A 72,089-nucleotide genomic window follows, 5' to 3' on the forward strand; every position below is an offset into this window, starting at 1 on the left:
TGTGAATCAACGATCAAGGGTCCGGTTCAATAGATCGTAGATCATAACTATAATTAACGCAGGATTCGAACCCACACTCACCGGATACAGGCAGATAATGAACCTCGAAAACACACATACCAATTCACACATCCATTGCCCTCTCCCTTTTCAAGTGAAGAAATAAATACACACACAATTGTTCAGACATATCAATATATATGTTCACAGCTTGAATTTAAGCATTTCCTATTCACAGTCAGCTAAGGAAGCGTTACAATATGTCTTTATATCTACCAAGAGCCATATGTACAAGGCTTGAAAAGACGCGAGTGAGTGATTATTGAGTGAGTGTGGTTTCACGCTGCCTTAAGCAATCTTCCAGCAATATCACACATGGTCCCCACGTAGGGCCTTCACCATGACGACCGATGCTTCATCCAGTACCTATTGCAGCTATATGGCGGCGGTCAGAAAATAATCAAGTCTGGACCAGACAGTCCAGTGGTTGACATCATGAACATCAATCTATGCAATTGGGATACCATGACATGCATCAACCAAGTCAGCGAGTCTGACTACTCGATCCCGTTAGTCGCCTCTAAGGTCAAGCATTGTCGCCTCTTACGCAAGCATGGGAAGATCAACTCTATCCCGGACCTTTACTTGAATAACGTGATATAGTGTCACTTCATTATTATATATGTTTTCTGGTATGTGTCATTCGAAGTATGACTTGTAATATAGAGAAATCATAAAATGTGGTATCATTTGATTTTACTCTTAGATGGAGCATTGATAAGTAGGTTTTAGGGTGGTACATCCTGTACCGAGAATTAGAGTGTGTGAGTATGGTTTTACGCCGCTTAGCAATATATATATATATATATTAGATGAAGCGTAACATGTGAAATATTACATTGTATCTTACAGGATTGTAACGTCTAACCCTGACCCCCTGAGTGTCATATATATATTTTTACAGGATTGTAACGTGTGACACTGATCCCCTGAGTGTCAAATATACATTTTTACAGGATTGTAACGTCTAACACTGACACCCTGAGTGTCATATATATATTTTTACAGGATTGTAACGTCTAACACTGACAACCTGAGTGTCATATATATATTTTTACAGGATTGTAACATGTGACACTGATCCCCTGAGTGTCAAATATATATTTTTACAGGATTGTAACGTCTAACACTGACACCCTGAGTGTCATATATATATTTTTACAGGATTGTAACGTGTGACACTGTTCCCTGAGTGTCAAATATACATTTTTACAGGATTGTAACGTCTAACACTGACACCCTGAGTGTCATATATATATTTTTACAGGATTGTAACGTCTAACACTGACACCCTGAGTGTCATATATATATTTTTACAGGATTGTAACGTCTAACACTGACAACCTGAGTGTCATATATATATTTTTACAGGATTGTAACGTGTGACACTGACAACCTGAGTGTCATATATATATTTTTACAGGATTGTAACGTCTAACACTGACACCCTGAGTGTCATATATATATTTTTACAGGATTGTAACGTCTAACACTGACACCCTGAGTGTCAAAGATATTTTTTTACAGGATTGTAACGTCTAACACTGACAGCCTGAGTGTCAAATATATATTTTTATAGGATTGTAACGTCTAACACTGACAACTTGAGTGTCATATATATATTTTTACAGGATTGTAACGTCTAACACTGATCCCCTGAGTGTCAAAGATATTTTTTTACAGGATTGTAACGTCTAACACTGACAGCCTGAGTGTCAAATATATATTTTTACAGGATTGTAACGTCTAACACTGACACCCTGAGTGTCATATATATATATATATTTACAGGATTGTAACGTGTAACACTGATCCCCTGAGTGTGATATATATATATTTTTACAGGATTGTAACGTGTAACACTGATCCCCTGAGTGTCATATTGAAACTTACCAGGATGTTAACATGTGACATTGATGCCCTGAGCGTCATATATTTAGTGTGTCTTTCCAGAATTAAACATGGTTTGCTTCTTTGGACCCATCATACACTATTTAACAAAATCGTTTTTATATACATTTATCATCTTTCCGCTCTCATTATTTCGGGAACTTTCTGTTACATATGTCATCTATACACGGTATTACAGCGTTCAATACGAGTATTCATAATTTGTTCGATTAAAATGGTCGGTTACATTGCACCATAAATAGGTTTTTGTTATATATAGACAATAGCATTTACGACATGTGGATGATAATTTCATACAGCCACGGCGTTACGGAGTTTGTTCTCGTTTTGCTGAATCGCTATTTACCAAGCGTTATCATTATTCGAAGCTGATGAGTGGGAATATCAATTGTGATTTTGCATTTTGACATGTTAATTTTTTTTCGTAATAAACCAGTCATCAGATAATGATACTCACTCACTCACTCACTCACTCACTCACTCACTCATGCGTAAGTGTAACAGATGATATCACAGAGATTCTCAACCCGACCGACACACTGTGACCCCCCCCCCCCATCCCTAACCACCTTAATCACCCCGGGTGTCGGGCACGTCCACCTAGTCCTGAGTTAGCTTCGCCCCCACCTCCCCATGGGTGCACGGCCGTGTGTGGCGATTGGTCTAGTTTTCCTGTCAGTCACTCGGGATCATTTCCTTTGCCTGTATTGTCGTGATAAGTCTTACTTCCGCCATCGCGACCGCTCGCTCCACGCTTACGACCTTCTTGTAGGCCGCTCATGCCCCACACCACCGGCTAATTGTTACCCATCTACAGTGACTGTTCGCTCTCCTTCGAGGCTTGCCACATTCACACCACTTTAATTCTGCTCAAAACAAAAATGGTAAGTCTGCGGTTCTAGGTGCTTAAAACAAGACGACCAACTGTTGCTTTGGCGCTGTGACAGTTGTAATATGAAGTGGCGCTTGCTTTATTTCCCGATGGAACTCTCATACGTAGGAAATGAGAAATTACACTGGCTCATGGCAAGCCGTTATCGAGCACTTCCTAAAGGGAACTCGACAGACGATACAACCCCACACCAGTGCGAAGTCTCCCGATTCCAGCACATGTTGGCTCCCGACTCGACGCATTACCCACACATTTGTTTACAATATTTCTATCCATTATTCTCAGAAAGTAGACAAAGTTTCAGCACCCGCCTCGTATTGGGAATCAACACAGGCGCGGCCCCCACGAGTATTTTCTTTTCCTGTGTTGAATTACTCTAGGTTTGTGTCTTTCAGGATGTCCCACTGGCCGGAGGAGGGACTGCCCAATTGCAGGACACAGTCCAGGGGGACACTGACCACTACAGCACGGAATCAAGCAGGCTTGGACCCTCTCCGTACCAAGATACCCTTGGCGTAGCTGATCCTCACGCGCCTCATCTAGTCCTACCCCCAGTGTCAGTCCCCACCCCCCAGCATCTGCCTCTGCATCAGGCAGTGGAGACCCAGGCACACATGGGTGTGTCTTCTCTAGACAACAGGTCCTCGCCCATTAAGACGGAACCAGAGTTGACCAACAGAGAAACATGGACGTCATATGCGTCTGCTGTTTGTGACGTTACAGATTCGGCATCTTTGACGATGAAGTCTGCGTTTGATCCCCCACCACAGTATTCTGAAGCTCAGATCTCGGTTTACTCTTCAATCAACCACCCCGTGAGGTCGCCACACCTTATAGACCCAATGATGCCCCAGCCCCAAGATGGGGAGGACTTACCCCCTTATGACAACACAGGTCTTGTGCACCAGACTCCCTCCCCGAGTCTGTATGCGGGATTCAGGGGTAACAAATTGGAAGAGCCACACAATTTGTCACGTGCTCGAGTGTCTCCAGACCCCAATACGCATCACCAACAGCAGCAGCAGCAGCAGCAGCAACAACACCATCATCAACAGCACCAACACCACCAGCAACAACAGCAGCAACATCCGCAGCAGCAACAACAGCACGACAAAAAAGTTATCGTTCCTGCAGGTGAGATAATATTTATCTACTCCCTGGGGAGTATACAGCCACCCATGGAAAAAACACGGGTTACTGTGTTGTAGCAATTGAAATATGGCGATTAAAAATAACTGAATAAGTACGGACCGATTTATATCATAATTTTAATCCAACTTGCATTAAAGCTAAATTTACAATCGTGAAATAATTTAATTTCGAATATCAATTATAATAAATCATAACCTATACCTTGTCTCGGTATTGCATTAATATAATATCATCCAAAGGAATGGACTACAGTCATAAGAGTTCAAAAAAAATTAAATTAATTAAACAATATAAACAACCGTAGTTTGTGTGAATAGTAGGGACAGTATACAAGAGACACTTATTTAACACAACATGTTTGTAACGTATATTCAGTTATGAAACATATGTTTCGGCCGTGAAATATGATAAACAAAACGTATATAAAAAAATTCGTCAACAATATTCTATTTGTAACCCAGTCATGTTCGAGAACAAAAATTATTATTTATAAAAAACAGAATACTGCATATGATGATTTTGATAGTTAATTGCATTTACTTAATCTTTACATATTATCAGTCACTCAGAGTCATTTGTATTGCTATGCGATATTGTGATTCTAAACATTAGTGAAATAAATAAGAACTCATTAAATTAACATTTACTATTCTGTATATGTATAATTGATCATCTTCTGGATATATTATGAATAATATTAACTCGAGTAAGGTATGAAATAAGATGTTATAGGTGATTTAATATAACAAACCCATTGTAAAGATTTCGGTGAAGGAAATTTGAAGGATGGGTAATATTGTTTCTGGGACAGAGCCACATGTGTGGAGCGAGTAAGTGAAATGAACTCAAAGCCTTCACCATATGCACACACGTTATAATGCCATCCCGCTCACGGCATATTGAAGTCATCATCCACTAGATATAACACTATTGTTAGGGAACAATGAAATGTCTATCATTTTGCTTGTCGGGGGATGAAGCAAAACTTGTCGAGATGAAGTGTGTATTTCTCCAAGTTTCAACATGGTTGAAACTATGTACTGGATTAACACAAGCCGGCGTGTATCATCAAAGTACCTATTTCCTGTGTTCGACCAACTAAGCATATATAGGTCACTTTTTGCCAGCAACATCATCATTTTCTCAGACTAAAACTCGGTGAAACCAGTAATTACTTATGCAGTCTGGACCAGCATTACTGGCGTAACAATTAAACAAGCAGACTCAACCAATATACTTACATATTATCTACTTTGATATAGTCAGAGTCTTAAATGATAATAAAGTTAACTTTTTCTCTAAATGTTATTTATATATGTTGTGAGAATAAATTCCCGTTGTTATGAATACAATGATATATTTAGGTGTATGTATTCATTGTTGCATCGATATTTGAATATTTTTATTTCGTTTGTTTATTATGACGTGATATACATTCCGACGGGTTCCTTTCTTGTTACAGAGATACAAATATAAATACTTTGAAGGCAGTAGCGGTTTATGTAATGTCTACAACAAATACAAAACGAAATTTGAACTCATGAGACGTTATAAAATGCACTGAAGACATATCTATTGCGACTTTATCCATAATGTATTTAATTGTATTGATCTAGGTAATAGTATGTTTTCTATGAAAGTGTGAACATGTAAAAACGTAAAGTAAAATCAATAAACTATTAAAAAGGGACAACTGAGATAACATGATGTTTAATATTTTCCCAACATCTAAAGATATAATTGCTTTGGATTTTCAAGCCATAATTTGAACTTGTTCTCATAACCAACTATCGTCAACACAGTATCATTTCAAGATATAATATACGATATTCCATAATTGGATGTGACAACCCTTGCCTGCGTTAATTATATTGTTGACTTAATGTACGACCCCCATGATACAGATTGCGAACAGTCATGTGGTTAAATGACGTTTCGTAGTTTTTTCAAACTAAACATAATCATTTTATCATTTTGAAAAAAACCTTTATATACTTAAAATAGATAAAATGATTTTGAAAATGTCATCAGAGAAGGAATCTTAACGCCACCACATAACCTGATAACCACACGTCTATATCATGGATTAATCTGTCATACAGACCCTGAAACAAATATATCCAATACAGCCCATGCAAAAGGTAGAGAATATATGGATGTCAACTTCTTTATTATGAGGAACACAACGTTTTGGAGTATGTGCTTACTCCTTTATCAGGTGAATGAATGCCATGAGACAGAGAGCATATATATGTACATGTAAGTCCATGCAAGTCTATAATATCTGACAAGTGTAGGATACTGCAGTATCTGGAAATGAAGAAGGCTCCTTTTTATTATATTTTACAACTATAATTTTAATTTATAAACTGTTTTTATGTAATATATGTTCATTTCAGAGATTAGATGTTAGTCTAGTCAGTGATGAAGAATTCAGTTATGTTAAGCAAAAATAAGGTTGAATACATTATTTTTCTACAATATTGTCTTGCTGTGTGAATAGGACGCGGTAACACGCGTGACACACATCTGAAATTAATTCAAGAATATTGCTATTTGTATTTGTCCAAAGATAAGGAACATATATTCTTGAGGAATCAGAAGCCATGATTTCAAGTGTAGCATTTATTTCTGTAAATAAACACCTTCGAAAAGAAATGCAAAAATCGAAAAGTACAATGAAGGAATAAACATTTTCGGTCACTGCTTTAATCATTTTTCACTGTCGACATACATTTATTAAATCCTTTGTTGACTGTTTACAGTACGTTGTCCAACACATGCAGAGTATTTTGATGGAGGAATGTTTGCGCTGGATAGTCAAAACTAGTTATATAGAAACTGATTTACGAAATGCATCGTCCGTATCCTTAATGCATAACATATTTTTGAATAATTCATAACCTTAACATATAGGATGTCTTCTTGTCACACGTAGAGGCTCCGAGTCGAATCAATAGGTAGAATAGACAAGTTATCAAATATTAAATGTTTCATAATACACATCATTTTCTCTAATATGGTCATTTTATTTTTTTACCACGTATACATGTACATGCAAATTATGTTTCCTGTTTCCTTATCCTCTTAAAGGAGCATATCGTCCGTGACTTTTATTTTACCAGTTGATAAAATGGCACCACATATACTAAGGTGTCGGTACCCTATTTCTTTCATATGCATTATCACTAATATAGTCATTTTTAATCTTTTCCATACACATTTACTCGGTTGTATATGTCGTATTTCTATCATGAATTATTACTAATCTAGTCAATTTTAATCTTTACCATACACATGTACAAGGCTTTATGTACCCTATTTCTTTCATATGCATTATCACTAATATAATCATTTTTAATCTTTACCATACACATTTACTCGGGTGTATATGTCGTATTTCTATCACGCATTATCACTGATCTAGTCATTTTTAATCTTAACCAAACACATTTACTCGGGTGTATATTTCGTATTTCTATCACGCATTATCACTAATATAATCATTTTTAATCTTAACCAAACACATTTACTCGGGTGTATATGTCGTATTTCTATCATGCATTATCACTAATCTAGTCATTTTTAATCTTAACCAAACACATTAACTCGGGTGTATGTTTCGTATTTCTATCATGCATTATCACTACTCTAGTCATTTTTAATCTTAACCAAACACATTTACTCGGATGTATATGTCGTATTTCTATCACGCATTATCACTAATCTAGTCATTTTTAATCTTTACCATACACATGGATGATGATTTTTGTTCCCTTATCATTAACAACTAGTTGATCGTTCTCCTTACTTGATGCCACGACGTGACGTGCACTGGTTACATTAAATCAGAGTAGGTTATCCCGGTGCAGAAAGCTCGGAAACTGCCTTCTATAGCAAATTAAACGACTTGTTAACACAATGAAAGACTACACTTCCAGTACTGGACTTCTGTGATAAACGATACTTTGGCTGATATGGTAATACTGGTTGTATGTCAAAGAGATGGTTGATAAAGGGGCAACTTGTGGAGCATGTACATTTATGTACTAAACAGGACTGCATCGAAAGCACTCATTTGTGTTAAAACGTTCTGAATTTTTACCCTATGCAGTTAATAATTAATTTCAGTGATCCGTTCAAATATCTTTCACCTTCAAATTTGCTTTTTGCGTCCAATGGAATCTGCTTTGGCAGATAATCGAGACTAGTTATTCTCCTATTTCTGTTTAACGTGTTTGTGGTTATACATATAGATGGTTTTTTTTAATAACGCTTAATTGGTTTAACATAAACATGGAAATAAACGTTTTGTTACAACATGTAAATAGCTTTCATACATCCGTTTTGAAATAGGCAACGATAAGAAACATTCTTACATTTTATATATAGTTTTTACTGCACACGTCAATCTTTTTTGAAATAGGTAGGTTTTGTCTATCTGAATGTTAATATATGTTTAGACTATTGATTTGTTTAAATATCTTGTCTCCTTGGGCTTGTTTTTTTGTTGTCATAAAAATAATTACAGTTTTTAATTATTTTATTGATTTCGTAATTTGTGAATATGATTATGTTACCTAGTGAAAATGTACATATGAAATAGATATATAAAAAAGCTATTGTTTGTAAAAAGATGCGTTTTTTGTTTTTACAAAAATGAAAACTGGTTGTGACTTAATCATTAAAAACTACCCAGAAGATAAATGAAATAAAGAACAATGATCATCTGGAACAATGCATGAGTTGTGTGAGGTCTTATTCCACTTCCTGGTCAGGCACAATAGGTCACAGAGGTGGTGCTGTTGCCTATCTGCTATTCTTTATCTCATGAAACAGTCGCTAACAATAATACCGTTACACCATCCCTGACCTGATCGCATGATGTTATACCAAGGGTATTGTATAATACAGGCTTATCAGCTTCGCCATGCGTCGAGGTGTCAACTGCACACGAACAACTCATTATTCACACGTAATTAGAATTTCTCTCCAATCTCCAGAACGAATGTCCGTAAAAAGTAACTTTTAAATGGTTGTTTTTTTGTTTTTCAAGTTTCATGTTTGTTGTTGTTGTTGTTGTCGTTGTTGTTGTTGTTGTTGTTGTAAAGCGGTAATATATAATTTCAAATAATTCTTAATACTCCTTGCGTTCAGTTGATAGTCAACCCGTGTTTAACCCGTGTCCAGTTTAGTTGAAATACCATAGCGAGGCACAGTCACAGTGATAAAGTGGACTTTATTATTAAACTGTCATTGAAGGTTTACCTGTTTTAGCAAACTTTTAAATTGTGATTAATTGTTAACTTATGTCAATATTTACTTTATATAATTTGTATGGTAATGCGAAACATTTCCCTCAATATTAAATGATCTATAAAACGCCTGCTTGAATTAATACATATAAACACATTTTGAATTTTAAGTTAAGGATACAAATTTGTAATTATACTTCCTAGTTCTGGTTTTAACACGACGCAGTGATCAGATACAAAGTCACACAGACAGCCATTGTACTCAATAGTGATGACTCATTAAACAGCCAGAACCTTGTCATTATTAGGATGTACGTGAATATATGACATATCGTGATATGCACTGACGAAGGGTCAACCTTCTATTTCAAATATAATGGATAGGCAATTTTCCGAAAAATATTCAGAAGGATCATGAAATTTACACGACCGAATGCTACATCATCGTTCCAGAACTGAAGACCCTTACTTGATATACTTTTGTGTACCAGCTTCTTCTTGGCACGGGGCGGTCGGGTAGCCTAGTGGTTAAAGCGTTCGCTCGTCATGCCGAGGACCCGGGTTCGATTCCCGACATGGGTACAATGTGTGAAGCCCATTTCTGGTGTCCCCGCCGTGATATTGCTGGAATATTGCTAAAAACGGCATAAAACCATACTCACTCACTCACTCTTCTTGGCACCTTGTGTCATCACTGACTGTCAGTGATCCATTCACATAATCTTCACCTCTATTTTCCATTTTGTTTTGGTAGATAATTGAGACTGAATACAACTATTCAGTTTTTATTCACATGATGTAGTACATTATTATCAACAACACTGGGTATGCGCATTGAGCAGGAAACAGTTTGATCCCATTTTATTATCAGTTTATCAACAAAGCCATATTTATACGGACATAGACTAACATATAGTGATGGTAAAATAATATGTTATAAAATATGTGTACAGGTTCTTTGGCGTTAACGGTTTATTATGTTGAGTCACCTATTTCTGATGGCTTCGAATTACTAAAGTGCCATTCTAACCATTGATCTGGTGATTTGTAATTTAGAATTAAACTTTTCTCAACTGCTTGTAAAGATCTCAAGAGACAAATATAACCTGTGATATTAACATAACACTCAATGCCGCTTCCTGTCAAGAAGGTGATGTAGGTAATAACAATAATAACATCGAAAAGTGTACACAACTGCTTGTTATTGCGTACAAATAAGGAGGTGCACTTCATAGTGTATTTCCTTACGTCTTCATTTCACATAAATGACATTCATTTCTTCCTTTATGTACAATAGTGTTTAGACGGATTGGGGTAGGGCCAATGGTTAAAGCGTTTCTCCACATAGGTATAATGCTTGAAGCCAATTTCTAGTGTTTCCCCTCATCCTTCCCACTCCTAGTGCTGGAATAGTGCTAAAAGCGGCGTAAAACAATACTCACTCACTATAACTGATCTTTCAATCTCCTTTGCATCATGTTCGTTTAGAGGACACGTTCTTGTGTATCCATCTACTACTTATATTTTGCCGGACAATAAAGATAAATATATTTATGATCCTGTTTGGAGCCATATTGGTTGCAATGGTCGCACTTTTTTAACACTCCTATTGGGCAAAGCTTGGGGCAGGGATGCTTGTTTTATAACTGTAAATATACATGATGTTTTCTTGTGCACTGCAACTTACACTTCACTTCGTATGACCCTCACCTGTATCATTTCCACAATACCTTACTCCTGCCTTACCCCCCAGAGACAATGTCGACCTTTCGGCTAGGTATCGCCTTCAATCTGTTCAACAACTTTTCGTTCTAATTAATAAGCTAAACATTGGTTTTGTTTGAATAACATTGGGATGGTGTCTGGGAGATCTGTGGGCAATTACAAGAGATATGAATTTCTCCATCCTGACTCGAACCAGTTGCTGCAATGTATCTTTTTTTGAGCGAGCCATCATGTGACACCGAGCTACCATCGTTCCTCCATATTTTTGGTGGGGTCTGGTCGCCATGTGCACAAGGGGAATGGAATGGGGGATCATGGACGCTCTGGTCCGCTTGTATTTGTGTTGGGAATGTCCCGGATTATGCCGGAGAATTGGATACAAGGAAAGCCGATAGGAATGTTACTTTATAAAAGAGATACAGATGGTGATGCTCTTTGCTCTGACAAACAAAAGCAGGGAACTTGTCGAAAGTATGAAATCCCGCTAGGTTAGTTTAGTTCCTCTTCCTCAGCAGTCGATGAACGTGTTTTACCCAGGGGTGGGGCAGAGGGTCCTTAGCGACTGGGGGGTCAGGTGGGACACCACCCTCACACTCGGAGCCACCTACAGTAAGTTATGTTTCAGTCCACTCTTCGTTTAGTTTATTTTGAGAAAGTAAAAACAAATTTACATTATGTCAAAGATATTTACATCATGTCAAAGATATTTACAAATGTCTTTTTGAAGACATAAATATTAAAATAAAAAAAGTTATTTATTCTATGTCCGATGTATGACATTATCTACATCTTATTTACATTAGGGCAAATAAATGTATGTTAAGTCCAACATTGTACATCTAGTTAAAGGTGTTCATATAAATTCAAAATTAATATTCCTTAGTCACCCTTGTTTACGTGTCACATAGTACATTAATTCAAATATACTAATATTAACTAACAAATATTTATATCAAGTCAAAGATATCTTATTTTAGTCAAATGAGTAACATTTAGTCAGATATATTCATATTAAGTCAAAAATGTTTATTTTTAATCAAAGATGTTTACATGAGTTGATTTGTCCTTCAACATGGAAATATGTGCACAGCAGTATGGTTGTATAAATTGAATGCATTCGTATGTAAGATTGTCATGAACATATTTAGATATTTCAAGTGTCAAGAATGTTTTGATTTAAGGTCGCGTCTCTTCAGCTGTTTAAGTTTACAAGACATATGTCAGTATCACTGTTGTAAATGTTTCACTTTAATGTACATGTCCTGTATTTTTACCTTCACACATACAATGTACCAGATGTCGGAACTCTCCATGACAATGGAGTATCGGACAAACGTGTACCTATCTTTACTAAAAGGATATTCCAGCATTATGTCACTTCGTTAATGAACTTAGGATTGCTGTGTTTATGGTACTACTTCATTGAAAATGAAACTTATTCATACAAAAGAATGTCACCGTTCCGAATACTGTACGTCAATGATTGTTACAAGTCATATATCTTATTTTAGCGAGAGAAAAAAACACATTAATTGCCACATAGTCCCCTTGTAAATATGGGTTTGTTTGATGTCAGTATTCATGGAAGTAAAAGTTTGGTGTAATTGTTGACTATTAAACTTTAATATTGGCAGGTTTAACATTGATGAGCGGTGGTGTGGTAGTCTAATCGTTAAAGCTGCATATTTATAGTTTCTGTTTTTCGAAGAATTGTTTTCTATATACGACAAATCTTAATGATCACAGGAGGTGATGGGGTAGCCCAGTGGTTAAAATGTCCGCTCGTCACGCCGAAGACGAGGGTTCGATTCCCCACACGGGTGAAGTGTGAATCCCATTTCTGCTGTCCCCTGTCGTGATGTTGCTGAAATAATCGCTAAAATGAGGCGTATAACTACAATCACTCACTTTCACTGATGACCAGAGAACAAATTATTACATATCATGTGTAACCATATTTGCTAATTTAACGTTGTATTTATGGTATCTTCGTGACGCTCCTGGAGCCAACACGAGAGCAGCACTCTGGGGCAAGTGGGGGATGAAATGTTATTTTTAATCTTTATGTGCACTTTAAACACCCATTGTGAGCTGTGTTATACACGCGGTAACATATTCATCACTTTTGAACTTTGAACTCTGACAACATGATTCTCTTTGTTCTCCCGATCATTGTAATTTTGCTGACATAATAACACTTTCCAATAACCATGTCAACAAACAATTGCAACGTATTATGATGATGATGATGGTAACAATAATAAGTTAGATAAATTGGACGTAGAATAATGATTGAAATATAATAATACATGTACCAAGAAATCGGAGTTGTGAAAGCAATGTAATTGAAATTCAGTGGAGGATAAATATCACTTTTTATTTGTATGTTCTAAATGTTTTGTTTGTTTGTTTGTCTGTTTGTTGTTTAACTCCGCACTCAGCAATATTCCAGCTATATGACGACGGTCTGTAAAAAATCGAGTCTGGACCAGACAATCCAGTGATTGACATCATGAACACCGGTGTACTAAATGTAATAAATTAAGAAAGACATATCTAAAACTGTGCTATTGTGGTCACCGAAATAAAGAATAAAATCTTCAATGAAATCGGGCAATAATGTTCGGGACTTATCAATGTATGTTTATCATGCTATGTCAACAAGAAAGTAATCGGTATGTACAGACTCTCCGTATAATTTGTAATACACGTACTGTTGTCCTGTGACCTTTCAGTAATAAGAATATGATATCATGCTATACTATAAATAAACACCGAAATGTTTCAATGTTCAAAGGACAATTATTTCAAAATTGGGAGGAAAGCCCAAAGTCGTGCACGAGGTTTACCTTCTTTTGTGAAAGCCACGAGTACAAGGTATGGTACTGATAAACCAAGAAACATAATCAGGGCGAATTTGGGATTCGAACCAGCGACCATTAGACACCTGGGCCTCCGTGCCTCCACGTGCTCCCAGAGGACAACGTGTGCATGCGATTTAGTTTAAATAATTTGGTTGACATGTTTTAACAACTAGACATCTCTTTTCAATAACGTTAGTGTAATTTACTATATACAAATCAGTGAAAGAGTGATGTGTCGGCAAGGGTTTTCATGAAGCTGTTTCTGCCTCTGTTGTAGAAATGGCAATAATAAGTCAAATACAGCAAGAGTTTTGGAATCAATTATCATTTTTCTTGGATCCTCATTTCACTGTCAGCTGAAAAGAGTCCAAAGAAAAAGAAAGCGCCACTTTGTGGAACCTACTGTAGCAAATAACTGATGACACCGGGGGGTTTCGGAAAGAGTGGATATTATTGTTGTTCAGACTGTTAACCAGATTAATTCAAGGATCGGACACTAAGAAACCTGCTACGGGTATTATAATAAACATGTTGGTTCAGTGTATGCTGTATACATAGAACCAAGCGTCTGGACATCTATCCAAAAATGTATCCTTGAGTACCTTGTTACCGTATAGCGTTCCCGGGGGCAGTGGGGGTGGCCAAGTGGTTAAAGCGTTCGCGCTGCACGCCGAAAACCCGGGTTCGATTCCTCAGATGGGTAAAATGTGTGAAGCCCATTTTTTGTGTCCCCCGCTGCAATGTTGCTGGAATATTGCTAAGAGCGACGTAAAACCATACTCACTCACTCACTTACGTTCCGGAAGAACTAGTCTCGTGTTTGATATAGATAACAATACAGTCTTTCAAGAAATGAATTAACGAGGAAATCAAATGTCGCCATCAGGGTGTGGTAAATGTCTGATTAATATATAGCTATTCAGTGAACTGTTTTACATAAAGCTATGATAGCAAACACACATTTAAAAGCCAGATTAACAGTGTAATTGGTAGGCCAGGGATAAGTCACACTGGCACTTAACTCTGTGATGAAAATTGTCTATACTACGGATGCTGCGGATGCTGCGGGTGCTACCGGTAGAGAAGGGCATGCTTTCTCTTTCCTCGAACACCCGGTGTCATCATTGAGTTTCCATGCTCCATTCATTTGATTGTCTTTATTTTGCCTTTTATAGCCTATGGAATATGCCGCGGCAGCTATTCGAGACTGATTATCATCTGGCGATGGCGTTTTTTAATTAGATAATAAGTAAAACTTACCAGCAGTCAAGCAACTGTCATGTGAATATTTCTGTATGCGAATAACGAAATAACGAATAAAGAAAACACATACTTATCTGGTATTCTTATATTGAATCTTAACACAGATGTTAAGTGGAAAAAGAACGCATTTACTTATTGATTGCAATTTTTTAAACCCAAAAATAGAACAAGGTAGGTACAATTTTATGGATAACAACTTCTTTAATACTGTTAAAAGCGACGTTTCGGTATAGATCCTTATACCGTTGTCAAGCAAAAATAGAAGATGAAATTCTAAAGTCAATCCTGTCTTCATGGAGGTTTCAGCTTCTGAACGACACGTCAATATGCCAAATACACAATGTTTTCCTCTTGTTTTAAACAGAATAGTTATACGTGTTGAGGTCACCAAGACAACCGACTCTCTATGCATGTAAATTGTGACAATCACTAAATGTAGAGCTCTTCTCCCGGAAACCTTTTTTTATAATGTATGGGCGGGTAGATAATAAAGTTATTGTTTTAAAACACGCCGATCCATATAAATTCCAAGTTTAACACAATGTAAACTGTATGTCGAAAACATTTTGCACTTTATATAATGTGGGGCAGCAACGCTTTAGCTTGTAATAATGTACCTAATTTATATTAGGACACATAAACTGAGGGTGTAGTTTCATAAGTGCTCTTGAAAACATGAAACCGCTTTCTCTTCCGCCGATAATTTTACAATGCAATTTTAAACACACAAAGTATTTGTAGAAATCAACAATAAGCTTTTATTATTTATGTGTGAATAGCAGAGGGCGCACTATTTGTTTCTCCACCCAAACGCGGCAGGAGAGACGTAATGTTGTGCATATGTTCTGCATGTGTGTATTCGTGCTCGTGAACCACAGTTTGGAAACTAAACACCTTTTATACCGACATTAAGTCTTGTCTGATATCAATGAAGCACAGGAAAATACAACAGACACTTGGATAAACCCAGCCAAGCTGATGTTAATTACACCATACGGGCTTGTTTTCTCGAGCTCAGGCCAGTTTTGCGTGCTTCACGTGTAGGAGGGAGGGGATGTGGGGGTGGGGAGGGGGTGGGGGTACACGGGGAGACGCTCTCTCCGTCTCTACTGCCAACCAAGGGTTGTGTTTAGATGTGGAGTTTTGTAGATGCTACATTCTTAGAGAGGCAGAATGTGTTGCATGTACGTACCATTGCAAAAAATGTTACACAAATAACACCTCTCAAAATAAATGTGACACTGGATACATGAGATTGGTGGTTTTTAGAAACATTTTTGAATTGGTTTGTGACTCTTTCTATCAATTTTGAACATTGATGTCATTCTGTATGTTTTACACTTTAATCGTCGGTCGTGTTATTCCTGTTTCGCCTATTTCTTTCCAACATTTAATCATTTGTGTCCTTTCGGACCAAATCACATTTTTTTTGTGGATATTTGTTATTAATTTGTGAAAAAAATGAAGCAAGATTATGTTTTTAAGATATTCTCGTAGCATGTGTTTTTAAAAAAAATATGGTTGCAAAATAAACAATATGACTGACCCAAAGAGATTATATTGGGGCCATGACAACACAGAATTCCTTTTTATTACATTATGCATGGTGTGAAATAATATGTCCCAATCAAGTACACTTTGGACGAGGAAGGAAAAATGAATTTATTCAAATTATATTTCTGTTGTGAACGATGTTTGATTATATATCCTTGTATTAATTTTGAAAAGGGAGATCGGTGAATATTGTTGTCGTTTCTTCAATAGTTTGATTGGTTGTCGATTTTACCATATGTAAATATGTATGCTAATTTAGATACATAAAATACATCAAATTTACATAAAACTGAGCAAGTACGTATTTAACCAAATGAACATGTGGAAATACCAGATCTTTAATTTAACGTGAACCAAGTGCATACATGACATTGCATTAGAATAGTTTATTCTTATAATAAAACTATAAAAATATCATAACACGTGTGAACAATATTTCATTACATCTCCTTTAAGAAAATAAGGATGCAGAACGTTGAATATTTTACTTCCATCGTAAACAACTATGCCTATTTAAAGGTGAAAGCGGAAGCATGTTTAAACCATTGCGCTTCGTTTTACGTGGATATCGTAATTACACGTGACGTATTGTAATGATACTTAATGAGGCCCGTGTCCTAAGCAGACTTTCAACAGAGAAACGTAGGCGTTATCCATCTTTATAGTTTTAAATTTAAAACAAAATGTTTAAATTTCGAGGCCGTTCTATTGCACCCGTAAACTTTGTGACATGGTTTTTTATATATTGTTTCAGCAGAAACCTCTGTAGTACACAGTACAGACATAAACATAACTCACAAGGCAATGATATGGTGGGAACTGTAACGCTGTCCACATACATTATTCAGTTACATAATTAATGGCGGAGGTCATTTCCAAAGTTATAATAATCATTTTAAATGATCAGATATGCATTTAATAATGGAGCTTGTAAAAGTTGGGACGGTTGTCACTGTAATTAGGTATTATTGCAATTCCTTTAAATAATAAACAGCTACATTTAAAAATATAATACAATTCATCACCAACAGCTCCAGATTTATTTAAATTACTGCCACAAAAAACTTTAGAAATCCTGTTTTGTCTCCTTTGTCATGAAACGTTCTGTGGTTTTAGTTTTGGTGTTTGAATAATAGCAACCAAAACCTTTCCACATTCATAAGAAAACTCTGGCAAAGCAGACTCGACTGTAAGATTCCGACTATATAATGAGCAGGTGTTGGTGGATCAGTATCAAATAGTGATTCAAGCATATTCGGTACCCACGTCGTGTGAAAACTTTTGATTAATTTACATTTGTTAAACTGATGTACATGGCTATTCCTATGTTAAACTGATGAAAATGCGTGACATATTATACAAATACTATAGATTTACCTTAAACTAAAACAAGTAGGCATATGTCGACAATATATACATATTACTTTTTTATATTTAACTGATTCAAGGAAGTATATGAGACTCCTGGGAGTTTCTGGGGGTTTGGTCCTGCCCCATATTGAAGCACATGTAGTACATTGGTACTGACGCTGTTCAGCCAGCAGTTAATGGGTACCCGGTAGGATGAAATGGTAATGTGAGTGTTAACCTCCGCCTCACATGCAGCTTGGGTGTTATACTCCCCAGGGAGCTGAGAATGAAAATCGAGTCCACACTGACCCATTGATGCACGATGTATCACTTTTAATGGATTTGGCGCATTTCAGATATTCACATCATATGACAATTTATAGAACACAACATCTTTATGCTACAGTTATGGGAGTTTGTACTGTGTATGACTTACAATAAAATATGCTATATAGTTTTGCAGAACTTACAACATGACAACATATTAAAAATATGTTTGTGCTAAGATGAAGCATGTAGGTATATGACAACAAAGAAAATACTATGACTATATTTTTACAAAAGTACGTATATGGAAAATGGATACCAGTATACACGTATATAAATGCGTATATGGAATTATACAAAACGCTGTACGTAAGTGACAATATATAATAATACTCCGTCTTCATGTTTAACTGACCTAAGTACGTTTATGAAAATATAGAAATAAAATACACCTTTTTGTTAAACCTAAGAGACAGAGTATATGAACATAGTATAATTTATGTTAATTCGACCCAAGTACGTATATGAAAATATAGACACATTGTATATCTTTATGTTAAACTGATCCAAGTTCGCATATAATGAAAACAGAGTATACTTTATTTTAAACCGACCAAGCACGCATATAATAATATAGAAACATCGTGTATTTTATGTTAAACAGACCCAAGTACGTATATAACAATACAGAAACATCGTACATTTTATGATAACTGACCCAAGTACGTATATAACAATACAGAAACATCGTACATTTTATGATAACTGACCCAAGCACGTATATAACAATACAGAAACATCGTACATTTTATGATAACTGACCCAAGCACGTATATAACAATACAGAAACATCGTACATTTTATGATAACTGACCCAAGCACGTATATAACAATACAGAAACATCGTACATTTTATGATAACTGACCCAAGCACGTATATAACAATACAGAAACATCGTACATTTTATGATAACTGGGCCAAGTACGTATATAACAATATAGAAACATCGTACATTTTATGATAACTGACCCAAGTACGTATATAACAATACAGAAACATCGTACATTTTATGATAACTGGGCCAAGTACGTATATAACAATATAGAAACATCGTTTAATTTATGATAACTAACCCAAGTAAGTATTTAACAATATAGAAACATAGTATACCGTTATGTTAAACTAAAGCAGGAACCTAAATGACAATATGTAAAAATACGTCTTCTTGATGTTCAACTGACGTGTGTGTGTGAGGCGCTGCTATTTCATATCGCAAACAGACTGGATAGCCAAAGCCTGAATGACTCACGTTTTCTCAGAATCACATTGTTTTAAATTTTCATGAATGGGAAATTGACCGAAAAGTTGACCCTTAAAGCTGTAAAACGTGTGTGTATATTTTAGCGCAGGGTTCAATTATTAAGTCAACACTCTGCTTCTTTAGCGACCCAATTCCGTGAGAGTGGCTCTCCATTTAACTCTAAAGAGGTAGTATCAAACAAGAGTATATTTACTAAAACATGTTGCTGGGAGATTTGCAATTAGGTCACGGTCTGATATTATAACCACGTGTTGTTCGCCATCGGTGCCAGATTGTGCCTATGTATTGTGCCCGCTAAGGGCTAGAGAGAGTAACGGTACATGTATCGCCTTGTTGCGGGGAGGCTGATAGAGTGGGGTGGGGGAGGGAACGGGGAATTCGTTTTACTTTCACTCCACACTTCTACTGAACGGATTTGACTCACGTTTTACCCCCAAAATAAATCGCTAGCTGGATACGCTGGATGCCCTGAAAAAAATGTTATGAAAACAATTTAAATTGTTCGGCTTCAACTTTTAACACAAACAAATGCTCGCTTTACAATAGTGACCTTAAAATATCCTGTTCCCAATCCCCAACTCCAAAATATTTAATGGTGTTCCCTTTACCAGACATTTTACCATATCTTTTAGATAGTTTCTTCTGAAACTAACAAGACGATATAAATAACACGATGACTGTCACATTAGCCTTAGAGTGTGTACTAGTATAGGAATACACATGTCTGTCTGTGTCATATGATGGTGACATGGCGATGGTGTTTTATCTGAAATGGATGCAATCTAACACCTCTGTTAATCTCATGATTAAGTGTTATTAGAAACAAAGAGTGATCCATGCCTTGGTCGTTTGATTTGTTATTAACTAACCAGATTAAGAAGGATGTTTGACGGGCTCGGTTTATGTCGGTCAGCCTGTAGGCTTCTTATAGCTGCCCACCCTCCCTTTGTTTGGCTTTATAATCCCGCTGTACAGGAAAGATAATATTACGACCGGAAACACACAGAAAGGATCTTCACTCTGATAAGTAGTGAAGTCTGTGACATCGAGGCTGTGCTGACACACGCGCTGTGCCTCATCACGTGACCACTTTATGATGACGGAACAAATGGATGAAGGTGAACCAGCTTTTCGTAGAAATGATAATTTGAGATGGGACGTGCATTTCAATTTTAGGAAGGATGTGCATTTAAATAAATACACACTTTAATCATGACTTTGTATATTCTTCGCGTAGATAAGGCCTTTCCAGAGAATTCATTATGGGTAGTTTTTATAATTTCCAAAATTGATTGCGTGGAAAGAAGTGATGATATTTCTTTAAAATGTTTAGATTCATGTTTTGAATCTCACCGAAATTGATAGAAGGCGAGAGTTAATGTTTCAGGGATCCATCAATAGACATTCGATGATGCCTAATCGAACACATTGTCGCGACTCGAGTCTCATGCCTTTTGTAGAACGGGAGATCGCCCTGGAGACATATGGTCGTCACTGTTATATATTATAGGTATGAACTTGGACATAATACTAGTCTATCAATCCTTAGTTATCATACTAAAATATTTGCTATAGTGAGTGACTGAGTGAGTATGGTTTTACTCCGCGTTTAGCAATATTCCAGCAATATCACGACGGGGACACCAGAAATGGGCTTCACACATTGTACCCAATGCTCGGCATTAAGGGGCTAAAACAAGGACTGGTCGGCTCGGTATACTGTGTCTGAGTGGGATATTCATGTTAAACTACGGCATGGTATCTCAGTAGGCTAGCACTATAAATCGGCATAAGTCCGGACAAGTATAAACAGTGACACACACACACGTGCATGCACGTCGCTATATGAGTGCAATAATCTTGGACGCGACGTTCAACCCAATTTCACATCACCAATAGCAAAACGAGTGTCCATGTTACGAAATGTTTTATATGTGATGTACAAACATATATGCATTTGGCTATTTTTGAAACATTCCCTAGCCGTAGATGGAAACCACAAACCAGGTGTGCGGGAATTAAATATTTATAGTATACTATATTACATACAGTTTTATATGTAATAGTTTAAAATAACATTGGGACATGGGTGCAGAGTTGCGTTCTTTAGGCCCGCCATGGTCCTTTGATCGTGGGTTCGAATCCTGAATTCGCCCTGCAACTAGCCATTGATTGTCAGCGACATTCTCGTTCTTTGGTTTTATAAAGTGATTAACATCAAATTCCCTCTATCGTCAAGCTTACAACGTGTTATAAGTGATATACTGTTTTATACTGCGGCTTAAAACACAAGTCACACACACAAAGAACACTCCCCTGTCTGATCGAAATACTGTAAAGAGTAGGGGAAAAGTACTAAATTTGGTTTCTATTATTACTTGCGAGTGCGTGCATTCGTTAAACCTTCCAGGGGCGGTAGCCTGGTAGTAAAAGTTTCAGCGCGTCATGCCGAAGATTGGGGTAGATTCATCACAATGCTACAATGAGAGAGACAACCGGTCAGTGTCCTCTGTCGTAATATTGTTGTAAAGTTTTAATAATGGCGAAGAAATTATACAAATTCGGGTAGATGTGTTAATTCTGGTCGAACCGCCAACAATGTCCGAACTTACGGAAATATAGCAAGGAACATGTTTAGGTTTTGTGTTTAACATCCCGTTGTGTATGTTGGAACAGGATTGTTGCTTTTCCTTTGATTATGGAGGAGGTTGGGTAGCCTATTGACTAAAGCGTTCGCTCTTCACGTTTAAGTTCCGGGATCAACGGCACAACAGGTACTATGAGTGAAACCCATTTGTGATGTTTCCAGCTGTGATATTGCTGGAGTATTGCTAAAAATTGCACAACACAATACTCACTCACTGTTTATAACTGCCGTGTCATTTATAAACGAAACGTATTGAATTTGTAGCCACTTTGAAGCCACTGGTGTTGATGCTCTCGTATTGTTATTATTATACTTCTTTTGGCTAATTCCTTCAACACCATCGCGGAGCCACACTACAATCTACTATTCTGAAGAAAACTGCTAGACATACCAGTCCTGAATCTAAATATTCTGAACATGCTTTGGTTATGTACACGTTTAGAGCTTGTAGATGTGTAGATGATAACTATTTTCTATGTTAAACTCAATTCTGAACATGACTAGATCTCAAACGACTTTTAGTAACGGACAAGGAACATTTTTTATGGATTGAAATACATTTTTATAAATGTTATTACTGTTGCATGTGCCTTTGCATGTGTTTGTGACGGGTGCCACCGAGAATTACCCTTTCTTGAACACCTGGTGTCATCACTATTTGATAGTGATTCACAGCGAATACTCATGATACAATCGGAATCTTACATTCGCCTTTGCCTTTAGCAGAGAAATCTTTGGGATATATAAAGGGTTTTGTCGCTTTTGTTTGACTATTCCGGACTTGATATTCAAGAGTGAGTCCCGGACGTGTACCGCATATTTACGTTTGAGGAAGTTTATTATTTTTCATGCTGCTGCTAGTAATGTATTTTGTTGTTTTGGTGTGGTGAGAAAGTGTAACAAGGGCTATCAACAAACCTCTGTTGCCGTGGCAAACTGTCACATGTAATGGTTAGAAAGACTGGCAGGTGTTGAATGTCAGGTAGCACAAGCTACGTAATTGGAAGATGCGGGTCATCTTCAGTGGACATTGAATGCATTCTTCTATGGAGACTGACATGAACGAAAGTAAGTGGTCACTCATACATACTGAAACTAAATGTTTTTGTTTGCAGAGAAGGGTGACTATATCGTTTAATGATCAAATGATTGACAGTGTTTATTCATTTATCCATTATATTGAAAATGGTATATACAAATTAGCGTTCTACATTTCAATTGCATACATGGTTTATATTGGAATGGAGTATTGCACTATTTGGATATCAGAGTATGTATAGTATTTGAACAGGTTTACTACAGAAGTATGTGTAGTACTTCAATACAACAGCTGTATTTGAATTCAAGATTATGTATTGGATTTGAATACAAGAGCATTATAGTACTTGAATACCAGTGTAATAATATGCTTTACAGTATGAATGAATTTTTAACAAATTTATATGTACATATAAAATGTCAAAACTGGCATGATAAATTTGTTTCTTCATAATTTCTTAACCACTAATAAATGAATGAATGAATGAATGAATGAATTAATAAAGTGTGTTTCCGTATCATAAATATCACATATAAGAAAGAAAACTTGTATATGCCGGTATTTGGGGGAAATAATCTCTTTATCATATGATGTCGTTCTTAAAATAATCGAAATAATGTTAATAATGTGTAAGACGTGGTTTTAATGAATAAATTTAGAAATCGCGTATGATTATAGTGTTCCAGTGAACCGCCCCTTTTATCAAGTAGTGCAAAGTATTTTCAGCCATTTTTGTCTTCAGAAATCTAGTATATTAAAGAAGAATTTATGGAGCATCGATATATGGAGCTTCTTATTCACACGACTTGAAGGGTCTTTATATATAGAAGAGCTCTTCCCGAATATGATTTTCTTAGTCAATTTTCCCTTAATGTCCAGGAATATTCCAGCCACTCCAGCCTTTGGTGTCCATATTTCACAACTTTTGAGGTACAATCGAGCATGCTCTTTCTATGAAGCTTTCAAAGAGCGTCATTGCTCAAAAGTTGTTTCATCAAGGTTATAACATTCAAAGCCTCAGCACATCTTTCATAAGGCTTTATGGTAGGCATGTGGAGGACATTTCCAAATTTGACGAATCTGTGACAAAAATGATGTAGTTCCCCATTCTGACGTGTAACAAATGAGCCCGTGTTTTTTGTTCAGGTAAACAATTGACATGCCTTTGCATGTGCTTATGACGGGTGCCACCTTTACGCGAACACCTGGTAGCATCACTAGTTGATAGTGATTCATAAACACATGCTTATGATTTTGTCGGAATAACACCCTGAACTCTGCTTTTAGTAGAGATTTCTTCTGATTATGGAAATGGTAATTGTCGCTTTTTATAAATTAAATTGTTCTATTGCATAATAGTATGTTGTTGCTGACCAAGCGCAAACAACTGCTGATACCCCCTTGTCTTCTTGTCGTGTCTTGAAACCAGAGCTTATTGTTGTCCACTGTTCCTCGGCAGATTAATCTACAAGTTCCTTGTAAGGAAACGTAGAGTTTAGTTCGGAGCACGTGCACTGCAACGTAGGAGTAAAAGAGATCAAATATTTTATTTGAATTTTTACTGAAATCTTAACTATATCAGAACGTGTAATAATCATGATAATGACTATATGGATTTACAGACTATTTTTTAACTATGGAAACAACAAACCAAGCACCAAGCCAGACATTTTACCACAACTGAGACGAAATTTGAATGTAACATTTTGAATATCTTTAGAATGCATATGGGAGTCAATAGTCAGCTCGATTTATCTTCGCTGAAAAAGAGAAAAATGTTGAGTAACATACTAATAGAACACAATAACACAAATAAAACATAACCAACTTTTGACTTTGATCATATGAACAGTGAATGGCTGTTTCGCTTTTCGGAAGCCTATTGTACATGCTTCGTGTTGGAATACAATGACTGAAAAGCCAGTGTGTGTCAAACGCTGTCGAAATGCCCCCAATGTTTTTCCAAGTAAAGTATGTCCACAGTACCTAAAGCTTGTTGGGTCGGATGTTAAACTGTGTGATAATGCTGACTGGAGGTCACTTCTCCTCAACGGCTTCTGTTATGAACCAGTAGTATATCTGCTATCAACTACAGGTTTATCTGTTATCAACCAGTGGTTTAATTGGTTCAGATGCCATTATTAACACATTTCGTGAATATACTCTAACGGCACTGGAGACTCATTACTCATTACTCACTGTGTAAGATGTAAAAAAATCCCGATTAAAGTTCTGAATATACCACCGGAAAAACGAATTCAAAGTATCCACCCGTGTTTGATGGTGGCTACACAGACAGGAAACGGTTATTCAAAGTGATGCGTTTGATACGGGTACCTTAGTTATTTTGGATTTACGCTTGCAATGTTTCGGCGACTGTTTTCAACCTATTAACGTCTTGATCACGTTAATTTTCAAGTGTATACTTTCTGTGTCCGGTAGTTTCAGTTGTATAAGTAGCAGCATAAAGGTGATACCAGTTAAATTTACTTATAAATAGATTAGTTACCAGAAATAAATCAATAAGGCTGAAGTTTGTCTCTCGTTCTAAAACTTGTCATGTGTTCGTGGCGATATGTCACATACTATCACCTGTTTTAAATATCCATGGCAACGGGTAATTTTAATGACGAAGCTATCTATCGTACATACACCGTCCCTATACCTTGAAAGATATATTTTTATTCGACCAAAAATGTATAATAAATCAAAAGTCTACCGTAGGTTAAAACATTCGAACTGGAATGCAATGACAGTGCTTTACTCTCGCGAGGAATTTGCTGGCTAGAATAGGCCTTCAGCAACGTATGCCTATCGTAGGACTTTATTCATCTCGTGGTCAAACTCGGAGACCTGAGGGCATCGTACGTTGCTCATAATATCAATCAAGTATTTGGTCAAGTCTCGATTATTTATATGCTGTTTAGCTGGAATATTGCTGAGTGCAATAAAAAACAAAGAAACATTTTTTTGTACCAGCACAGTGACAGCAAGAGGAATAACTAAGAATATCGATGAAAGCATAATCTTGGAGAGGCGCATATATTTTAATGTTTATTATATATATAAAGTTTCATATTTTCATTGTTTAATTTTCTTTCAGATGTATCTTTGTGGTCACAAGTGCATGTCCAACAGTGGTTAGACTGGGCTATCCAGGAGTACGGCCTCCGTGACGTCGACAACTCCAAATTCCAACACATCGACGGCCAACAACTCTGTCGGATGAGCAGGGACGACCTTTGTCGCTTGGTGTCGCCCCACAACGCAGACATGCTGTACAGACATCTAGCCTACCTCAGACAAGGTAAGACATAACTTTGTAATTACATGATCCTACCTCAGACAGGGTTACAGATAATGCTGTACTTACATGATCCTACCTCAGACAAGGTTAGAGATAGCGCTGTACTTATATGATCCCACCTCAGACACGATTAGAGATATCGTTGTACGTACATGATCCTACCTCAGACAAGGTTAGAGATAACTTTGTACTTACATGATCCTACCTCAGACAAGGTTAGAGATAAATTTGCACTTACATGATCCTACCTCAGACAAGTCTAGAGATTTGTACTTACATGAGCCTACCTCAGACAAGGTTAGAGATAGCGTTGTACTTACATGATCCTACCTCAGACAAGGTTAGAGATATCGTTGTACTTACATGATCCTACCTCAGACAAGGTTAGAGATAACTTTGTACTTTAATGATCCTACCTCAGACAAGGTTAGAGATAGCGCTGTACTTATATGATCCTACCTCAGACAAGGTTAGAGATAACGTTGTACTTACATGACCCTACCTGAGACAAGGTTAGAGATAGCACTGTACTTATATGATCCTACATCAGACAAGGTTAGAGACAGCACTGTACTTATATGATCCTACCTCAGACAAGGTTAGAGATAGCACTGTACTTATATGATCCTACATCAGACAAGGTTAGAGATAGCACTGTACTTATATGATCCTACCTCAGACAAGGTTAGAGATATCGTTGTACTTATATGATCCTACATCAGACAAGGTTAGAGATAACGTTGTACTTACATGATCCTACCTCAGACAAGGTTAGAGACAACGTTGTACTTATATGATCCTACCTCAGATAAGGTCAGACATAACTTTGTACTTACAAATAGGTTGCACATGCATATCACAAACTTAAAAAAAGGTTAGACAAATAGGTTGCACATGCATATCACAAACTTAAGAAAAGGTTAGACAAATAAGTTGCACATGCATATCACAAACCTAAGAAACGGTTAGACAAATAAGTTGCACATGCATATCACAAACCTAAGAAACGGTTAGACAAATAAGTTGCACATGCATATCACAAACCTAAGAAACGGTTAGACAAATAAGTTGCACATGCATATCACAAACCTAAGAAACGGTTAGACAAATAAGTTGCACATGCATATAACAAACTTAAGAAAAGGTTAGACAAATAAGTTGCACATGCATATCACAAACTTAAGAAAAGGTTAGACAAATAAGTTGCACATGCATATCACAAACCTAAGAAACGGTTAGACAAATAAGTTGCACATGCATATCACAAACCTAAGAAACGGTTAGACAAATAAGTTGCACATGCATATCACAAACCTAAGAAACGGTTAGACAAATAAGTTGCACATGCATATCACAAACTTAAGAAAAGGTTAGACAAATAAGTTGCACATGCATATCACAAACTTAAGAAACGGTTAGACAAATAAGTTGCACATGCATATCACAAACCTAAGAAACGGTTAGACAAATAAGTTGCACATGCATATCACAAACCTAAGAAACGGTTAGACAAATAAGTTGCACATGCATATTGCCTACTTAAGAAAAGGTTAGACAATTCACATGCACATATCCATGCACAATTCAATGAATTATAGTAGTCGATATAATGAACACGGAAGAGTCAGTTAGATGGTCAGAATGGTCCATGAGCTGACCGTTATGGTCATACAAGTTTGTGAGATGAGAATAAGGAAAAACATATGAATATAAAGGAAAGAGCGGCCATTACATAGAGTAATACCGGTAGTTTGTCTGTATGACCTCAAGTAACATACCTCTAACCTTCAGGAACAAGTCCCGCCCGTCAGACACCAGAACTGACAGAGACCTGTCCCGGCCCCATAGGGATGCAGCGGGCTAGCTACGTGCACAACAGTGGGGGGACAGTCTACGGTTCTCCCAAACCTCCAGGTGAGATAATGACAGGTAATAACTATCTGATAGCGTTAGTCGACCACATGCCCCAGACGCAAGCCACGGGAAGCATGTACTTTCATTGGTTAACGGGAAGAAAGAGTATTTAAGAAATAAACGACAAGGATGTGTTGTGTATCGTACAATAATACACTGCGGGAAGAATTAACAATGAGGGCTGTAGCCGCGAGTGGTTTATTCTCCCTGCAGGGTTTTATTGTGCGAGAAACAACACTCCTCTGTCCTTGATGTCTTCATTTTCGGTCAAGCAATCAACAATACCACTTGCTTGATTGTCGCATATTTCTAGCGAATGTACACTTTTAATATTAATATATAACCTTAGGGTAAATGTGTGAGTATGGCTTAATGTTTAACAATATTCCCGCAATATCACTTCATGGACTTCACACATTGTACCCATGTGGGAAATCGAACCTGGGTCTTCGGCGTGACGAGTCAACGCCGTATCCTCTTGGCTACCCCACCGCCCCAAATGCTATTAGAACAGTACCGAGAAGTGAATGAGGCAGCTTCTTAAATAATTCTATTTATATGAATAATGGAGCCTATGAATGGTTTGAAATAGGCAAACGTGGGCAAACTCACGTCTATACGCGCGTTATAAAATCACCAAAACTTGGAACTGAAACGAAACGATTTTCTTTTTTGTTTAGTCTCGTTGCATGTAAACTGCAGTTTAACAGCACATTATACCAATCAAATACACCAACTATAAGGCTAACTCTATGTCAATATTAACACATATGCTTTTGAAGTATTTATTTCTAAATGTTAAAACGAACTGACAGAAATTACTGAAGCAGCGGGAACAGATGTTACAAGAGTTGTCTCCCTTTGACTAACTCTCGAGGGACCACACGCTTCAATCGTTTGCGTGCAATGGCGGTGATATGTTAGAGGAAGGGCTTCATTGTCAACACAGATGACAGCCATGCAACAGTATCTCATGAGTGTATACAAACGTTTTCATTAAGCCAGTTCAGTGGAGAAAGCAGACAGTGTTTTCGAGCAAATATTGGGTTATATCGTGATGACAGGGAATCCTAGGTTGAATGTTTGCCATAACGATGTGTCGGGGAAAATGGCGGCATGTACTTTAATGTGTACGTTCGTGCATTCACACAAAGCGAGATAATTCATAAACAAAGTCGCGTCAGATACATTGTACATGAATAAACAGGACAGCTATATGATCGGTCGAGCTTGGGCTGTTTTATCTGCCGTTGTCACGTTTGCATTATCAGAACCGTTTCGCTGATTGTATCAAATAATTACACGAAGTTTAATATTTGCCCGCTACATCTGACAGTTGATGATCAGTGCTGTCACTAGAAATGTGACGCCTGTATGTGCTGTCGTTAACGTTGATGACAAATATCACCGCTGTCTGACGCAAGGCGTGTATTTGGATAAGTTAACTATATACCTGTCCAAAGAAATGAAGTCCTTTGGGAGAAAGTGTGATTTCTGTCCTATGTTAGACTTGTTGTTAACGGTTTATAATTGTTATAATAATAAAATAACAATCATAATATGGTACGACAGTGAATATGTAAAGGGCGTCATGGAAAATGATAAAGACGAAGTTCATTGGAATAGGCCCGTATATAGCCTGAGACCTATCCAGGCCAACAAACCTGATCTTGTCCTTTTTGATAAATCCAATGAAACCATTTATATCATTGAATTGTTTGAACCTTTTGACACTAATGTGATTGACAAGATTGAGGAAATAACATGGCAAATATGCAGACCTCGCTTTCGAAATATTCTCGGTGCTTAAGGTTTGGTACCTCCAATCTGTTGACTGACAGGTTTGCTACCAGGAATACAGCCCTTCTGACAATCTGGGTAATGCAGAAGGCTGCAGTGTTGGGGAGTCTTCACATTCTCCGATAAGTTCTAGGTGGGTTCGACTGGGCAGCGCTTCCTGGGAGAAGTCCTATTCGCTGTCTGGGCTGCGTGTTCAGGGGGCAAGTGCCTGAAGTTGAATTGAAACGCATGAGTACCATGCGTGTATTCCATTCATCATGGGTTCATTCTCCGTGATATTGAAGAAAAAATGTAAAGCTGCAAACTTCTAAACTCACGCCTCACCTGATAGGATAGACTACGTTAAGAAGAGCCGTGGGATTGGTTTGGTAATTGTAGGTGATTACAGCAATAAAACTCTCAAAATACATCACTGATAGTTGCTATGGATAATATTATTTTGTATTAATGGGTTTCCTTTGTTTTACGATTTGCCACTATTCGACTCAGACAAATTAGGTACACTTGTCGGCCCTGGCTGCTTACTAACATGGGTCAAAAGTCTCTCCTGGAGAGCGGACGCGGGGGAGTGATGTACATTCTTTCGAGGTGGATTCAGCATTGCTAATATGTATCTTCAATTTACATGTGAACATATCCATCCACTCGACAATATTCACAGGAGTGTGATAAAAGAGACTTTTTAAAGAGATGGTACACCCTCGCTAAGGAGACTAAGTTAGAAATGTTGAGACGCCTCAAGTTTTTCGTGGGGCAGAATAGGTCCTCAGTAAGTTTCTCCCTCGGTGATTTCGAGGCAGAATAGGTCGTCTGTCATCTTCCCGAGGCAAGAGAGTTAACTGACTTTAAAAGTCCAGTTTCCAACCTTGCCGAACCAGGCTGGTATTGTGGAATTGCATTTTGGCTGGACTAACGAGTCTATGCATAGTCCAATCAAAATCGCGCATCTAAATCGAAATCTGGTTCGTAAACTGTAATGCAGATTTCGGTCGATTGTAGGATTTGCAAAGCATGTGCACCGAAACTCGCTGTAAACAGATATTTTCCAAATCTTTTTATATTTTTAATCAAGGTGTCACTTCGATTAGATATGCACTTCGCGATGTAAGACTCGTTTTATCACAATATAGATCTTGATTATCGATCAGATTGTCTTGACCGGGCGCTGCCATTTTGTTTGAAGCAAATGCAAGCTGTCCAGAGGAGAGGCATAGAAGGGTCATAGCTCGTAATAGCCACGGGTGGCACTACGATCAAGGCCAGTAATTCCAGCCTAGTTCGGCAAGGGTTGAAACTGGACTTTTATAGTCAGTTAACTCTCTTGCCTCAGGAAATTGGTCTCAGTATATTCTTCCCTTGGTGATTCCGGGGCAGATGGGTGTGAATCTCACTTCGCCCCGATTATGTTTCTAGGTTTGTCAGCACCATACCCGTGCTCGTATGTTTCACCAAAGTGGTAAACGTCTGCATCACTTCGGGGGTTCCTACCACATTAAGCTGACACACCGTGATATAAGCGGCGTTTAACCGAACTCACTCCACGGCAGAATAGACCTGTATATTTGTCCCTTGATTATTTCCGAGCAGAATACCCCCTCGGTATATTTGTCCATTTGTGATTTCAGTGGAAAATAGGTTCCCTTATATTCGCACCTTTTATGATATCGGAGCAGAATAAGTCCTCGTTGTCATAAGAGCCTGCAACAATTGGGATCGTTGGGTCAGTGTGACCAAATTGAATGCATGTCACCAAACCGCGAATGCGTGGGTCGCTAACCACGCTACCATACCATGGTTTACCTCGTCCATACCTTTACTTGATATACAGTTCTTTCCAATAGTCAGATAATCAAGCAATATTCCAGCACTTCCACCACTCTGTTTCTACATCATACGACGCTTGAGGTACAATGAAACATGCTCTGTCCACGAAGGTTTCAAAGAGCATTATACGACTCGTACTCAAAAGTGATTCTTTAACACATGAACACGTACTTTGCTATGGTCGGAATGGACCCTGGTTTCAGCAGAGATGTCCTTTGAACAAGTTTTGTCACTTTTATTTATGATTATTGAAAGGTTTTGTCGCTTTTATTTAAACATCGTCGTGATTCAGCTGTGACATTCAGTCACCTAATCTGTTGTAGTCTCTCCTCTATAATATTGCGGGGGGCACGGGTGGCCCAGTCGTCTAAGGCGTCGCGATTCGCTGTGCAGAGTTGCGTCCCTTGGGCACGCCAGAAACCTATGATGGTGGGTTCGAATCCCGGTTCGCCCCGATTATGTTTCTAGGTTTGTCAGCACCATACCCGTGCTCGTGGGTTTCACCGAAGCGGTAAACGTCTGAGACCTGCATCACTTCGGGCTTTCCTCCCACATTAAGCTGACACGCCGTGATATAACTGGAATACTGTTAAAAGCGGCGAAAAACCCAACTCACTTACTCACTCACTATAATATTGCGACACGAGTACTCTCTTACCAGCAACGCCACAGTCGGATGTGAGTACACCCGTTCAATAACTCTTGGGCATGGAGATAACAGGTGGTCATTGTGTACGCGTGTTCACATGGAAACGAGGTTTGACTCAAGTATACGCAATGTTGTATCAATATCACGACGTAGAAAACAAACATGGGTTTCACAAATAGAACCAAAGAGGAATGCAAACCCAATCTGCGGCCTGACGCGCAAACGCTTGCAGTATTTGGCTCCTACAGTTGGTAATGACGTTCTTGAGTTGTTTAAGCACTTAATTCCCTACTCCGGCGGTCATTCAGACCTATGTTTTTTGTGTGTGAACTTCCGGGCCTTTTGTAAAGAGTGTTTTTTCTCTCAGGTTAAGAAACGAGTGTCTGCCATATAACGACACAAGGTAGTTTAACCTCATGTGAAAGCTGCCAACGCATGACAATAAAGGTCAGCAAAACATCGCGTAGCACAAACCCCTCCCCTGACCCCCCCAAAAAACCCAAAAAACCCAAAAACAACAACAAAAAAACAACAACAAACAAAACAAAACAAAACAAAACAACAACAACAAAAAACACACAAAAAAAACACGTAATATAATTGGTCAGATTCAGTATTGTTTGTTTGTTTCTTTGTTGTTTAACGCCACTCTCATGAATATGCCAGCTATATAACGGCGGTCTGTGAATAATAGAATTGGGACAACACAATCAAGTGATTGACATGAACATCGAAATACGCAATTGGGATGCAATGACATGGAGCAACCAAGTAGTCAGCGAGCCTGACTACACGATCCCGTTATTCGCCTGCTACGCCAAGCATGGGTTGCTGAAGACCTATTCTAACCCGGATAGATGCTCATGATGCTAATCACTTGATTGTCTGGTCCAGACTCTATTATTTGCCGACGGCCATAATATAGTTGGAATATTGCTGAGTGCGGCGTTGAACAACAAACAAATAAACAAACATCATATTGTCAATCGCTGGATTGTCTCGCCCAGAATCGACATTTATGGGCTGCAGTCGTATAGCTGGATTATGTTTGTGTGCAGCGGGAGACAACAAACAAACAAATAAACAAAAACACAAACAATCAAACACAGAATTGATCGCTCTAGATGCAGAATTTGAAACCCTGAACTATGTGCATTAGGTTTCAAGAGAGTGTATCCCCATCGAATCAAAACATTTCTCTGAATTAGACTCAAGTAAAGTTACTTCCTAAATTAAACTGTTCTGATCTTCACGGAATACAAGGATGTGGGGGCAGTCCAAGTTGTGACACACGCTCTAGAAGGAATATATAAAAAGACAACAACAAAACAATTAGCTGACAAAAAAGCGGAAGAACATCCTTAACAAACTTCCTCAAACCAAGATGGTGCTTCCAGTGTCTGGCGGAATGAGAAACTGATACACGGAAATGAAAAGAGACAATGTGTGTGAAGGTGCACGGGACAACGGAATTGTCGTTTTTATCAATCCTGACATTGAAGATATAACGAGTGGGCCTAGGTAACTTTATGAAGATTTTGCGAACAATGCTTAGAAGGGAAGGGGATGCTAGGAAGTGATTTCATAAAGAGGTCATATATTTGAGGAAGATTAATGCCATATAATACTGGGTTATCACAAACATTACATGTTCAAAGCAGCTTAAAGCCTAACTCACTCACTCTTTTCATTCAGTTATTGACACATCATAGTTTCAAAGGCCATCGATTTCAAATAAACATCTTCGTTAAATTCGCCTTTATACTTTTTAGCATCTTAGGTCGGATTAAGAAAATGCTATACGTGAGAAATATACTAACTGATAAATTGTTCTAAATATATCAACCCTTCCTCTCTTTATCTTTCTCATCCCATCTTTCTTTCATTTTTTCTTTCACTCTCTCTCTTATGTGGAAATACACTATGCCCCTCCCTAGGTCGTCGACGTTGTGTAGTATGATAGTTTCACAAAATGAATGATAGTGCCATATTTCCTATTCCCCTTTTATAAATTTCACAGATTTCCTGCTACTGTGTCTACCCAAAATCCTTTCCCCAAAATATATATAAAACGCCGACAATCGGATAATCGGTCTCGATGATCCGCTGAAATAGATTCCATTGGGTGTAATAATGGTGAAAATCATATGAATGGAACACTGAAAAATCAATGACGACATCAGGTGTTAGCGAAAAGGGTAAGTATATCCTGCTCTACCGGTAGCACCAGCCACGCACAGAATCTGCAATCTGTATTATGTTGCCTGACGCCGCGCAGCAGTACTACTGCCAATCGTCAGCAGCTCGAACACAAACCAGACAATCAAGAGATGGCCCAGACACTCCAGTGACACCATACCGTATATACTAATTTTGTTGAAACTAAAAGCGATGTTAATTTTGAAATCACAAAGGGAAGGTAAAACATATAACATATTATTCGAAATTCTGTTAACTACATTTATCCTTATATACTAGTATATATTTGCATCACAAGTAGTGTGATTTGATTTTAAGGTTTATTGCCCTGTAGAAAAATGCAAGAAAATTTAAACGGGTCACATTTTTGTTCAATTTGCTGATATACATTTGTAATTGCAAACGTGCATGCTAATGCTTGAGAAAATGATGACGCCGTATACCTAACACCTGTATCAGTCGCAGCGACCCCTGGGAACAAACACATGCCACATTTGTATTCCCAAGTATGCTAATATGTAGCAGATATTGAATGACAACTGCGTGTATGTAGTCCATGTGGGTGGAGAGAGGTCAAGGCCCTAGCTTGAGTTATATCAGCGGTTGCCCAAGAAGCAGGACATGCATTGCTTGGTTGTGGAACCTTGAACGAGGCGGTGGTTAATCCAAGTAAGGATAAGATATATGGATGAACAACGTCTCTGTTGAACAAGGGAGATAGTTCTATGGATTTTCAACTTCTTTATTGCTATGTGTAATTCCATTGCATATACGGGGGCACGGGTGGCCCAGTCGTCTAAGGCGCCGCGATTCGCTGTGCAGAGTTGCGTCCCTTGGTCACGCCAGAAACCTATGATTGGGGTTCGAATCCCGGTTCGCCCCAGTTATGTTTCTAGGTTTGTCAGAACCATACCCGTGCTCGTGGATTTCACCAACGTGAAACCCAACTCACTCACTCACCCATTGCATATACTAACACCGACATCAAGCAAGCGATGTGACAAAGAAGTAGTAAATCCACAGATTTATCTCCCTTGGTCATCCTACCAACTTCCAAACGCCTGTTAATGAAGTTAACTTATTTATTACAATTAGAAGTGACTTGTGATAACTTGCTGGATATCGGTGTTAGAACCTACACCAAAACGTCACTCCCAATATAGAAGTTGTACATCCATATATCTTATCCTTACTTAGTACTCCCACTTCCAAATGCCTCTCAAAGAAGGTGATGAGTCTTCGGTCGTTCCTTCCTGGTAGTGCTGGGGCGGTCGGGTAGCCTACTGGTTAAAACGTTCGCTCGTCACGCCGAAGACCTGGGTTCTATTCCCGACATGGGTACAATGTGTGAAGCCCATTTCTGGTGTCCCCCGCCGTGATATTGCTGGAATATTGCTAAACGCGGCGTAAAACCATACTCACTCACTCACTCCTGATAGTGCTTTGCTTCCAATTTGATTAATCACATATGGGAATCTGGATTTAGTTTGTATAGATGTTTCAAGGTGCACCTACCACACGGTGGCATCACTATTTGATAGTCAACACGTGCTCATGGTGTAGTTGGAATCGGAAACAGACTCTGCTTTTAGAAGATATTTCTTATGATTGTGGAAATGATTTTGTCGCTTTTTTTATCTGTGTGCAGAAATACTAAGTTTGAAGAATATTTACATGAGCAGATATGTAAGCTGACGTGTTTTCTGATTTGGGGCTGAATGGGATATTTCTGAATCTGAATTCTGAATAGTTTTATTGTCACAATTTAAACATTATTGCCCTTGAAGAACACTATCTTTGTGCTCAGACAGAAGATATATTTTGGTCTCACCATAACACATAAATGTATAGGACAATTATATCATTACATATGCTCGTTAATAATAATAATGATAATGATAATAATGATGGGAGGGCGTGATTTGATTAACGCGGAGGCTCTTCATGATAGAACTGTATTGTGCACTTTTGCACACATTTATTTGTCTGATGATCCTCTTATCAAGCATGTCAAGACTCATGATGAAGACAAGGCATTCCACAGTTTTCTTAAATGAGGCAAGGATGGTCTGAAAAGTGACACAAAAGGCTTTTTGTGTGTTGTTCAAGACCAGTCACTTCCCACTCGAAACCGTCGATGTGTGACTTTGCATCAAAATGTGAATATGAAATATAGATTATGAAATGAAAAACACAGTATCTAAAGCGACATGATGGTGTAGCTCGATCATTTTATTACCGTCTTCGCGTCTGGGTAATGCAGAAGGCTGCAGTGTTTGTCAGTCTTCACATTCTCCGAAAAGTTCTTGGTGGGTTTAATTAGGCAGCGCTTCCTGACAGAAGTCCCATTCGCTGCCTGGGCTGCGTGTAGAGGGGGCAAGGGTCCTGAGCTGATAAGTCTGACCAGCTTGGTTTGTACCAGGATCATCCAAACCCTCTTTGCTGCATTTTTTATTTTAAACTGTTCATCATAATAACTATTAAACAATGATGATACTGAGTAACAAGGAAAACATGTTAAAAATTGAATCCGACACCATTGATGTGTCAAATTTGGAAAAGTCTTCAAGATTCAGTTATGAGGGGCTACATTAAAAGACATTACTTTCATATGTACAAAGTGTATGAGTTGGTAAGTTTATATACATATGACATTATATACGGGTCATTGGGGTAGTCTAATGGTTGAAGCATTTGGATGTCGCGTCGAATGTGCGAAACCTATATTAGGTGTCCTCCACAGGTCATACAACTGGAATATTGCTGAGAGCGGGATAAGCCTCATGTTACCCACTCACTCAAGAATTTATATTGAACCGGCTTGCATCTCAGTGAAATACGTTGACAGACTTCAACACCATGTAAAATAAACGTTTCATCTGTACATTTCTGGTTATTAGTTAAAAGCATAAAACTCAGAATATGCAGCTGTTCCTCATATATCAATAAACAGGTGGAAACCACAGATCCACCTCAGGCACCAAACACTTATCGTCATTCTTTGGACAGTTTAAAGTACATTTATACTGAATCTGATGATTTAAACAATACTTTTATTCAGGAAAAGATAGTTACATTAAAGGGATTATACCTATACATGTCTGTAACACCCGTCCGTTTAAAATACCACGTTTTAACATGTGTGGGAGAGAGCTAACGTCAACGCCAAAGAGAAGTCTCGATTATCTTCCGATTCCATTGGGCGGGATTGGCAAACTAGTGATGACAATTATTTGAATGGAAAGACAGTGATGACATCTGGTCATATATTAAAGGTCATGAATTTGATAGGTTAAAGTCTGGATAAGGTACCAACCATATATACTGAATTTCAGACACAGATTCTGTGTGTATGAACAAATTTCGGTTCATTTCTGAAAGAATATATAAATTTTTATTTAAAAAATTATAATGACGTCAATATGTACATGTTGTTTCATCCTTACAATGTACTTACATCCGTTAATGTTAACAATACGCCCACGCCCTCTCTATTTTTGCACTGCGTATTGGGTAAACAGGAAAAAATACCTCAGAACGATTGTGTGCATTTAAGCATAAAATTTATTTTACAATCAATGCCTACGTGTTTCAGTGGCTTAATGACATACGAAAACAACTATTTATGATATTTTATAAAAGAAAAAAAAAATTTAAAGAAAAGACTATCGCTAAACGGTCTAAACTAGTTTTTTTTCAGTAAGTGAAATTTAACGTTATAGCATCTATATGACCACTGTGCATTGCTAAACAGTAAACATCGAAGCAGGTGTGACGATTGAATGAGCCCGGATCCTGCTAACGTGAAGTCGTTACAAGCATCACCTTTAATAGCTATGTCCCCTCATTGTGTCTTCATTACCCCCTACTTTGTGGCCAGCGTGGACGCTACGGCATCGGGCTTCTCATTGTTGCATGTTCCGTAACAGCGTGTGGTCTTACGATGGTGTTAGCACTTGAGGTATAATCACTTACTTAGGCCTCGGCCAGCCTTAATCATAGGTAGTTAACATCTCTTGATGTGTGCCGCCCTTGCACACATTGCCGTTGTAAACTACCGGTTACTTACTGTTTCGGAAGTTGCTTAAACAGCAGGTATTGCTTCTGTAGGATTGGGTAATTGGTGTGGATGTTTACTGTTGGTGAAATGATCGCATGACGGCAAGTGGTTGAATAGCACCATTGTGCAGCTGGATCTCACGTAAACACTGGCGAGGTTTGGGATCGCTGGTGGTCGAGCAACGACGCCTCACCGTGTAGTCGAAACCGTTTACTGGCACCACTGACTTGATGGTGCCAGTCTCAGACCTCGGTGCTGGTCTTGTAATGGAACAGATCGACAGGACGTTCCTTATCTCATGGTTTCTAGGTTTTCGATAACAATCTGGTCGATCTAACATGTATTCTTTTTTTGCAGTCGTATTTGTTTGATTAATGAATGTACCAGTCATTAAGATTAATATAGATTAGGCGGTTTGTTTGGGGTTTGGATTGGGTTAGTGTTTCCGTGGATGCCATGAGTGCACAGAAAACGATGAATCCCGAGATATATCATTATTTTTACTCTCAGCAAATTTGTACTTCTCATTTTTTAAAATGACCTCTCTCCCAAACTGGATTCATTCTCGAACTCGGAGCCCCATGAATATGTTATCTGTCGAGGACAATACCCTGAATTGTAAGCAAACTGGTAATTTTCATTTCCTGATTTATGATAATTACCTTGAGTTAATGTTATTAAAACAGAATCAAAGATCAATTGTAAATATAGATTGTTACCCAGAAAGTTATAAGTGTTTGTTACTTTCATGAACGATATAATTTCGTTCCATCAAGGTCCTAGTACCTTTATCAAGCAAGTGATGAACACTACTGAATTCTATGATGAGACGAAATAGCGAAAAAAATTCATTTCGGTAATCATCCGTTGTACGATTCAGTTGTACGATTCAGTTGTACGATTCTCACTATATCATAAAAAGGATGTGTTTATGAATCACTATTAAATAGTGATGGCACCAGGTGTTCTCATTCAATAGTAGTTGTACGTTAAAAAATTAATACAATATTCAAATGAATACAAAGTTAATCGCTATCATTTAGTGATGATATAAGGTATTTGAGAAAAAGTTTACCGATATATCAACTGTGTCTTCAGTTTTATTAATTTATAATAAGAGTAAAGTGTTTTCATATTGTGTGGAACTAGTTAATACATTTGAATGAAAGTATATGGGCGTACTTTAAGTAACATTTCTAACAAAGTGCTCGTATTCGCATCCTCATCACGAAATGTATGTTCACACACTTCTAATTAGCTGACTAAACCATCCTACACACCCCAACTGTCTTGTGAATATAATGTAACTTACGTAAATGAAAATTCAACACTGGTAGTTTAACAAAGTTGAAGTTAGTTTAAGTGTATGTTCGATTAGTGATCAAAATAATAGGATAAATATTCCTCTAACATATAACGATAATGTATACAGTATACATATTTCCTAAGTGGCAGCATAGCACGGAACTGTCTCATTGTGCCAGTCTACTGCGTTATGCCATTACCGTTCTTCGATCTACCGGCATCCCAGGGAGCGGTCGTCTCAATATCATACCCGGAAAGTCAACATTTGCATCAGAATGATGTCATAACTCACTCGGAAATGATAACTGCACAATTTACTGCTAAAATAATCCAGGTACAAAAAATGAAAATGTCAAATTTCACAAAGCTAACACATTTAAAAATGTCATTACGGCCTTTCGGCCGAGGCAAATCTGATCACAAACGCATTTATGGTGTCGATTGAGGCATCGTATGCCAGACTGCCTGGGCAATAAATTTTGACACAATCACTGCTGTTGAAGAGCTGAGGCGTAAAATGATAGTTTGAACAACACTCTCGCTCATTTATCAAACAGCACCGCTTAGTAAACGCTTTTCGTAATTACGACACTGAACGTTTAGGAAACGAACCGGCAATTTCATTTTCCTGAGTTTCAAAAGGTGTGTAAACATCCCGGTTAAAAGCATTTCTTGCGCGTTCAAATACCAGGAAATACAGTAAATATTGAAACTTCTCCACATCATCGCGCAATCACAGTGGGAGGATAACAGCGACACAGATGTGTATCAGTGTTGGCTTCGAGGATAGCTTACAATGATTGTCGATAATCTAGAGTGAATAATTATTAACCACAGTAGCAACTCCGACTGTGGACATCCCGTCTCCAGCTCTGTCATGTTGACCAGCACCGGGTAACTGGGGGACCTCAATTACAGCCTGACAAACACGGGCGATAAAATGCGTTATCCGCAATGTTTGAAAACCAACCTGTCGCAAACAAAATTATTTTTCTTGAAAAGAATAAACGGAAAATGTAATCAAAATTATAAAAGTGAGTGTTTCTATAAAGTGAGATAAAATTATGAAATATTCCATCAGACAAAACGCTATGTGAAAGCTTATTCATCGACCGGAATCGACTTGTAAGTCAAAGAAACTTGGCGTTTTTTCCATCGTCTCCGCGTCAGTTTATCTTCGGCCGTTATTTTCTGATGGAAATGAAACGTCTAATGTTTGGCAAACTGAAAGTATTTCATTATTTTAAAACGGACGTTGAGCGAGCTCTCTTCCGAATATCGCCGTGTGCAACGAGGCGAGAAGTGAACGAGAAGTGTCTATGAGAGGAAGGAGCCAATGGGACCGCCCTCTGAACTCTCCGGTATGGGAGACGCAAAAAGCCCTACTGATGGCGGGTTCCGTGCAAACAGGAGGAGCACGTGGTCGCTTGGTCACATTACACCACTTAGCACCTTATTGATTCCCCGCCGAGAAAGATTAGCTGGCACATTGGTTGATAGAGCCAGCATAGAGTCAATTGATTGGTTAGTTGTAGCAAATTACAGTTATTGTATTAGTACTGGTATATAAAGCTATGGGGGAAATGGGGCGCCGTGCGAGTTGTGTGATTGTAACGAGTGATGAGGCACAATTTCCCCATTGCGGTAGTGGATACGGAACTCTCCAGCAGAGCTGTGTGATTTCCAGAGCAAACTCTAGTTTGGAAAAGGGGACGCTTGAATTGGTGTCTTTTACAAGAGTAGTGTAACCTTCAACCGTCACGCTGGAGAAGGCGGTGGAACAAGATATTTTCAGTCTTTGGCGGGAATCTTGGGAGATTAAGTCCCCCATGCATCCACTGAAACGCCAGGACTACTTCCGGCCGTGCTCATTTCCGGGTATTCCAAGTTTCGTCTTCGCAGGTACAAACCTAGTCCGCATTCCGTCGTCCCACAGAACGACTGACGTTTAAGTCTTTGATGGAAATTTCTCCGAAGCCAATATTTCTTACGTTGCGGGACAATAAGACTGACAACTTTGTTTTGTGTTTTCAGAGCCCCCATTTTCCAAGTCGCCTTGGACGCCTCAACCCAACCATGCTGCTCAAGGTAAATAGATTGTTTTTTAATCATCATTAATATTATAATGAAGGTGATTATTATTATTATTATTATTATCATTATTACCTGCACCGTCTATACGGAGCTCAAACAACAATTCGGACTTCACTGGAAACACTGCCAAGTCGAACCCACCAAGATTAATATTATCAATATGAACTATGTTTATGAAATATGGCATACAACTTGAATGAAGAGATATGAACTATAAACTCTATACTTCAGGACTGGTTGACATCCCAACTAAACCATTCTCAGTACATAGATTTGTATTATTTATTTATTACCCGCAGTTCCGATCTCTCCGCATCCAAGCCTCATGAAATAACATGAAAAAATATGACATTAAAATTGTATGTCATTTCATCCTTTAATAAACAATTTTTAACTATCAGGACTTGACACATACGCGAAGGGTATCGTGTCAGTAGACTATTTAATACCGTTATCCACGTGCCATAGCGTTTTGGACATAATTATGTCTGCTGTCTGACCAACAAAGCACGTACCTATAATTACGCTCGTAAAGGTTGGTGACAGTTTAATGAAGCAGAGATCCCAGTCTGAAAAACTCCGATTGTCAAACGACGCTCACCATATGATCGGTAAAATGACATGGGTTAGGAACGAGATCCGCCATCAGTTTGTTCAGCTTTGTAACCCCGCAGAGAACACCGACGGGACAAAGGGGAAAAGAAAAGGGAGTTACGGGGGCGTACTGTGGTTAATTCTTAGACACATTTTTGTTGTCCTTTAAAATTAGTCTTTTACGTGGAGCTGTCATGAGACGAGCAATGCCATTAGACGGAAACCTTCACTGCGCAGGCTCATATGACTCGAAACGCTTTTTGGCATGTCGTCATCGGAGATCAAATGACGGCCCAGTAACGGGTGATTACTCCTGTTTTCGTTAATGGAGATTTCAAAAGGTATTAGTTTGTCAAACGTTTGTAACCTAACACTACAAACCGGACTGGTTTGTGGTTTTGGAATGATAAACTCACACTGGTGTAATTAAATGTCCGGTAAGTCATTTCCTTGGCCCCTATTTCGATGAAACAATCTTCTCAATTTCCTCCTGAACAGACCTAATAAATTGTATTTTTTTTCTTAAACGTAAGATCGGGTAACATGGATTAATTGTATTGAGGACACGCTTATGTTAATATTCACGATGATCTATGATTGTGGTTACCAAGCGTCTGCAATAGCTGTCCTCTGTATCAGTATAATTTAAAAAAAATACTTGCAAGCTTGAAATAACTGTTCATTAAAATGTGTTGATATATGTAGACGCTCGTTGTAATCACGTGTGTTAACGAAGTACTGTTGTGTTCACAAGCAAACGGAGGCAGAAATTCTGTCGAACCTCTTTTTTAAACTTGTTTTTGAGTAACATGGAACTATTGGGAATCTTAAAAGATGACGACATGTTTACTGTAAGTAGCAACCTCGCCCTGGTATAGATGTCATATGAGAAAGCATTGAATAAAAGCGACAAAGGTATTCCATAATCCTAAACAATTCTACTAAAATCGGAGTCCATTGTACGATTCCGACTTTTTCATATGTATGTGTTCATTAATCACTATCAAATAGTGATGCTACAAGGTGTTTTCGAAAACTTGTAGTATATAGTATTTACAGAAACAAACACCGATATATTCATTTCAAATTAAAACGAAACCGATCAACTAGAATATTGATATCGATTTTGAAATTGCTCATATCATATTTTGACTTCTGTCAGGATAGCAGGGAACACCACCATAATACCCATGAGATAATGGAGGCGAATGAGTTCGAAAACAACATTGTCGTTATTCTTTTATAACTTATTATGGATTGACATAGATTTAATGGCTCTTTTCCGTTTCAGCTTACCCCCCTACATCAATCACAAGCATGAAGCCAAACATCGAGAGCCCGCATGCGCATGCGCAGTGGAGACCACAAAGTAAGGCATTACCAATAATAACTGTTGTATTATCAGAAAGTCGTGTTCCTATTATTACCATACAGGTTGCTCATTACCAGCCCTTAATCATCAATTACAGGAGGGATCCAGGTATATAACAGCATTGGCATATACCACGAATCTAATAACATGGGCAAATGCCAGGTATCTAATAACATTGGCATATACCAGATAACTAATACCATGAGCATATACCAGGTATCTAAATCATGGGCATATATCAGGTATCTAATAACGGGCATATACCAGATGTCTAATAGCATTGGCATATATCTAATAACATGGGCATATACAAAGTATTTAATAACATGGGAACATGACAGGTATTTGATAACATGGGCCTGTACCAGGTATCTAATAACATGGGCATATACCATGTAGCCAATGTGTCCATACTGATTAATGGGTATATGTTAGATATATTCCAGGTACCCAATTCACTGACCTTGTCTTTAACATGTACCTGATGCATTTTAAATGACAAAGCCGACACCCGTAGATGTCTATTCATTGTGGGTGTTTAGATAAGACTGAGAATGTGTTTGGTATCTGGGAATGTATATGTGAGATGACTGATTTTGTGTAAATTGGGTATGTATGTGTTAAATGAGAATGTATGGCAACCGGGATTGTATGTTTTATCTGAGAATGTACGTATTAACCGAGAATGTATGTTATAAAAAGGAATGTGTGTGCTAATTGAGGTTGTATCTATTAACTGAGAATGTATGTGATAACCAAGAATGTATATGATAACTAAGAATGTATGTGGTAACTGAGAATGTATGTGTTAACAGAGAATGCATGTGGTAACTGAGAATGCATGTGGTAACAGAGAATATATGTAGTAACAGAGAGTGTATGTGGTAACTAAGAATGTATAAGATAACTGAGAATGCATGTGGTAACTGAGAATGTATGTGTTAACTAAGAATGTATGTGATAACTGAGAATGTATGTGATAACTGAGAATATATGTGGTAACTGAGAATATATGTGGTAACTGAGAATGTATGAGATAACTAAGAGTGAGTGAGTGAGTGAGTGAGTATGTTTTTACGCCGCTTTTAGCAATATTCCAGCAATATCACGGCGGGGGACACCACAAATGGGCTTCACACATTGTACCCATGCCGGGAATCGAACCCGGGTCTTCGGCGTGTCGAGCGAACGCCTTAACCACTAGGCTACCCGACCGCCCTAGATAACTAAGAATGTATAAGATAACTGAGAATGTATGTGGTAACTCAGAATGTATGTAGTAACAGAGAATGTATGTGATAACTTAGAATGTATGTGATAACTGAGAATGTATGTAGTAACAGAGAATGTATGTGATAACTAAGAATGTATCTGGTAACTGAGAACGTATGTGGTAACTGAGAATGTATGTGTTAACTGAGAATGTATGTTGTAACAGAGAATGTATGTGATAACTAAGGATGTATCTGGTAACTGCGAATGTATGTGATAACTAAGAATGTATATGGTAACTGAGAATGTATGTGATAACTAAGAATGTATATAACTGAGAATGTATGTGATAACTGAGAATGTATGTGGTAACTGAGAATGTATGTGGTAACTGAGAATGTATACGGTAACTGAGAATGTATGTGTTTCTGATAATGTATGGAGAAGTAAGAATGTATATGATAACTGAGAATGTATGTGGTAACTGAGAATGTATGTGATAACTAAGAATGTATTAGATAACTTAGAATGTATATGGTAACTGAGAATGTGTGTGATAACTGAGAATGTATGTGATAACTAAGAATGTATGAGATAGCTGAGAATGTATGCGATAACTTAAAATGTATGTGGTAACTGAGAATGTATATGGTAACTGAGAATGTATGTGATAACTGAGAATGTATGTGCTAACTAAGAATGTATTAGATAACTGAGAATGTATGCGATGACTTAGAATGTATATGGTAACTGAGTATGTATGTGATAACTGAGAATGTATGTGATAACTAAGAATGTATAAGATAACTGAGAATGTTGTGAGAAGGACAAGAACAGTGTGATACAGCATTCACTGTGCCAGAAGAACAGTTAGTGATTCACGTTAACTTTGGGCAGATTGGCTGTTTTTGAAAAGAATAATATGTTTCAGAAAAATGGAAATATCAGTTATGCCTCAGGTTTACAACAACCAAAACTGTTTGCTAGACATGTGGGATATCCTGAAAAAATGTTTTGCTAAATGGAAATATTTGTATGTCTTGAAGGAGTGCCAGAAGAACTCTTTAGTCTCTTACAGAGTTCCCATATTATACATCAGCTCCTTCCCATGAAATGTTTGTGAGCCGTACGTCCTCTAAGTGCGAAAACGCTATTGTTCAACTGAATATGTACCATGCAAGGACATTACACTGAGTAAACAAGAACTAATATACTTCAATGACTTCAATGCGAGGCTACTGTAAGTGTATGCTATTTTAGGTATATTTAGGTATATTTCTGTACTTATAATTACTATATAGAATATAGTGTATCTGTACTTTTATACAATGAACTGATATATACTATGGGTCTGTGACCTTGATGAATGAACTTCTCTATTCAATACTACAGCATAAAACTAGAAACAGATAGTATGTAGCGTAGGTTTCGTAGGTACTTGTAGTTTGTAAACCCTTAAATAAGCCGTTTAATTAAATGTCAAACTTACAAACCATACAACAAGATTCTGTTTGGTCAGTGAGTTACTGAATCAATGTTTTATCAGCATTAACGATACTGCACCTATTCACTGCATGAGTTTGACCCTCCCATATGTGCTTATGGAAAGAGCTTTGACGCTTTTATTACATCAACAAACGACTTTATAGTAAATAATAGCCATAGCTGCATCTTTAGTTTTTCTAGAGTACAGTTCCTCGCGAGTCTAGCTTTAGTTCTGGAATAACGTTCCTGTTAGCGTTAGGAGAATGACCTATAATTATTCGTTGTGAGAACTGGCAAAACAACGGTCGGGAACTTGAAGGTATTCTTTCTCGTGTCAGAGTCCAGGTATAGCTGAATCCGCCGAGCATCAACGGAGGACCTACTTTGTGTGTCCTATTATCGTGTCATTGTCGATTACCCGTGGCGGAAGGATATGAAGGCAGTCTCACAATAGGAAGCCCCGTGTGCTTCCTGTATTATGGTTGTGAGCTGCAAACTTTAAAGACACCATGCTTGTGATACAACGGTCATTCTCCCTGCGGATTTCCGAAATATATCAAAGAAACCTTTCGATGTCGGCTACGCCATAGATTGGTCGCTGCATTGTGGCGTTTCAAAGGTTTCGCCCAGATTAGATTTCTCATTTTCATTACGGGGAGACAGATGCGGAGAAGGATGGGAGCTGTGTTTTGGTTAACACTGTCAGACAAGAAGCCGCAGAAATGACACAGCCTAGAAAAAAACACTGAGACAAAATAAAGCTAATTACGTTAGATCCATTGCCCTTCTAACTAGCTGATAAACATGCTCATGCATTTCCGATGTGTAATGTGATTTAGGTATAGTTTGAAATGCAATGTGAAATATTGACGGCATACTGCAAACTGCTGTTCAATGCCTTATAAAATATCTATATTTGGTTCTTTCACCTTCTGTGGCTTACATTGAAGTAAGGGTGGTTAGTTCGGTCGCCATGCATGTTGTCTGAGTTCTGCGCCAGCCTCAGCGATGTCATGTCTCAATCTCACATATAGTTGCCCGAGACATGACAAGCGTGAAAAAAACCTTTCTTACCATAATAAGTATTCATGTAGAGGAGATCTCCTACTTTGACACATATTTGACTGATATGATGTCTGATGCAATTTCACATTTAGACGTGTACCATCCGTTGTTTGTTCAGTTGAACACTTGACATGCCTTTGCATGTGTTTGTGACGGGTGCCACCAGTGGGGCAGGATACGGTCACATTTTCGTGAACACCTGGTATTCACGCATTGGATAGTGATTAATAAACACATGCTTAGTCGGAATAGCCGGAATAGACTCCTTGTAGCATAGATCTGAGATTATGATAAGAAATCGTTTGGCCGCTTTTAGTTATATGGGATTCACATTGTAAATATACGAAAGTCTTAGTATTTTGTCCTAAGACTGGGCGTAGTTTTAAAATAAGCTTTGGACAACCCATCCTACCTTCAAGAATCAGAACATTAGACGAGGTATTCATTTCGTAAAAGGGAAAAGTACTTCCTACATAGCCTCAAAAACAGCTGATATTCCCCCTCCGCACCATCCCGCCCCCCCCCCCCCCCCCCCCCCCCCCTCCTGCATTCACGAACGCGATGACCCCAGGTAGCGCATGTCACCGAACGAACGCTTCCATCCTTCAGGTACCTCCCAGTGACACGCGTCTGTCGCGTGCCAAGTCGAGAGTACCCGAGCGTCGAGTCTAGTCGTTCAGCCATCCGTGACCCGCACTGACCCCGCCTAGATTGAAGGGCTGTTCACCATGAATGGCCGTGTTTGCTGAGAGGGAAATATCACCGTGCTCTGCACTGACCCGCGATGTCCGCTCACATTGTCAAATGACTGTCGCGAGCCGGGCCATTGAAGCAAGTTCAACCTGTGTTGTTGTGACGTCACGCCAACGTGCAGGTGGCCCTTTACATGACAGTTATTCTGTTTTAGCGGAGCGGCGTCACCGACGTTCCGTTAATCCAGGAGTTGATTAAAAATCTCATTATGGATATTTGATTTGTTGTTGTGAATAATTGGGAATTTGGGAACTTTAAAGTAGGGCGACTTCACAGTGGTAGCTCATATGTATTCTTCATGCTATCGCGAAAAGAATGACAAAGATAAAAAATATTCTTAAATGAAGCATAAAGCTATGAAGGGGGTTTTGGGTCACGGATTAACCATTAATTCTTTTGCGCACAGACCTTTTATTCTTTTAAATAAACTTTTTGTACTTTTAAAGAGACCCCCATTGAACAGGCAATTTAACCTTTAATAAGATCATATGTTCTTTTTAACAGACCGTTTATTCTTTTAATCATACTGTCATTCTTTAAAATTTGTTTAAAAAAAGAACATTTATTCTCTTAAAGCTAAACATAACATGTTTCCTTTCAGACAGAACATATAGTCTGTACAAATGAACCTTTTGTGACTTGGGAAAAAATATTATTTGACATTGAAAACAAGTAAACGTGCAAAAAACCTAATGTATCCCGACAATAAAAGTTCATGATTTTAAAAGAGTAACATGAGCTGTTTCTGTTTTCTCACGCCCACCTCGGGATATGATAGTGGTCCTTTTTTATGTGTACCCAGTGACGTCTTGTCGCGTTGAACGCTGCATTGCACCAATTTGGTGTACCATCGGTATATGAAGTAACAGCCTGAAGCTCCACAATAGCAGCACGATAGTTGCATGTTACGGCTATTCTGCATCTGTCGGACCCGACAGTCGCTGTGGGTTTGTCGTATAGCCCAATTCAGTTAGCCCTCTTAACACTAGACACTTGTAATGCAATTGTCTGACCCCAGTGCGTAGTCTTTCTCCGAGGCCGCTGAAATCCACGCCTCAACAAACATTCAATCTCTTTTTGTTCAGCTGTGGAAAAAATCTTTACACGTTATTCACTTTTGCTGGCATTCCTTTTCATTTTCCTTCCATATCGACTCCATCATTGAGGCTATCATGGTAACCACGGGGTAACAATAGATTTGAAAATGCGATTTCACAGACCATAAGCGTACTGATGTACAAATCAATGTTTTTTGTCATTTGTTATAAACATGTGCTAACTGTTAAAACGTGATTCACACGAGATTTGTGATTTCAATACACTGTCTCCACCTGTTACCCAGTAATGACTGGGCGCTTGAGATCGCCATCAGCAGAACTTCCTACCCATTATGAAGTGTTTTTATGACTTCAATACGGGCGTTTATTATCTAACTCATTGCGACTGTTTAAGTCGCTACAACAATTTATTGCTTTTAGACTAGAGGTTAAAAAATCATTCCCGTTGAGTTCGCGGTGGGGGCAAAAAGTTTAAATTAAAAATTGAATGGAGTTTAAATTAAATTTAAACGTGATTCAATTCATAACCGCACACTTCTGAATCTATTAAAAGCGTATCATGTATTCAGGTGTTGGAGACCTCGCAAGCTCTAGCCAGCTACACAACGGGGGCTGGCAGTTTACGAGAGAATAATAGCTGTTGCCGTCATTAAGTGTTGAAGTGTAATTGAAATAGCTGGAAGTATTTTCTGTTGTTGAGTATTGGGTAAACAGATTTTAACTATGGCTTTCTTTCCTCAGATCCCTACGACCTTTTCACGCCGATTGCTACAAGACTGTCGAGTTCAGGTAAATATAAGATACCCAAACGTTCTTATAAGTCCAAAAATAAAGTTTAATAAATTTTAATGTTGATAAATTTTAAAAATGAATTAGTTATTACAACACACAGGACAAATGGTAAAACCTTATTGATTCTCTGAAGACGATACAAACTAGTGGATTTGTGACTACTACTACTGCTGCTGCTGCTACTACTGCTGCGACAATCTTCCATACATATTTATTCAAGCTCTCTACCCTCCATACATATATAATCATGCCCTCTACACTTTATACATATAAACCCATGCTCTCCACTCCATACATATATACACAATTTCTCTCCACTCCATACATATATATTCATGCTCTCTCCACTCCATACATATATACTCATGCTCTCTCCCCTCTATACATAAATACTCATGCTCCCTCCACTCCTCCATACATATATACTCATGCTCTCCGCTCCATACATATATACACATGTTCTCTCCCCTCCCTACATATGTATTATATTCATGCTCTCTCCCCCATACATATATATTCATGCTCTCTCCCCACCATAGATATATATTCATGCTCTCTCTACTCAATACATATATATTCATGCTCTCTCCACTCCATACATATATATTCATGCTTTGTCCACTCCATACATATATATTCATGCTCTCTCCCCACCATACATATATACTCATGCTCTCTCCCCACCATACATATATATTCATGCTCTCTCCCCACCATACATATATACTCATGCTCTCCACTCCATACATATATACTCATGCTCTCCACTCCATACATATATACACATGTTCTCTCCCCTCCCTACATATGTATTATATTCATGCTCTCTCCCCCATACATATATATTCATGCTCTCCCTCCCCCATACACATATACTCATGCTCTCTCCCCACCATAGATATATATTCATGCTCTCTCCACTCCATACATATATATTCATGCTCTCCCTCCCCCATACACATATACTCATGCTCTCTCCCCACCATAGATATATATTCATGCTCTCTCTACTCAATACATATATATTCATGCTCTCCCTCCCCCATACACATATACTCATGCTCTCTCCCCACCATAGATATATATTCATGCTCTCTCTACTCAATACATATATATTCATGCTCTCTCCACTCCATACATATATACTCATGCTCTCTAAGCCTCCATACATATATACGCATGCTCTCTCCCCTCCATACATATGTATTATATTCATGCTCTCTCTCCACTCCATACATATATACTCATTCTCTCTGCCCTCAATACATATATATTCATGCTCTCTCCACTCCATACATACATATTCATGCTCTCTCCACTTCATACATATATACACATGTTCTCTCCCCTCCATACATAAATACTCATGCTCTCTCCCCACCATAGATATATATTCATGCTCTCTCTACTCGATACATATATATTCATGCTCTCTCCAATCCATACATATATTCACACGTTCTCTCCCCTCCATACATACATGTATATATGATATTCATGCTCTCACCACTCCATACATATATATATATATATATTCATGTTCTCCACTCCTTCCATATATATTCATGCATGCTCTCCTCCAAACATATATATTCATGCTCTCTCCCCCGACACATATGTATTCATACTCTCTCCCTCCATACATGTATATTCTTGCTCTATCCACTCCATACATATATACACATTCTTGCCCCCTCCATACATATATATGCATGCTCTCTACCCTCAATACATATATACTCATGCTCTCTCCCCTCCATACATATATATTCATGCTCTCTCCTCTCCACACATATATACTCATGCTCTCTCCCCTATATATATGTGTACTCATTCTCTCTACCCTCAATACATATATATATATTCATGCTCTCTCCACTCCCCATACATATAAACTTATGCTCTCTCCTCTCCATACATTTATACACATGTTCTCTCCCCTCCATACATATATATTATATTCATGCTCTCTCCACCCCACCCCACCCCACCCATACATATATACTCATGCTCTCTCCACTCCGCCCACAAGTATATACTCATGCTCTCTATCCTCTATTTTCCAGGCAGCGGTCAGATCCAGCTGTGGCAGTTCCTGTTGGAGTTGTTGTCGGACAGCCAGAACGCCGCCTGCATCACGTGGGAGGGGACAAACGGGGAGTTCAAACTCGTGGACCCGGATGAAGTCGCCAGACGCTGGGGGGAGAGGAAAAGCAAGCCCAACATGAACTACGACAAACTGAGCCGTGCACTGCGGTACTACTACGACAAGAACATCATGACGAAGGTTCACGGCAAGAGATACGCCTACAAGTTTGACTTTACCGGTTTGGCACAGTGTCTCCAGCAGAATTCCGGGGACACCTCCGCGTTCCGCTACCAGCAGGACATGTTCATGTCAGGCTACCCAAGTCCCAAGTTTCCCACGGCTCACTCAACCATATCCTCCCCACCCACGGGTCTGTTCGGGGGAAACACGGGGTACTGGTCCAACACGAACAGTAATATATTCTCGGGGATTCCCGGACCAGTGATTCCACACCATACGGGTCACTTCAGCTCACATCTGGGAACGTACTATGCGCACTAGACCCTTCGTTCGCCGTTTGTACATACTGTATATAGACCTACTGCTGACTCTGGGAAATGAAATCAGTGGTGTTATGACATTGGCATTGGCCATAGATGTCCGCGACCACTGTTCCTGGTTATTCAACATATCGACGTCTGGTGCGGATGGTGGACGCTCATGACGAGGGTCAATACGTATGGAATTAATAACTTTCTAGTCTCTTCATAGCTCACCTGATAAACAGATAACATGTACCGTGTTTACTGTAAAAGATGCTAAAGCCTGGCATTCTAGTGCTATAACACTTTCAAGTGCTAGTAGGGGTAGCGGAATACATATCATGCCCCAGGTATTGAACCTGTTTCCTGCCTCCCAGATGTTAGTTGATTTATATCATGCCCCCATTATGCAATTGTATTTTATGTCATGCCCCCGTATGTAGTATACTATTTTGTCTGATGCCCCTGATATATTATTATTTTTATCTCATGTCCTTTTTATGCATTTTATCTCATTCCCCGTTATGTAAGTATACTTTTATTTTATCTGATGCCCCATTTCTATTATCATTTTTTTATCTCTTGTCCCTATTAAACATTTTTTTTTATCTAATTCCCCTTTATGTAAGTATACTATTATTTTATCTGATGCCCCATTTCTATTATCATTTTTATCTCTTGTCCCTATTAAACATTTTTTTTATCTCATGTCCCGTTATGTAAGTATACTATTATTTTATCTGATGCCCCAATTCTATTATCATTTTTATCTCTTGTCCCTACTAAATATTTTTTATCTCATGTCCCGTTATGTAAGTATACTATTATTTTATCTGATGCCCCATTTCTGTTATCATTTTTATCTCTTGTCCCAATTATACATTTTTTTTATCTGATGCCCGTTATGTAAGTATACTATTATTTTATCTGATGCCCCCATGTGACCCACTGGTTAAAAGTGCGCATGTCAGAGATGTGTCTCTTGGATACGCCAGAAACCTTTGCTTGTGGGTTCGCCCCGATTATGTTTCTAGGTTTGTCAGCACCATAACCATGCTCGACATCATAAATGACATGTTCATGTGTTTTTTCTATGACCCCGAATTCATAGAGCGTTTTTCCCATGCCCGTGAATAGAATATTTCACTTGATTCACTTGAAAATATGAAAATATATCAGTACGCCAACACCGGATACACGACTAGGACATGTGGCCTAAGTTGTCCGAGTTGTACCCTAGATAACGTTGATTGGAGGTTCGAATCCAATATTATAAGATTTTGGTCTGTAAGGACCAGAGCTTTGTTTTCACCATGTGAATGTCTACGTCATTCTCTTCCAAATGTTCATAAATTGCATTTCGAGCCACCCCCCCCCCCCCCCTCTCAAAGGCAAATGTACAGGGCGTCTGTGTCTCAGATATTGTATATACTTTTTCAGTGCCAAGTTCAATGATTCTACCATTGTGTACCAATTCTACCATTCAGGGTCTGTCATGTACTTAACAATTTATTGAACGCCATCAGACTGTCACATCCCATGTCGAGGTCCATACTATCACCCATTCTCAGTCTTTTTTGTATAGTCCTTTTTGTGTAGCTCACCTGAAATATTATCGACTCTAGTCAGGATGCTGCTTCATTATAATTTTACCAGGTGAGCTATGCTTTGTATGTACAGTAAAAAAACTTGAATACTTTTTAAAATAATTTATTTCACATGATTTGCATAATGTTATTTCCTGTAAGGGAATTAACTATATTTTGTTTAACCTTCAATTGTTTGTAATTAATATTGACAACAGAGATTAAAAACAATTCGACGGATACTATGCGTTCCCTTTTTACAATGAAATAAATAATTAATGAATGGATTGTGTTTGACAATTCATATTGATGTCGTGTACATTTTGTAACGTTGGATTCTCGAATGATCGTCGCCATTAACAAAATGTAATCACGTCTAAACGATTTTCAAATATGATATCTAACCTTTGCAAACCAGACAATTTATATGCTGAAAATATGTAGCCGACGAAACACTGACAGAATGCTCTCGCTACAGCTGTCACAACAACTACTGCAACCACTATCACTACCATGACCACAACAACCACAACTACTGCTGCCACAACCACTTCAACTATTACAATTACTCAAATCACCACAACTACCACAACAACCAATACGTATACTCGTAAAGTCACCAGGCTTCGCGGCGCGTAACACTGCTGTCATATCCAGACTAAAGTATCTGTATGGTTGTGTCATCTCGTCAACACACAGCTTGTAGATCGCCAGTATAACGAACGACAAGGGGATCGATACCCAAGAATACCCATGTCGGGCTTGTTACGGGACTGAAACGTTGTAAAATCTCTGTAGTAGACATGTATGGTCGATATCAGCTACTGTGGGCACCCAAAAGAAAAACTGACAAAAAACGTGTTGATAGTTCTGCATAAATCTTCGTTAGAATAGCGACAACACTGACGCTGATTACGGGAGAGGCAGATTGTCCGTATCGAGCCGGCTGTAGTTATATGTCTCTGAAGTACCCTTTCAGCAATAAAAACAGTTGAGGCATGAATTGCATGTTCAATTCACTGATGACAGCTAGAACTAAAACGCAATGTCACTGATCCGATGACTGGATATCCAAGCAAGCAAGTTGTGTGTGGCAATCTATGATTTGTCATCTTGTGCCATATATACTGACTGTTTTATCATAATTATTCTTAATCATACATAGGTTATAGAATTACTAGCAGGCATACAAAGGTTATGGAATTACCAGCAGGCATACACAGGTTATAGAATTACAAGTAGGCATACATAGGTTATAGAATTACCAGCAGGCATACATAGGTTATAGAATTACAAGTAGGCATACATGGGTTATAGAATTACAAGTAGGCATACACAGGTTATAGAATTACAAGTGGGCATACATAGGTTATAGAATTACAAGTAGGCATACATGGGTTATAGAATTACAAGTAGGCATACATAGGTTATAGAATTACAAGTAGGCATACATGGGTTATAGAATTACCAGCAGGCATACACAGGTTATAGAATTACAAGTAGGCATACATAGGTTATAGAATTACAAGCAGGCATACACAGGTTATAGAATTACAAGTGGGCATACATAGGTTATAGAATTACCAGCAGGCATACATGGGTTATAGAATTACAAGTAGGCATACACAGGTTATAGAATTACAAGTGGGCATACATAGGTTATAGAATTACAAGTAGGCATACATGGGTTATAGAATTACAAGTAGGCATACACAGGTTATAGAATTACAAGTGGGCATACATAGGTTATAGAATTACAAGCAGGCATACATATGTTATGGAATTACAAGTAGGCATACATGGGTTATAGAATTACAAGTAGGCATACATGGGTTATAGAATTACAAGTAGGCATACATAGGTTATGGAATTACACAACGCAACACGAAGGAAAACCTCTGAACACCAACATTGACTTCCAAACCAATATTGAGAGAGTGAGTGAGTGAGTGAGTTGGTTGGATTTAACGCTGTTTTGGACAGTATTCACGGCGTGTCAGCTTGATGTGAGAGAAAACCCCGAAGTGATGCCGGTCTTATAGGTTTACCACTTGGGTGAAACTCACGAGCACGGGTATGGTGCTGACAAATTTAGAAAAATGATCGGGAGGAATCAGGATTCGAACCCATGATCATTGGTTTCTGGTGTGTTCAAGGGACGCAACTCTGTACACAGAATTGCGGCACCTTAGACAACAGGACCACCCATGCCTCCAAATCAACATTGGGTAGTTCTGATGTACTTATTAGATTATTCATTATATTATCAGTTATAAGATGCATATACATTCTAAATTATCGTCAGTTAACCAATGTACATGTGCTAAATACACAGCGAGAGACACTGATCACAGCAGGGTGTAGACATTTATGATTACCGACGACAGACTTTGTGTAGTAGATTATGTCAGTAAGTGTTTTTTTTTCCATTTTACAAATATTTCAGAAACATCACATCGGGGAATACCAAAAATTGGTGTCTCATATTGCGGGGAATCGAACCTGGGTTTTTGACGTGATTATATCAACACTTTAACTAGGCTCACCTACAGTCCTTGTCAGCCCAAGACAAGATTCTTTCACAAGTAAGAGAGGAAGTGACGCCAATACTAGCTGGAATGACAAAACGCTTTCCATATATAGTCCATTGTACTTTTCCGAGTACACCATATGCACTTGTTTATGAATCACTATCAAAAAGTGATAATACCATGTGTTTGCGAAAATGTGGGCGTATCGTGGCCTACCGGTGGCACCCATCACAAATACATGCAAAGGCAAGTCAACTGTTCTGAACAAAAACGGGGAAAATAGTGAATTGTATCAGACATAATTTTGACACTGGTGCGTCAAATTTGGAAATTTCCTCCACATGTGTCACGAAAATAGTCAGTTCATAACAAACAGGGGAACAAACCTTTTGTTTATGAAACATGGGCTGTTTTGTTCTGTTTTAAAATGTTAAATCCAAAGACATTTGGATTGTCATCTATAACAATGGGTACAATACAATATGCAAACACCCGTTATGTGGAAAATGGGGGACTACAGGAAGCCTTGACAACACTATGGCAGGACGTTTTGTTATGATACACCTTATTATGACTGTGCGTCGTGATTATTAAACACATGATTATGACATATCTTGGGTATTGCTTGGTGTATTCCTATAATACAGATTAGGATGGTTTGGTGCTGTTTTAATGCAAAGTAAAGTCACACCTGTAATGTTTATTCCTTGAAAACTGTCGTGCATCTCTAATACAGGTAATGGCATTAACAAGACAGTTCAGCATTACATGCAAAGGACACTTAAATAGTCAGGTAAAAATTGGAACATTTTCAATATATATCTATAAAAAAATAAGTCTGAGTTCCTTATGTCAGTAAAACAAAACACGGTACACATCGGGCTGTCAGTGATAAAACAAGTTGTACTCAGCGTCAGCAAAGTCGAAAATACTGATGATGCCAGCTAGATATCTAACAGATGATGGGGCTAATGGAACGTACTTGCGGATATAGCTTCTTGGTAAAGAAGCTTCTGGGTGTGTGTTTGTGTGTGTGTGTGTGTGTGTGTGTGTGTGTGTGTGTGTGTGTGTGTGTGTGTGTGCGTGCGCGCGCGCGTGTCTATGTATCTGTATCTCTCTGTGTCTACTGTGTGTGTGTATGTGTCTGTGTGTGCATCTCTTTTTGTGTCGTTGTGTGTATCTCTGTCTGCCCGTGTGTGTATCTCTCTGTGTGTGTTAGAGTGTTTGTGTGGATCTCTGTCCGCCCGTGTGTGCATCTGTGTGTGTGTGTTAGAGAGTCTGTGTGTATCTCTGCATGTGTCTGTGTGTGTATCTCGGTCTGTCCCTGTGTGTGTTAGAGAGACTGTGTGTATCTGTGTGTGGATCTCGGTCTGCCCGTTTGTCTATCTCTGTATTTGTGTAAGAGAGACTGTGTGTATCTCTGTGTGTATCTCGGTCTGCCCCTGTGTGAATCTCTCTGTGTGTGTAAGAGAGACTGTGTGTATCTCTGATGTGTATCTCGGTCTGCCCGTGTGTGTATCTCTGTGTGTGTGTAAGAGAGACTGTGTGTATCTCTGTGTGTATCTCGGTCTGCCCGTTTGTCTATCTCTGTATTTGTGTAAGAGAGACTGTGTGTATCTCTGTGTGTATCTCGGTCTGCCCCTGTGTGTATCTCTTTGTGTGTGTGTAAGAGAGACTGTGTGCATCTCTATGTGTGTCTCTGTGTGTATCTCGGTCTGCCCGTTTGTCTATCTCTGTATTTGTGTAAGAGAGACTGTGTGTATCTCTGTGTGTATCTCGGTCTGCCCCTGTGTGTATCTGTGTGTGTGTGTGTGTAAGAGAGACTGTGTGCATCTCTATGTGTGTCTCTGTGTGTATCTCGGTCTGCCCCTGTGTGTATCTGTGTGTGTGTGTGTGTAAGAGAGACTGTGTGCATCTCTATGTGTGTCTCTGTGTGTATCTCGGTCTGCCCGTGTGTGTATCTGTGTGTGTTAGAGAGAATGTGTGTATCTGTGTGTGTGTGTTAGAGAGACTGTATCTGTGTGTGTGAGAGTGTGTGAGCACAGTCTTTTAAGTAAAAAAATGTCGTGCACTTAAATAAAATAGTGAATAGAAATAGTTCGGAAACAGCTTACATTTGTTTGCCAAAATTAGTCAGTTCCTTGAAAACATATCACATGTCATTTAGTCATTTATACACACAGACAGTGAAGGGATATGATGCAAAATATTTCCCAGATGTTCTATGCTTGAAGTATCTTCAATTTTGCAAATAATCTAAATTCGTTCAAATTGTTGAAATAGGGGATAGCAGCTGGTGGTAACAATGGCTGTCATGTGGTATGGCAGGAGCTCAAAGGGATCAGTACTGCATGTGTAATTGAACAAAACTCTCCCTTATTCGACGCCTGTTTCTCATCAAACACACATATGTGACATATTCCAGTGTATGAACAAAGATTGATTGTTAATTGTGTCGCATTGTCTCAACATGTAAACTACATATGATAGGGATACGTGACATCACATCGAATCCCCACATGGGTATAACGTGAGAAGCCCATGTCTGGTGTCCTCCCCCGTGATATTACAGGAATATTGTTAATAAAGATAAAAAATTCAGTTACATGATCAAAAGAAAGATCTGCTAAAAGCCGAGTGTTGTACTATTCCATATATCAGATCATATAAGAGCAACGTAAAACCATAAGTACTTTTCTATATTTTAGTCTGTGGAAAAGTCCTGCTAAAATGTAAACTAATTCTTTGCAAAATGTTGTAAAGATTATATTTAAATAAAACACGTTAACGCCACAGAATAATCAGCCTCGATTATCGGCAGAAACAAAATCCATTGGACGTAAGAGGAAAAAAAGCGGTGAAAAATGTATGAATGGATCACTGAAAAACGGGATGACGCCGGTGTTCGCGGAAACACACATGTCGTGGCGCCTTTATTTTTGCAAACTTTATGGCAAAGATGGTTATCTTATCACGCTTATAACGATATTACATCACTGTCGAGACAACAATTTGCTGCACCCTGTACCACACCCTCTATGTCGATTCTCTGGATACTTTCTTTTGTTCAAATCAAGTTGTAGCTTCTTGCATTTAATGGGAACTGACTTGGGTATCTTGGAAATAACACATCTATGATTTCAATAGTATAGTTACATACAGTATGGTACACATGAGTAATTTGTTTTCCAAAACTTTGAAATACGAGGAAATCCGAATTAACCCAGACGGTTCATGTGAGTTTTCAACTCGGGGCAGAAAGACGTTTCCATTCCATCGTCCGCTTTTAGTTTCAATTTTACGACTTTTTAACTATTCTTTATTCATTGTGGCCCCCACGCAAACGCCATGTTCACTCAAAAGTAAAAGAAATCCTACTTCTTGTTATTATGGAACGTGGAGGAAATTACAATTCAGCGAAAGGATCTTGCGTTCAGCTAAATATCCCTGAAGATTTCCCACAAAGGTTAACGATCAGGGGATGTTAAGTTAACTCAGCGATCACACATCACCATTGTTGTGCCTAAGTAGTTTATTCTGTCTAAATGTGTCTATGTTAGAGCTAACGAGGCGAACTCCCGGTGACACATCCCTCTTTCGCTTAGTCAACAGGCACATACACCATTGCGCATTCAAAATCACGTACAGTATCGCGATATTAACGGAGCAAGCCCAAGCCTCGTTGGCGCGAGATGCTGCTTTCACTGAGGTCACGTGCGGGTGGAAAGCGTCTGTAGTATTTCGGCAAGAGGACCATGTCAGTGCTTATATCGCTTCTAAAAGTCAATCAGAATAAGGAAATTGCCTTATTGAGCTCTTGTGACTCTTCTCGTGTCCACACGACCCGTTCCACCGGAATAGCGGAGTTTATTTCCGGCCCGGCCGATATTACTGAGCTCTCACTCCCCGTTGCACGTCTTCTTGGGCAAAATGTGACATGGAGAAAAAAGCACAGTCAATGGCAGCGATTAGAAAACTATTGCACAAGCTCAATATTAGAGCGGGACCTCACCTCACTGATGATGATCCGTTCTCAAGAACAGATGCACAAGAAATTTCCTGTCGGTCTTGTGGATGGGAATCGGACGTAGCCGGTGACGGGGACGAGAGAAGTGATGAGAAGTTGTCACTTGAAGTCATCACCCTCCTCCCTCACTTCTCGTTATAGTGTTTGCAACGTCCACGACGACACGCTGACAATGGCTCTACCACGCCATTCACGCACCGAGCGCTTTTACGGCACCATTAAAGTTCAAAGTAAAGCTGCAGTAGAATGTCCAATTTTCCAAACTTTAAACGACTTTTAGCTCCTTTTGAAAAAAAGTTGAAGAAGGCAGTTATTGAGTAAGTCTGTACTCATTACACGGAACATGGAAAACATACTTCAAAACCTTTCTGCAGTTTTAGTTTCCTAATAAAAACTTCGCAAACTTTTCGGAATCTCGCCTCTACTGTTTCAAATGAAATTGTTGAACTTCTAAAACATCCACCCTTTAATATATTTAGCGTAATATCTGAATCAGTACCTATTCCTTGTGAGATAAGTTTGACACAGTGTTACTTTTAGAGAACACTGGGTATCATCACTGTTTTATTGAGTTTTATAAACTTGCTTATGACATAGTCGGAATTGTACAGTAGACATTTAGCAGATATTTCATAAGAATATTTTGTCGCTTTGATATTCTGTTCATAAGTTATCTTAAGGGTACTTTCTTGTCTTCATTCGGAGTATTTATATCTTTCTGAGACAGACAATACTAATATCTACAAATTCATTCTGACTGCCTAATTGAAATAAAAAAGGGAGAGCTGTGCACCCTATGGCACTAGCCTTTACTTCAGTAACAAACCATCTTGTGTGTCAACATTTTTATAATAATAGTTTTTATTTTGTTTTAAACATTATAAGCACTTATGGATAAATTTAAAGAGCATTTTGGCGCTTCTCCAAAGGGCTTTTGCAATAAGCAGCATGCACCATGACCCAACTTTCAATCAGGTTGCTATATAAAACTGTATCTTCAAAGACTTGACCTTCAGTCTCTGATTTCCGACTGTACCGATTCAAAGTGACAATAAAGTGATAAAAAATATACGAATGAAAACGAAAAAGGGAAGAATGAAACGTATAGGGTATACATTATACATTTGAAATAGCGTGCATACAAATTCAATACAAGTAAGAAACAAATGTTATGATGTGTTTGTGTGCATTGTTTCCAACGTGTATTTGGTGGACAAGGCTGGAACCTATGAGAGCAAATCATCTTACTGTGTCTGAAGTGTTTAAATGTTGACTTAAAGGACAACCGGCACTAAACAGTATCAGCTGCGCAGTGAACACAAGACACATCAGCACACATCCTTAATTTGACCTATACAGCAGTATCTGTAACCTATCGATATTAACACGAATTTCAAATATCAAGGTTGAAAAAAACCCGATCTGATAAGACACAACTGTGCACCTGTAAGAAAATATAATGTGTGTCTGTGTATCCATACGAATATGCCACTTTGTAAACAAAAACAAACATGTTTCATTTGAAGATGAATCCATTGTGCAATTTAGAAAATAGATCTTTAGAAAGCTGTGATTTATTTTTTCCAGGTGCATGTGAAGGTCTTACTAGTATGTAAAATATTGTAATCTAACTGCTAACAATACATTAAAGACATACACACATGCAGTATATCCTCCTTGTTACACCTTTATGTAATAGTAGTTCAAAAACATTATAACCAGGTTTGAGTGAGTGAGTGAGTGAGTGAGTTTGGTTTAACGCCGCTTTTAACAGTATTCCAATCATATCACGGCGTGTCAGCTTAATGTGGGAGGAAAGCCCGAAGTGATGCAGGTGTCAGACGTTTACCGCTTCGGTGAAACCCACGAGCACGGATATGGTTCTGACAAACCTAGAAAAATAATCGGGGTGAACCGGGATTCGAACCCACAATCATAGGTTTCTGGCGTGCTCAAGTGACGCAACTCTGCACAGTGAATTGCGGCGCCTTAGACGACTGGGCCACTCCTGCCCCCTATAACTAGGATTGAGCAAGAATAGGTAGTGATGGTTATGAGAACTAAAGTGATAGCTCTGTTACATTCGTCATAGCGGTAGTAATCTGGCAATGCAGACCATTTGTAAATAAAACCCCTTTAAAAAGCCACAAACAATCTCTGCTGAAAGCAGATTTTACGATTCCAACTGTTATGTGTTTTGAATCATTATCACATAGTGATGATACTAGGTGTTCTCGAAAAGGCGAGGGTACCTGCCCAACTGGCACTCGTCACAAACACATGCCAAGGCAAGCCAACGACTAAATCAAGGTTTATAGAGACGCATACTTAGGCCATAAAAATATTAGATTTTCACCTCCGCCCGCCTCAGTACAACCCCCCCCCCCCCCCCACACACACACACACACATCATTATATTGTCCCCAAGCACAAACAAAGTGATTTATGTGTGTATTCCCTTCTTTCATGTCTTGGAAAAATACACAATTTGTTTTTTTAAATCTAATATTTAATTTGGTGTTGCCTTCAGCTCACACGTTGTCCCTGATAAATATAAAACGTCAGTGCCAGAGAATAACCAGTCTTGATTATCCCCCGATTCCACTGGGCGTAAAAGACAAAAATATACTTAGTCTAGTACATAAATAGATCACCCAAATCGACACCAGGTGTTCGAAAAGTGTAAAGTATGTTCTGCACTACCCAAACACGTGATGCTGTAATATCAAGGTAATTAAAATATTATCTATGACATTACGTGGCATTAAAAGACGTATAACGGCATTACCCTTATTGCCCTCTGTATAACAATTCTTCTTTTGATGGTATAGCCATATATCTATATAATCAGTTTATGTAATTATATATACATTGTGCCAGACTAGTAAAAGGTATCAATTATTTTCAAGGCATTTTCATGGCACGATACACCGTCAGGGTTTCAAACACTGACATTTCTATTGTAGTATATGGGCGTATTTTTAATCCAGGCTGCCTTGCGTTATTCTTCCGAATTTTGACATCTTCGCCGAGAGAGATGTACGATCATGAAAATGTCAGCCGGGAAGGATGGAAATAGCATAAATCCTGATCTTTATCCGGTGTTACTTAAATATCACACATGCAAAGATAACAAGCCCGCTTGCTGAATTAACAAAGCTCGGTGAATAATGAAAACGAAATCCATTTTAACAAAAAGTGAATTTTCAGGGCATGTAGTATTGGATGAAATATGTTCCGTTCAAGCACGCGGCCATGTTTGTTCGTCCGTGAGCGGCGCGTGTCCACCCCCGATCTTACTGCGCATGTCACGGGGTCGTCTCGTGCAAGGCGAGCCCCACCCCAACCAGTTCCCCAAAACAAACACATCTACCCAATAAAGAATAATCGCTTGTAAACTTCTCCTTTCAACATCATCAATTTCCCCGATATTTCAAGGTGAGGTGTTGCTGTCAAGAAAGTCATTGACAACTGCATGTATAGCGAGGGCAATGGCAAGGTGCCTGTGCTTTTGTCGCCTAAGTGGTTCAATGGGCGTACTTCCATATTTATTTGGCCTTTGAAATGTCAGAGATAACGAAGGACCAACACACCTTACTGACAGTCCAGGTGCATCCCTCATGCACCGTTATAAAGGGCATTGTCCAGCAACTACCTTTGTGAAGACGTTACCTGACTGTAGGCGGACATCTAACACGAGCCCTGGGGATATTAGACATAGGAAATTAATGATAGAACATACGTTAGTAGTTACTGTTTGGGGGTTTGTGCTAGTCGGATTGTATTCAATTTTTTAATTGTTGAATTCTGCAGTTATATTTTATTCCAGTTTATTTCAAGTGAGCTGCTGTTTGGTCAGCTGCAGTGGATCAGGGTGTCTGTGAAGGGAAGGTATATTTAAACTACAATCAACATACCTTCTGAAGACTTAGGACCCTTGGGGTCCGGGACATTGGTCCACAGTAACCTAGGCGTGTTGGTCGGGTGGTCAGGTTTGGTGACTTGGTTTACAGCGTGGTTCGTTGCTCACGGGTTTGTATGGTCCAGATTCGAATATTTACAGGCCGCCTCATACAGCTGGAACATATAAAAAAAACCATACCCCATAAAAACCACAAAAAAAACACAAAAAAGAACCCAGGGAAGCCCGACAAAACTCAACAACAGAAAAAGCAGCAGCAGCAACAACAGACACCTCCTGTCTCCATCCCCCACCGCAATAAAAAGTAAAAACTTGAAAGGAAATCTAAAACAATAACAAAAACAGAACAAAGTAAAATATTCAGGACGAATGAATCGTAAAAAGATTCTTCAAGAATAGTGACTCCTATTTTCCACAGTTTCAGCTACAAACGATAAAATTCGATACTTGGAAAATAGCCGAGGACAGGTAATACTATTTCAACAATGTTAAGATGAAACTTATATGTTTATTCAAGTACTTTTTCACCACATAATCAAACTTATTCAATTATGAGCTTGTGAAAGCTTTTCTTATACATCAGACCAAATTTTGTCGCCATTATTACCTACTGTAGTCCATTTCATCACTAAATTGACCTCATTGGATAAAACAACAGTCCTGTGCAGAAGTCATAATTCTAAAATCAACAGATATAATAAATTCTTTTGGAAATAATTCTAAAAAAGCATAAAATGCAAGAGAGTTAATTTGCAAACCAAATGTCCCATTATCTCCCCTGTTCATTTAAATAACACGACATCTTTCACGTAAAAAAAGTTTCATTTGGAGAACCTTGAGCTTTTTAAATAAAGTGTCTATTCTTTAAAATAATTCACTCGTGTTGCTTTTAAGCATTAACTCTACTACAAACATTTAAACATGACCAAATGTACAGAAACAATATGCAGATATTCTTTCATTAAGTAACCTAGGACACACAATGGCGGTTGTATAGCATCAACAGGTTTTGTGTCATAACATACTTTGGATAGACACGTGATAAACATGCACTTTTTGTGGCATAGTTACGTTTTTAAACCATTTTCTGGGAAAATGTACTTTGTTGATACCACCCTCGGTGCCGTCGTATTAACGCTGACGTGATACTGTATATTAACTGTGTTGTTACTGAAAAATCTACTGTGATCCCATATACACCATGGACCCAAATACCCAAGTCGAGGAAATAATCATGTGCAGCGATGGTTAGTAAGTGAGCGTTGTTTTACGCCGCTCAGAGAATTTCAATTTCAAGGCGACATGAAAGCACATCAAAGATCATCATCAGTGCGAATCTAAGATTAGAAACTACATCCGCGGATCCTGGAGTGATTACAAGGAAAGCAATTCTGCACAAATTCAAGCTTACAGGCAGCCATGTAGCACGGTGCTGGGGACGTGGCAAGTTCTTCATATCACATAACTATTGTAATCCATAAACGTAGCTTTGAATTTAATGACCATATGTCATGTAAAGTCAGGAAAACTTTCTTCATCGTAAATCTGTACCCTCAACAGCTCCCCATTAAAGTACCAATCCCACCTACCTCAAACTTCCCCACCCCACCCCTAGACTGAAATCAATCTATCCGTGCACTTCATGGGAACGCCGCCATTTTGGATTTTTTCCGGTGGGGCGGTTTTATAACGCATTAGGAAGCGTAGAGAAATCAGCAATCACCCTACTTTAAGAGTGTTTGCTAACAGTACATATATTTCATCTTGCAGAGTATGAAAGTGATTCTCCGACACGGAGGTGTTTGCTCATAAACCACTCAACACAAACAGGGGCACGGGCATGAGTGCGATTTCCTTCTAGCTTGTTATAATGTAAATGCTCATCGCTGACACCGAATCATCCTTTGTCAATGGCAGCTCTTTTCAAGTCTACCTGTACAGGTATCAGCGTAGATAACGATCTGCTTCCCTCCAGGAAACGTCGATAGGAGGTCCTGGATGGGCCATTAAGGAACGCTCGGCCACGTAACGTGTCTCACGTCAATACTGTATGTCGGCCATAGCGCAGCTCCGCACTCGCAGACAAGCATCCGGTCGTTATGGGCACGTTTCCGGTGAGAAGGAAAAGCATTAGGACTTTTTCCGTCCCTTTAAGATCCCATTGACGAAAAAGGAAGTTGATCTGAAGCAATATTGGATGACATCTCTCTTAGTATCGATCTGTCGGGATATTAACAGTCGACAATGATTCGTGCCTCTGTGGGCGCGCCTACCGTCGGCTCTCGCTGCTCGCAGGAACTTGCGAACAACAAAAGAGTTACTTCAATCGACGTTTCCTTCTCCGTTTTTGCTATATTCCGGAACAAGTAATCTCCCTTGGAATGAGGTTTATTACTTAACCTGCTCAAGTTTGACTTGGTCTCACTGTGCTGATAATTCAGGCTCTGTACCCCTGATCTGCCATCGATCATGGAGTCTGATTCAAAAACGACGATATGCTAATTACTGTTCCTTCTCGTGAGACGAATAAAGCACGTGTTTTATTGATATTTCAATTCACCGGCGATCTTTCATTTTCGGACGTTCTAAAGAAAGCGATGATTTCGAAATCACATTTCTGCAGGAAATTGACACCAAGCTTCGCACGTCACATTTCACTCGTTCACGCTTTGTTAATTTCATGAGTCGGTGTAATAGACAGGCGGTTTAATTACAGAGCAAATTTACTCCCTTCTCTTCGCTAATGGTCCGCACTACCGCTGGTCGTCGCCGTGATGGTGGGGTGACTTTGACAACGACACCAGTCTGCCCTGAAGACATCCACCCCTTGTTGTGAGCATCTATCACGCCTTGTGGCTCCCAGCCTCCGAGGAGGTCAAGATTGCTAATTATTAGCTGCTGTTTGAGGTTGAGCAAGTCTTGAAGTCGTTTCATGGTTATTCAGAGATGACAACTCGTTCAACTGGAAATTAATCAAATTTTAGTTTCTATTTGTTACTCTGCAATTTCAAGAGTAGGTTTGAATCTCGAGTTGAAATTAAGACTCGGTGTCAATTATGAAAACCAGTCAGTGTTTCATGTGAAAGAAACGATGCGGGCCTTTGATTAAGGAATAAATGTAAAGGTTATCAAAACGGACATTTACTCGAATAAACGATGAATATTATACAGATATTAGAACTAGTTTTAATTGAAATATTTCCCGTTTGCTTTTCAAATTTCAAATAATGTATCATATTTCTTTATACCCGTATGCTACTGTCACTTTACTTAAAAAAAATATAACCATAAAAAAATATTCATACTTAAAAGCTATTATATGTGTTAGTAAATTATAGCCAGTTGGAATCCATTTTGACAAAATGAAAGTTAAAACGGCGATTGTGAACTCATTCGTTGATGTGACTAAAGAGGTCGTGACACTTTCATTGTCTGGCAGGATATGGTGAAACAATGTTATTATATTAGCTTATAAATGAATGTTGTTTTACGCTAAATGGATGCGGTCTGTGAATGTTCGTCCAAGCATTGTGTGTGTGTGTGTGTGTGTGTGTGTGTGTGTGTGTGTGTGTGTGTGTGTGTGCTGGATTGATTCAAACAAACCCAGGTTAATTTGTTTGACCCTCTCACTACACAATGTTTGACCTCCCACTCCCCCACTGAAGTTAACAATTAGACAGTTTCACACCCTCCCCACCAACACCCCCTTTATAAAGGTAGAAAAGATCTCGAAATATCCAGATATCCATTTAACGTCACCTTTTAACATCGCGCAGATAGAACAACTGCCACCAGTATCGCGCATATCCCTTCACAAGCCATCTGCTGGCATAATACTCGCATATACCAAGTTTGGCCAATCATCTTTCATGCACATAACTTGCTAGCGACCAGTGAAACCTGTGTAATATATAAATACATGCATAAAGGTTTACCGCCTCAGTAAAGCTTTCACAACTTTTTATAGCAGACAAGTGGAGGATATTTCCAAATTTGAGGCACAAAAATGATATCCGATACAATCTCCTATTTTGACTTGTACCCTGTTTTTTAGGTGAACATCTGACTTGCCTGTGCATGTGTTTGTGACGGGCTCCTCAGTTGAGACTGGATACGCTCACCTTTCACGAACACCTGCTGTGATCAGTGATTAATACTGATTCATAAACACATGTTTAGTTGGAATCGTACTATGGACTCCTTGTAGCAGAGATTTCTAATGATAAGAAACGGTTTTATCGCTTCTAGTGATATGTAAGAAGTTCATATCGTAAACATACGAAAGCTGAACAGTCCTGGGTGTGTTTGACTAGGCATTCGCTGTCTGGGCTGCATGTAGAGGGGGCAAGGGTCCTGAGCAAATGATGAGCCTAACCAGCCTGACCGTGCCAGGATCACCCAAACCCTCTGTGCTGACAACAACAACAACAACAAAAACAACAACAACAATAATAATAATGATAATAATAATAATAATAATAATAATAATAATGATGATGATAATTACCAATCATTATGGGAGGGCGTGGTCTTATTAACGTTGGGGCTCTGCATGATAGAATTGTTTTGTTCACTTTTGCACACATTTATTTGTCTGACGATCCTCTTGTGAAGCATGTCAAGACTCATGATGAAAACAAGGCATTCCCAAGGGTGTGGGACATAATCTCAATGTCGGTGTTGATTTTGTTGATGGTTCTGTACTGCTGGACGGTACTGAAATGAGTGTCAACCAAGCGAAGTGCCATATCAAGTCGGCCCAGACTCAGTTTTTTAAGGAGATGCTATCTGAACGACCACTGCATCAAGATAATATGCAGTGTGTTGAGAAGATCAGCAATCCTGCCGAGTCCTTTGTTTGGATGAAGTCGTCTGGCCTGAAAAGTGAAACCGAAGGCTTTCTGTTTGCTGCTCAGGACCAGTCACTTCCCACTCGAAACCGTCCATGTGTGATTTTGCATCAAAATGTAAATATGAAATGTAGATTATATAATGAATTTAATGAGACTGCCCAACACATTGTCAGTGGATGCCCAGCTTTCGCACAAACACAGTATCTTAAACGACATCATGGTGTAGCTCGATCATTTTATTACCGTCTTCGCCATGCTTGGGGTTTTGACACAGAGGTCCACCCATGGTACGACCCGGATTATGTAGAGGGCGTCATGGAAAATGATCAATACAAAATTCTTTGGAATAGGCCCATTTACAGCATCAGACGTATCCAGGCCAACAAATCTGATCTTGTCCTTATTGATGAATCAAATGAAATCATTTATATCATTGAATTTTCTGTTCCTTTTGACAGTAATGTGATTGACAAGATTGAGAAAGAACATGGCAAATATGCGGACCTCGATTTCGAATTGTCACGCTTGCATCCCAAGTACCAAGTTGTCCGACTTGCCATTTTTTCTCTGTTCCTTAGGTTTGGTATCTCCCAATCTGTTGACTGACATTTGGAGAGTAACTGGGTGTGGTACCAGGAATACAGCCCTTCTGACAATCTGGGTAATACAGAAGGCTGCAGTGTTGAGGATTCTTCACATTCTCCGAAAAGTTCTGGGTTGGGGCCCTGAGCTGATGATGAGCCTAACCAGCCTGACTATGCCAGGATCACCCAAACCCACTTTGCTGCATTTTTTATTTTAATCTGTAAATAATAATAATAATAATCATAATCATCATCATTATCATCATCATCATCATCATCATCATCTATTTCATCATCATGTAAAGGCTTTTATCGCTTGACGTTTGATTACCTTTTCTGGCACATAACACTCGATCGTGAATTAGAATTGTCCTTATCATGTTTCAGCTGACGTGATTGGAAATAAACAGAAAGCGTATACCGGTGTCAGCGTTTCACGTGTTCCGCGCCATATCCATGTCTAGTGATCGATATTACTCAACCGCCAGCAATAGAAGTCAGCTGAGCACATAACACTGAACAAAGGTCATGTCACTACCGAAGGCATGGATCATCCGAAGTTGCAGGAGCTAACTAAATCAATGGACACTTGGGTAATAATTGAATGATGGGCACCTGCATTGACGTATACGGAGTTCAAGACGAGCCAAGTTCTGAAACTTTTGTCTGCAATACTCCGGACCTTACCAGGTTTTTTAGTGCTAGCCTATTTAGGTACCATGAACACTCCACACAGATAGTCTAGCCGACCGGTCCTTGTTTTACCCCTTAATGACGAGCGCCAGGCAGGATAACAACAAGTACCATCTATTAACCTTTTTTGGTATGACGCGGCCGAGGATCGAAATCCGGAACTTAAATTCTAAGGACAGTTGCTCTGTCCGCTAGACCTTGGAGGCGGTCAACGGAGTTCGAGACAACCATAGTGCCCAAAATTATTCTACCGTCGTCATAATCGCTGTATGGAGTAAGCTGACATCGAGTTAATGTATGTTAACTTCACATGTAACCAATGAGCACTGACAGAGAATTTAACTGGTTGCGGTAAATTCTTTCTGTAAATAAAATACACGAATTATTTCGAATATTTACCAAAACGCTTAACAGTTATAATGTCATATCACCTTTTCGCGACCCCTGGTAGCATCACTAGTTGATAGTGATTCATAAACACATGCTTATGATTTTGTCGGAATCGCACCCTGAACTCTGCTTTTAGTAGATATTTCTT

At 38.7% G+C, this 72,089-nt stretch overlaps 1 protein-coding gene across 2 annotated transcripts; it reads left to right on the forward strand.

The window, feature by feature from the left end:
• The first annotated feature begins 2,730 nt into the window (after positions 1-2,730).
• Positions 2,731-55,172, forward strand: LOC139454315 (retroviral integration site protein Fli-1 homolog). 2 transcript variants are annotated; one of them, XM_071235944.1, is made up of 8 exons: positions 2,731-2,855; positions 3,259-3,997; positions 26,405-26,608; positions 28,400-28,537; positions 42,394-42,447; positions 44,339-44,416; positions 50,734-50,781; positions 52,851-55,172. In XM_071235944.1, the coding sequence occupies exons 1-8, from the start codon at positions 2,853-2,855 to the stop codon at positions 53,372-53,374; spliced, it is 1,788 nt and encodes a 595-aa protein (XP_071092045.1). In that variant the 5' UTR covers positions 2,731-2,852; the 3' UTR covers positions 53,375-55,172. The 2 variants fall into 2 exon arrangements, with proteins under 2 accessions (XP_071092045.1, XP_071092046.1); XM_071235945.1 differs by having other exon boundaries at positions 28,400-28,522.
• Positions 55,173-72,089: the final 16,917 nt, after the last annotated feature.

The sequence above is a fragment of the Haliotis cracherodii genome, unplaced genomic scaffold, assembly GCF_022045235.1.
Source record: "Haliotis cracherodii isolate W230 unplaced genomic scaffold, xgHalCrac1.p SCAF_10, whole genome shotgun sequence".
Lineage (NCBI taxonomy): Eukaryota > Metazoa > Mollusca > Gastropoda > Lepetellida > Haliotidae > Haliotis > Haliotis cracherodii.

Coding starts and splice junctions, on each gene's coding strand:
- LOC139454315 (XM_071235944.1), top strand. Junction 26,609..28,399: donor TCTAGCCTACCTCAGACAAG/GTAAGACATAAC, acceptor TCTAACCTTCAG/GAACAAGTCCCGCCCGTCAG. Junction 44,417..50,733: donor TGCGCAGTGGAGACCACAAA/GTAAGGCATTAC, acceptor TTCTTTCCTCAG/ATCCCTACGACCTTTTCACG.